This window comes from Ixodes scapularis, unplaced genomic scaffold, assembly GCF_016920785.2.
Source record: "Ixodes scapularis isolate PalLabHiFi unplaced genomic scaffold, ASM1692078v2 PGA_scaffold12__126_contigs__length_90152505, whole genome shotgun sequence".
Classification (NCBI taxonomy): domain Eukaryota; kingdom Metazoa; phylum Arthropoda; class Arachnida; order Ixodida; family Ixodidae; genus Ixodes; species Ixodes scapularis.
Window position 1 is genome coordinate 38,226,513 of NW_024609838.1, and position 72,089 is coordinate 38,298,601.

Sequence of the window (72,089 nt, forward strand, 5' to 3'; positions counted from 1 at the left end):
GCGTCCCTGTGACAGTGAACATTTATCTGAAGGGGGGACGGCTGTCGAATCCTTCCTTCTCCTCCGTTCATTGTATACGGCCATCCGGACAAGCACAAGTCTCTATAAACAAGCTGAAGTAACAGAATGTAGTTCTGTGTTTCTCCCCCGAGGTGTGAATAATTAGGTTACGCGTTACCGAGGCTCAGAATGAAACGCGTCACTTTGTTTCGACAGTAACGCGCTACCTTCTACGCTCCTTTCCAGCTCAAAGTACATTCCGACAAAAAAAAAAATATTTGCCAGCTTACTTGTCGACAGAACTTGAAGAAAGCCAAACACAGCGAACAATAGAACAGCGAAGGACGGAGCTCAGAATATAAATAGATATGCAAAACGGAATGCGTGCGGTCACAGCGATGTCTGACTAGTTCTTTTGCCCCTGCTCATATCCCATTTTTAATCATCTAATCACTTTTCTTTTTTCGGCACCCCTATCACGAGCAAGAGAGACTCTTTACTATTTCGCGCCCCTTCTTTCATGCGCGAAGAGAAGCGTTTTTTTTTTTACTTGTTCACCGTGTATATGATTACAGCAAAGCAATAAACGAAGCAATAGAGAAAAAGAAAACTGTTGCAAGGGTTTACTGAGTGTGCTGAAACGCAGACACGGCCCACATTTTTAACAGCATCTCGTTCACATTACACGCTAATTGGCCGATATTGCTAAGGGATTAGGAGCGCGCGATTTTAGGGAATATCTCCACCAAATTTTTTAATGCTTGCTGGTTTTTATTTCGTCACAACCGGATGCCCGTACACGAATGATTAGGAAGCACTTCTAGTGTTTTTCGCATCCTTCTTTCTACCGCAACGAAAAGGACGGCAGAAATTGAGAGAGCGCGGACAAAGTGAAACGACGGAAGCAACAAAAGCTTGCGGGCATATCTGCCCGTGACGTCACACAAATGCTATGTAAGATTGATGCACACAGTTGCTAGTTTGTGGGGTTCAGTCAATATGGCGTTTTGTGAGCGGTTGTTGGTGTAGTATAAGGCAAATCTTAAATACCCCTAACAAAAAGAAAAAAAAGAGAAGGAGAAGATGCTACTTTAAAGATGGATAATCTGATTTGCTTTTTACGGGTAGGAATACTTCAATATATATCCTTATCAAGCAAAGAGATCTAATACTCAGTCTTTTTTTTTTTGTATACAGTGCCTTGGCAACATCACGCATTTACAGTTTCTCGTCACTCTTTGAATAAAAAGAAAATATCCAATTAGGTCTGCCTTTGAGGTGTGGTGACACTGGTTTGCGCTATAGAAGAGAAATTTAGCCAGTGCACCACTACTGCTAGCCCGGGTTCTCTAACGTGAATCAGGCCGTAGTAATACGCGACCACACGCCGGTATGATGCCCATCCAGATTGAAACGCGTGGTGTTGGGGATTAAACCGAGGATACCTTGGTTCAGCAACGCGAGCTTTCACTCAACGCGCCCCGAGATGCTGTGCGCTAGTACAAACGACCACCGATCTCCCTCAATCCTCGAACAGCAGCCTTGTTTGCACGCTAAGCCAAATAGGTGAAAATGGAAGATAGTTGCAGAGGCTACGCGCAAACAGAAATTCCCGCTGCTAAAAAAAGAAATCGATTGAGCTCGTCAACGCCCGGACGAAATTTAACTTAAAAAAACAAACAAACGATGCCTCTCCCTATCGCGCTGAGTTGCCAGTATTGCAATCCATCCTCATTAAACCCAGCGCAAACACCACACTCCGCGTAGCAACGCCGACGCAAAACAATTGAGCCACGCCGCTGCATTCGACGCGACAGCTCCGCTTCCTGTCAACCCTCCCGAGCAACGCGACAGAAAAAATCCGATCGTTTTTAATGAGGCGCACCGACTGGGAAAGCCGCACGTGATCAGACAGCAAGACTAAACCATAACAATTGCACACTCCCGCTCATCATCCAGTCAATACCCCCTCCTTCTCCCTTTCCTCCTCATTGGCCACCAATAGGAAAAAAAAAGAAAAGAAACGAAAGCGTCAAGGCGCAGAGCAGAAGCAATCAAACGTTGACACAACAAAAAAAGTGCAGACGGTTGGCACGTCCAACATCACCAGCCAGGCTCCCAAATCATCACACTACTTCCAAAACAAAAGTAGGAAAAAGCAGTGCCATTTTGGTAACACCTCCAGTTGTAGCAGAAATGGCAGACGTAAGAAAGAAAAAAAAAGTGACAGGGTCCCTACCGAGCCATTCCAAGTTGTCCTCTCCGTGTATTCGCGGTTCGGAGCCGCAACAAACGTGTGCCGTACCAAAAAATGAAGAAAAGCTGTAAACAAAGCGACGCATTTCCCCATTATTGATCCTCAAAGGGCCTACTACTCGCTAGCTCGTGAAAACAGCGTCCACCGGGGCACGGCCATCGTATAAACCCGAGCCGTGGGGCCCAAAAAAGGGAAACCTCCATAGAGGGCTTGAATTTCAGACCCACTCCCCCTCTTTTGTACGCCGTATAACTTTGGCTATAACCATGTTTTTTGTCTTCCTCTCCTTCAGTGTCAGGCCTGCCTTCGGGGGGTGTTCGTTAGTCGGCGGGGCCAACTCCCTGGAGCAATTAAAGGCCCAATATCTGACGGCGTAATGGAGGGAGAGGGCGATAGAAACAGAGAGGGAGAGAAGGTAACACCGGAGCTGGATTCCAAACTCGCCAGCGTGTGGACCGCGGTGTACGTCGTTGGGCGAATGGAGGGTAAACGCGAACGGCTCGGAATACTGTCTTCTCGGAGAGTCGGCAGAGGCTTCCCGGTTTAATAGATGGGGTTAGCGAGACAGTTCTGGGGTTATCGGAGCCGCGGTGGATCTGTCTCCTGGGGAACGGGCGACGGTTGTCAAGCGCGTCGACTGCAATTGCGGTCGAAGAGGGGGATCTGGCCCCGCTCGCGAAGCCGGTCTCGCTAAATTGTCACGAACTCTGAAGAGACGCGAGGGGTGGAAGGGGTGGTGGAAAAAAGTTTGGGCCGTTTGCGCGTGCGTGCGCTGCCACCGCTACATATTGTTTGAAGTCAAGTGCTTCCGGGGTTCCACGGGGTTCCACGGGGTTCCCAGGTTTTGCTGTCCTGAAATGGAAGGTGGCGAGAGAATTGTGTAAATTGCTTTTGATGTTTTTTGGTTTTTGTTTTGCTAGGATAATTTGGAGCGTCATCGTCGGCTTCGACAAAAGAGATGGTTTGGGCGGGTGTACCTGGTGTATTAAGACCAATTCATCTTGTTTGAAAGGAGGAGTTACGAGTGTTATCCACTCACAATATACAAAATCTGTATGACGCGGAGGAGGGTTGGATAGAAGTATAAGTACATAAATATGAAGGTGTTTTTACGGTTAAAGTGCGTTTGCAAGCTGCGAGTATGGCATTAAACTGTTACCTGTAGCGCAGAAAATAAAGAAGTCAGTTGTTAATGTATTGTGCTGAGGTTACATAACTCTAAGGTTAGTTTATTTTGGAAGTATTTCCCAATGCGGCATTTCTCTAAGCAGATTCACGGAACATAAATATTTAAGTATTATTTTCGTGTATTTCAGAAAGGATTAATTTAAAGCGCGGACATCTTGCTAGTTCATAAATGAAACACGTAGAAAATACGAAGCAATTTTAGCAAAAATAACATACGGAAGGGCAAGACAGTTGATACGAGTGAAAATATTTGCGTCCCTTTACAACCGGGGACAAGTTGCAGCACAAAAAGAAATATAACGGACTTATACAAACGTTCTCATGATACGAGGAGGGGTCTGATTTTGGTACAGGGTAAGCGAGAGCTTACTCGGTCGCTCATTGGACGCGACGTCACAGATATATTGGGGGCTATAGTGCAATTAACTAATAAAACATTTATTTTCGCTCGCAAGTCGACGATCGGGCAGAATTTTGCTGAGCACTTCCACCCGCATAAGGATTGTAAAAGAAATCACGCTCACGTGCACTTCCTAAGGGTTTCTTAGTGTACCGGCAGATATCAATACGCACGAGGATACACAACGACTCCAGCCTTGAAATTTAAGCGTGGATGGGCGATTGCTCTTTTGCTGGTGTAACAGACGTTCCCTATTTAAAGGGAAACTGAGGCGGTTCTGTATATGAGTACAACACTTCATCGTTTTTTCTTTTGTAGCATATATTATGACGTTTGAATCAAATGCTCGTGATATTCAAATACACAAGATAAAAATACGCTAGAATTCACCTTAAACTCCTATTTTCTCTCAAGAACCTCTTCGGTTTCCCTTTAAGCCCGAGTTCGATGAAGTCAGTTCAGGGACTCGATTCGTACGAGACGATTCTCCTTCTAAAAGCGATAGCTTCATACGGGAGGCCTCCACGGGCCTTTCTTGCTCGTGTTTCGCCTGACCGCCTAAGATGTTACAATGACACGTGACGCCAATTTTCCAGCGAAAGTTTGGGAAAGTGACGCACCACGTGTACCCTCAGAACTGTTTTGTGATGCCCGAGACCCACTAGAGTGACAAACAGAAACAAGCGACAGCGACAAGACTCAGACACCGGCAGCATGCTCGCGATAATACCTTTTACAGGCGTGCAGTCGTTCGGTGCTCGTGAAGTGAGCACGAGTGATTGCAAGTCTGCCAAAGCTACCCTCGCGAGCACGATGCTCGTGTTTGAGCATAACCTATTTTATTCTACAAAGCCTACCAAATCGCGAAAGACTGGTTTGAGGCTATTCGCTGTCGTTTGTTCCTGTTTGTCGCACTAGTGGGACTCGGGCGTAAGAATATCATCAGTCTCTAAGAGTATGACAGAGCTTCACATGTGTAAGAATCCTTTTTCTTTTTAATAAGAATGTACTCATGTTCTTTTCTGCTGCCAGCGTCACCCCTCTGGTGTGACTCAGCAGACGTAAGTTGGTAAATATACCAACTCAAATATCTGATGTCACGCCGCTGCGGGGACGCTGCTCTGATTACTGCGCATGCGCGGACGCTTGCTCTCACGCGAATATGTTTTCAGCGCATGCGCAGTGCCCACAACGCGTGTGTGCGAACGTGGGCTTGTTTGTAAGCAACGCGTTGGTCTAGAGCAGGTTTTACCGCGCACGCTGTAACGCCATTCCTCGATGCGGCGCCACACAAGTATTTATGTTGCCTGATGACAAGATGGCCGTCAAGCAGCCAACGGTGGCTGTTTTGTTTTTTTCATTCAGACGATGCTTAACTCCTCGTAACATATGAACATAATTGTTTTCTCGTAATAACCCTAAATCATAACAGGCGTATGCTGTTAGTCTAAACGCGCACAGACATAATTTTTCACGCGTTTATACATAAAAAAAAGAAGAAGGAATCGACAGGAAGTGTCAAGGAACTGGTTTGCTCCCGAAATTCATTTGACTAAACACGAAAACGATTATCTTGTTTCAGGCTCGTTTTGGACATAACTAGAGGCGTCGATGGCTCCCAGTACCCGTTGAGAGTTCAAAAAGATACTAAAGCGGTTATGTATTTGTGAGAAAAAAAATATTGTCTTCACCTGGCCCCCAGGAAAATGAATATCAAAACTATATTTAGGACGAGTGCGCCAAGTAGTCGCAATAGCGCTTTCAGAATAGCGTTCAAGCCTCTCCTTCCAGGCGAATACACAGCACTCAAAACCGTTGTTCGTGTTCTATCAAAGCGGCACGCACAAGGAAGTTGGAACCTCTATGGTTATAACTTATAACGTCATATCCAGCTGTTGAGTTTTTGGGTTTTCTCGGGTCTATTGATACGTCCGGGTCAAATGCTGGTGATATTTAAATTCATACGACAGCAATAAGCTAGTAATCACCTCTAACTCGTTTTTTTTTGTTGTTTTGTTTAAAGAACTTCTTTAGCTTCTCTTTAAATTCCCACTCACACAGGTTGCGTGTTCTTAGGTTACAAGTCATCTCAACATCCGTCCCTCGAATGTTGCTTGCCAGGTCACTCCTCGAACTGGTTGCCACACTTTCTACGAATCAGTTTTTTTCTGTGACTCCCGACGTAAGGCGACGTACGCTTCAGTAACATAACGCAATGTAAGCAAATGGAGGAGTGTGAACCGGCCTTTAAAGGGGCCCTGCAAGGACCTTTTTACTGGTTTTTAGTTTGCACCGAACCTGAGCGCACTGAACGTAGTAACGTAGTAAGTAATAGTGCTGAAGTTCTTTCCATTGGCTTAGTGAAACTTTTTATTTTCTCGAAATTTGCTTTATTTTAAAAGTTATAGGCAAATTAAAATTTCAAAAACAAGCAAAAACTAACCTCCCTCATGACGTCCTTGGTTGCTTGAGTGGCCGTGAACTAGAGGAGGCGTAGTGAGCTCATCGAGCGTTCACGGCTGCCGCACTCCGTGTCGACGGTGTGAGAGGGCGCCACTAAAGCACGTTCTGGATAGGCTGTATGCAGCGGGTGGCCAGAGCGGCTCTCATTGCATTTCTGGCGCGATTAAACACTAATTCGGCATGACACTTCATTGGCCACAAACGACAGCAAACACGGGGTAAAGATCAGTTCAGAATGGGAGCCACTTCGCGCTGCCATACCGCTAAACGGCAAACCGCAAGACAAAGCTTTTCGCCAAAGGCCTTCGGAACGCTCGGAGCCGGTCGGATCCTCCTGTCCATACGACCGCAGCGCCGCCGCGTACATCCGGAACCTTTCAGTGTCGGCGCCTGATCCCACTACTCCTTTCTAGTATGCGCCGCCTTTTCCACCACTTGGTGGCGGGTACATCGACGAGTCATATCTTGTTTCCCTACTTCATAAACTGCATTCGTTTCTTTTCTGATCAAAAATACTGAACAAAAACTACTTTTATAAATAATTGAAACGGTTCCCGCCACCTATATTTTGCATTTCGGCTAAAAAAAAGTTTTTAGCGGCTCTGACCAGTAGTAAGCCCAGGACCAAAGACGCCACATTTTGCGTGCTTTCGGTACCGCGGGTCGCTCCCGTCGGTGAAGGAGGTTTCCGCGTCGTCCGGTTAAAATATGACGCACTGATATTTAGTTACTCTTTCTGTGCCCGCTGGCTTGCCCGAACCTCGAGGGATGTGGAAACCGGAAAAAACGTAGACGCCTAAATATGATTGCAGGGCCCCTTTAAGGGGTATTCGCAGGGGTATGCTTTTCGGGGAGGGATCTGCCATAGCCTCCCCTATACTGACAAAGCCTGGCAGTTCGACAACGAAGCCATAGAGTGCCCGGTCGCAGATTTGGAGCGCGAGTATCTAGTAGCACAGAGCATCAAAGAGCCATTTCACGGGTAATTCCTGGACGCCAGCGCAGAGCTTTTACAGTGGCGAGGACCCAAAACACACTTGTTCGCTCGGGAGGAGTGTGTTCCGGTGTTTCGCCGCAGCGGGGCGCCAGTCACGTCGCTCCGTGATCATCCGTTGTCTGCCGCTCCACCTCTTCCATTTCGACGGCCGCTTCTCGTGGCAATCTGCCAGGCTTTGTCAGTATATAGGTGGCTATAGATCTGAGCGAAGTCAGTGATCGGCGGGAGCAGCGGGACTCACTCTTCGACTTAAGCAATCACACGAGCGGTGGGGAGCAGAGAGGGATGTCAGTTTTATTAGACGCATTTATTGGTTGCACTCTCGCGACAACAAGGCTCGTTTCGCTCTGACCCGAGTAGAAAAAAATGGAGGCGTACATAAAACAGCAATACGCGGTTATGGCGGCAGCGCTGTTAGATGCAGAAGACGACAAACTGTTTCCTGCTCAATGAAACATATGCTTCTTGAATGGATGGATGTAATGGAAAAGGACGTGGAATCAAAAACCATGCAGTTTTAGTAGGGGTGCTACTCGAGGACGTACTCGATGAATATAGAAGACTCCTTTGGGGGCCTCGGACGACATGCGCAACAACGCAAACCACAGCAAGTTAGGCGATCATGATGCCACTGCCGGCTATCTCACCGGGCGAAATCGGTAAAGTTGCCAGACGCAAGAACAGAAGTCCGCGAATTCGTAAATACATTTCTCGCCAAGCAGCCTGAGCAAGAGCTCCTTCATCACCCTGCAATGCCTGCGTCAGCGCGACTCTGCGCAGAAATGTGATGTTGTTACCACGTTACGCGTACCCGTAAAGCAAAGGGAGAGATTCCTCCCCCGTGTGAATATGCAATTAGGGCGTGTCGAGTGCCGAACACCTCCAATGTATCATCTCAGTCCTATATTAGTTGCGACATTACCCGATAAGAGCGCCGCAGAATTTAATCACCATGCAATAAGCACCTACGAGTGTGATTAAAAATGTATCCGCGCTCCGCTTAAACTAAAACTCCCGTGTGCCGCGCGGTGTCTCACACAGTGCTTTTCGCACGAGGTGTAACTACCACTCGAGTAATAGCTGTGCAGGTTTGAATATGTGGTAAGTCAGTTCAGTTGTGACTGAGGTGCGAGTAACAATGGCTGCCCCACTTGTAAGTTTGGCAAGTTGGGGAGCCATTGTTTTTTGAGGCCCGATGGTGTGCTTCGTGCCGATATTTATTGAAGACTTCAGGAACATTATGGAGGACTTGTTTTGTCTCAAAGAAGTGTGTTTGGATGAATGCAGAACTTCCAGAAGGAACGCACAAGTGTCAGTCATAAAGAAGGAGCCGGACGTCCCGTCCACGTTCACGACTGATGACGACAATCAGCGTGCACGTGAACCGATTCTGTCGGACGGACGAGTGACAGTGGCTGTTGTGAAACAGCATTTGCAAATCAGCCAAAGATTTGTCTATGCAGTAATCCATAACAGGCCTGGGTTTGGAACGCTTTTGCTTGAAATAAACTATACAGTCAGAGAGGCCGGGTAATTGTTTGATCACCCTCGTACATAAAAAGCCCCGCCCTGCGCCTTTTACGATGCCAATGACTACCCAGGCGGCACGCCGAAGAAAGACCTAACTTGTCCCAAGCTTAGCAATCCTGGGGGCCTAATTTCGGCCTAATCCAGTTTTTTTCTCCTAGGTGTTAAATAGTGCTGAAGTTCTTTTCATTGGCTTTTCCAATCAATTTTCTCTGGCTCGCCGCATAATTGCCAATGCCAGGCTCGAGCCAAAGGTTCCACGATATATGAACCGAAGAACCAGTAGTTAAGGCTAAGTCTGGCATCCATTTGACAATTTAGGCCCAAAGTTGTCGCATGGAAACCGAACAACCGCAAGTAAGGCCTAATTCTGGAACTCGTGTGGCGATTTAAAAATAAAAATGTCAGACTACAGACACAGAAAAAAAAAACATTGAGCCTTTTTTATTTTGGTGAAGAAGGAAGTCCAGCAGTGCTGTACAATGGAAAGTAATGGCCGGCCGCAAGTCGGCAAGCCAGAGTAGAAAGGCTGCCGCCATCTATAAGCGACGGCGGCAACCCGATATGGGACTTGCCGCCGTCGCTCATAGATGGCGGTAGGTGCCCAGAGTTCGGTGTCTTCATTTATTTGCGGGGACACGATCCTGGAGAAACTAGCCCTTAATAGCTCCGCTGTAAAACTATTAGTTGTGAAATCTAGCTTTGGCACCTGTTATGCGAATATACCCTTTTTTAAAAGCCCATATCAAGCAACATTGGAAGTCACCATTCCTCGAACACGTGGCGCGTGATTGGTTTCGAGGAATCGCCGAGCGGTGACGCAACGCTCGTGTCCAATACGAGGGGAGCCGAGCTCACGCCGAACTTTGACGTAGGCCTCGTGTCCAATACACGCTCACAGTATGGGAGCAAGCAATGGCGGACGGGCGTTGGCACGGACTTTTGAGAAGAGTCTATCATGACGAAGACACCCAGACTCTGACCAAAGGAAGGTCCGGTTCGGCCCCACCTTGGCGTCGTGGGGTATTTATTCTAAGACAGAACCCAACTTTTTGCCCAAAAGAAGGGCGCTACCTGGGTATGGCTGCGGTATACCACGCACTGTTCCTGCCTCTCATATCGCGTCTCGCGACAGTGCGGGCACGACAAAGTGGGTCTCTTCTTCTTGGAAGGCCGTCCCGGTGCATTCTTCTTGGCCCCGACGTTGGCTCCCCCGGGGGTGTGTGATAGATGCTTTCGGAGAGCAATATATCAACCTTCATTTTTTTTTTGTGCTATGAAACGCGGCGGTATCGCGACATATACCATCGCGTGGTCGTGTATTGTCGGGCGGGCTGAACGCAGTGAAGGACCGTGCACTTTTCAACCGTCGCGTTGAGAACGAGGCACTTTATAAATTGTGTTTGAGATAGGCAACATTTTTGTCGTTGTTGTTCAGAAGGAAGGAGAGTCGCGGGAGACTTCGGCGTGTACGTGTTCCTCTCTTGTATAGCCACTGGCTCCTTAAGAATCGCAGGCTGTCACTTATGATGTTCACGTTTCTTACCTCGTGATTCTTTGTTGGGCGTTGTTAACACCGAATGACAGAATCTCATCGGCTATAGAGCGAGAATAAGACGCGGGGGCTCACGACGCGTTTTGGTGCAAAAGCCATCAGTGCGTGACTACATGCGACTTTTTTGTGTCTTCGTTTTACCCCTTCCCCTTGCAATCCAAGACCCCTGTCTGACGGGCTCATTAAAAAAAGCTTTAGAACAAATTACCTAAAAATATCCGCTATTCAGTTCGCGATTTTGCCCCCATCTATCGGTGCGTGCTGGTTCACCGATCCTTTAAAGGCATTCGTTCTGAAGGCTTTTAACTCGCCCGTCTGAGGGGTTTTGAACGTACCACCACACAACAAAGTGACTCTTCGACGACTGCCCGTCGGTTATCAATAAATATGAGGACCTTCCAAAACTACCCTGACCGCAAACGTCCGTTCCTACGAGTCATAACACCCGGTCGGTAACGATAACGCGTCCAGATAACACCGTTCTAGCGCTATCCGGAACAATGGAAACGTCGAGACAGTGTGACTCCTGTCACGCCTATTCTATACATCCGATACTCCCGTTTCACTTTACGTCCGACAACAACCAACACTACGATCCGACGGAGTTGATCGAGCAGCATCAAAAGTGCACCGTCATGGCGCTCATCGTCTTTAAGAAGTTTAAAAGAACTGTTTTTGCACATCCGATACGGTACGATGGGTCCTCCGGTACGCACTGCTGCACGCGATACCACAGAGGACTCGCATATTCACAGTTCGAACCGTATCGAACCGTTCGAACCATATCGAACCATTCGAACCGTATCGAACCGTTCGAACCGTATTGAACCGTTCGAACCGTATCGAACCGTTCGAATCGTATTGTTTCGGGTGTGCAAAAACGGTTCCCTAAAACTCCCTTTTGTTCGTCTGCTGTCGTCATCTATACGGATCACCGCCCTGTGAACGCGTGATTTCCTTTCTGCGCGCGACTGATTCAACCGATGTTGGCAAAAGGACAAAGGCAACGAGTGCCATGACGATTCACTTTTGGCACTGCTTGTTTTTTCCCGCCCCGATCGTAGCTTTGACTGCGGTCAAACGCACGGCGAAACAGAGAGAATAGACGCTTTTAAGCAGCTGCTGTGCATGGGGGCCACCATAACCGACCTCCAGATTTTGTTTCCTCTTATTCCTTTTACTTCGCTTCTTCGTTACCGTATCAGGCCCAGGTTGTTGGCATTTTAGATTATACTGTGTCCTTTCCGCGGCGTTGGCTTTTGTGGAGGTACGTCAACGCCCGTATCAGTGGCTCGGTGGACAGCGATGAGCGGTTGTAATCTTTTCGCGTTTTTTAAAGGGTCTGAACATCAAACGTGAAGACTGCTAGAATCATCTGCATGTCGGCGGAGGCATCAAATAGAGATCGCGATCATTCGTAGCGTCACTTTGCACCTCTCCGGAGTTTGAACATAGGAATGGCGAGCGCCTTGACTGGGTCTTGGGTTCGGAAATTTCCGCTTCTCCAGAATGCCCATTGTTTAATGACCCAAATCCGGATACCTTGAACGTTTTTTTTCCTCTCATAAACATGAAACAGCGGCTGTAATATACACCTTTTATAACAAGTGAGCAGCCACCTTGAATGTCGTCCCATCTGGTGGGCGTTAAAACATTGTTTTGGTCTCTTCACGCCGCTGAAAAGTGTTCACAAAAAATGCGTCAATGCCAAACAGTCTTGTTTTGCCTCACCGATATTTTTTTGTATATTTCGGATTGAAATATTTTATTATCTTTTCATCCCGCATACCAGATACGAAACCCACGTTACTGACAACGAAAGAAAGAACAAACAAACAAAAAAACCCTTTGCAGGTCAAACTGGCATGCTTTGAAAAAAGTGCCTTTCCCAAATTAGCATTTTAATGCTAATTTAACAAGTAGTTTGACTCCTCAAGAGCTAGTTACGTGGCATGCAGACATAAAAAGACTCACTTTCCAGGTAAGGTAAAATGATAACCCTTGAAACTATAGAGATAATATCTATAGTACACGTGAATCAGTTTATTACGGCAAAACACAACACAGATCCCTAGAGCCATGCGCGGATAACAGGCTGAGTATCCGCATACTTTGTATCCGTATCCGAACCGCATCCGCAAAATGTGGAACCATGTCGATGTCCTTGCTAACCACCAGAGGTTACGATTACATTTAGACTAGCGAAATCAGCGGAAATCACGCCGACCGCGTCCTTCCCCGCCGCACGCGGAATCGGAAACTTTCACCTGTGGCCCCTTAACTCTACCCTGAAGTCTGAACGCCTAAGAAAAAAAGGTCATAAAAAATAGTTCGGAAAGAGAGGAGGAGAAGCAGTGGTAGGAGGACAAAATCCTTTCTGTGTTGTTACCGAGCGTATACGGCCGCCTCAAGTCTCACGGTGTTTCGTGACAGCCAGCGGGCAGATGCGCCGCCAAGTCAGAGTCCAAGGCCTGATCGGATCGACTATATACGTGTTGTTCGAGAAAGATCGCGGCCTGCAGGCGCCCAAATATATATATTAAAAGAAAAAAACATGTTTTTTTTTTCTTCTTTTTTTGCTTGGTGCGGTTACGTATGTTGCGCGCGGCAGCCGCTGGCATTGCTGGCGCTCTGGCGTCGTAACCGGACGAATATGAACTACCAGACTTTTTTGTCTAGAACTCTAAGCATACAAAAAAGAAACAGGCAATTTAAGGGCTGCCTATGGGCGTGTGCCGCTGATTCTGAAACTTTGCAAGTCGTGGCGCCACGGGGTCGCGCTCGCTGTCCAAGCATTCTTTTGTTTTTGGTATCATGACCACACCACTCTCTGCGGGAGAGGGGGTGGGTGGTTTCTTCTACTTTCTTGTGACTCGTTCGTCAGAGGTTTTCTTTGCCCGAGAAAGTTTTCCGCTCTTTCCTGACAAAGAATTAGCCTTTTCGGCACGATTGATGCTCTTCCTACTTTACTTTTTCTATACATAGCATTTTTGATGAGATGAAATGCACTAACTGAAGCGATCTTCAGTAAGAATCAGATCTTTCTTATGATCCCTATCGTTTCGTCGAAACGCGTTTTGTAGAAATGCGTTTCGTGGACAACTTTTCACGGACATACATTTCACGAACACACGGTTCGTCGACGGTGTATGTTTTGTGGGCACATGCCCCTGCGACGTTTTGTCGACAGCGTATTTCTTCAGTAAGCCGCTAAAAGCTAGCGCGCAATTCACTAAGGCGTGCTTAACCAAACCATGTCCCCCTCCCCCCTGTAATCCAGGCGAGACGCAAAAAGTTTGTTACGAAAATAGGAGGATTGTGGGCAACGAAACGTCTCAGGTTTTTCGATGGAACGAACACGGGAAGCCTTTCGATGAAACGTCGCATGTCGACGAAACGATGTGTAGATGAAACGTCAGTCGACGGACTGAATGCCATCGGGCAAACAATTAGATCCGGATCCGCGGATATCCGCATCCGCAGTCCCTGACATCCGCATCCGATCCGCAATCCGCCAAAATCCGTCTAATTTTTATCCGCATCCGCCCGTTTATTGCGGATATCTGCGGATATCTGCGGATATCCGCGGATAATCCGCGGATATGCAGGGCTTTGCAGATCACATTCATCTACAGGTAAGTCAGAAATAAAGTTCACTTTAGAAATCGTAGCGGCGTCGCGTTGTGACTCATTAAAATGTTAGTAAATATCCATAAATTATCTAATATACTGCCCGTTTTAAGGGCGCAGACTAGCTGCGACTTCTTTTCAAAAGAGCGTAAACTAAGGTACCCGAATTCCACTTGATTTAATGCCAATATCAGTGTCAATGTTTTATTCAGAAAACATAAAAAAAACAGTTGTCTGGGAGACCGTCACAAAACTTCCCCCACCCTCCCCCTCCCCGAAATCACATGACTCAGTAAGGTAGACAGTATATTAACTGTTGTACAGTCGGAAGTTTCGTCATCACAATAACATAAAAACACTGCAACGATTCAGAGTCAATCCTACCATATTCCATCACTCGACAGGAAAAGATTGTTTATAATTTAAAAAAAAAAAAAACAGTCGCACATCGAATGATAAAACAAAATCACTTTGTGCGAAAAATGTATCATCAGCGACAGAAACTAGACATTTAGGTTCTTCCTACATATTTGCACTGACAGTCTTCCTAATATGATCGCCATAATGTGAGGATGATCATTTAAAATTTCATAACACTGCCGTCTGTTGCAACGTAAGAAATTGCAAAAAAACTCACCCCCTGCAAAAAAAGAAAGACCACAGAACTAATTAACGACAAACGGACATTCCGATTAATGTGAGATTCGTCACACCAGTGAATAACTAATGTTTTCTTTTTGTAGCGCCAATGAAATTAATGAAAGACCCTTACAATTCTCCGTAATGCCAAAATAGAACGCAGTTCTTGAGGAGGAGCAGCGGAGCTTACGGGAGGAGGGGAGGGTACGGAGGGGGAGCAGGGGCTGCTCCCCCTTTATACTGTCCTCCCACTTAGAGGGAAATTTCCGCTAAATTTTCTGCTAAATTAAGAGAAAATTTCCCTGCAAAATTAAGCGGGGAAATATTTCCGCTAAATTTTGCGAGAAATTTACCAACATTTTCCCGCTAAATTAAGTGGGAAACTTAGCGAAACATCTCCCGCTAAATTAAGAGGAAAATATAGCGAAAACTTTCCTGCTAAATTTAGCGGGGAAGCTGAATTAATGGAGTTTTCGTAGACCGCGTTTCCCCTTCCGCAATGCCCTCCGCAACGAAGAAGCCTCTATTGCGCTTGCGCGCCGATGGCCTTGGCTGTATAATCCGGGCATCGTAGGGGGTTGCGGAAAGCGTTGCGGGACGGCGAAAACGATATACAACTCCCTAATTTAGAGGTCGCGTGACGTCAGTATCCCTGCTAAATTTAGCGGAAAAATTTTCCCGCTACATGTAGCGAAAAACTTTCCCGCATAATTTTGCGAAGAATTTTCTTGCCACGTTTAGCGAGAACATTTCACCCTCATGACGCCACACGTGAAGTTACATGTGAAGTCTTTATGGGAAACGTCCTATAATGCAACGCGCGGTTATGCCAACGCCGACGGCGGCGGCGACGGCGACGGCGACGCTGACGCCGACACTGACGCTGACGTGACGCCTCTCAACCCGGAAACGGGCTTCTAAGAGCTGTGCCCTAAAAAAAAAAATAATAAATAAAAAACTATGGTGCCGAGAAATGCTCCTTCATTTTCTGTGAAGCAAAAATTACACATTCGCATTGAGTGGTGAAGGAACGCCGTTCTTGCCTGTAAATTCTATGGCGGGGTGTGGCTGTTGCTAGCTCTATACTCCGTTTCACCTTATGTTGTACCACAGAGAAGGCTAGAAGCGCGAGCTCATGGCGTTGGGATCTGCTCTTAACGCACGAGAGCCTGTGCCGCCGAGATGTGCCCTAAAGCAAGGAACTCGCGCTTGTAGCTTTTCCTGCGGTACAACATAAGGTGAAACAGAGTATAGCAACAGTCTATCGACAATATATGGCATATTGTTAGTCAGTTGTGTTGCCTATGTGAAATGTTCCAGCTTCCCCAACGTTTAGCGATACTCTAAGCTTTTAGACTCCAGACGCCTACGTACACAGCGCTCTTCATCCGATGGTTTGACGCGTACCATGTGCACCAGACTTGTACACGTTACTGAAAAATAGTAAGGAATTACATTTACAATTACTCAAGGATAAATTGTAATTTATTACAATTACAATTACCCTCCCATGAAAGTAACTGACCGTTACCCCAAAAAGTAATCCGTTACTTTCGTGGCGTTACTTTTAACATTATTGTCCTCAAGTAAGAAACAAAGGGAAGAGGGTTATTCAAATTCTTATTCTTGCCACTTGTTCCTTTTAATGACCTTGAGTATTTTGAGCAACAGCTGGCTCTTATATGTCTCGTCAGACATTTTGCATTATCTCTTACTCAACATGTCGACTGCTACGCTGAACACAATATGAGCTGAGGCACTGGATGGGAGTGTCTATTGTTCCTCACGAATGCTTCATGCTCTGCATTGAGCTCTTTCAGCGAAGCAAGGGAAGTACTATTTTCCTCGCGAATGTAGAGCAAAGCTACGTCGTTGCAGCCGTTGCCTGCTATTTGAGAGATTTAGTAGATCCTTCCGATTCCTCCCATACCCGCGATAACGGTACCCGATAACGATATGATGCATACGCAAAGACGGCGGCGAAGTATCGGATATTGTTATCGGAGACATCGGACCAATCTACTAAAATTCTCCATTCTCTAAATCGCGAAGCTGTAGAAGTCATCAATAGCAAAACATAGTTGTAACAGTAAGGTGATAATTAAATAATAAATAAGGTTTGGCTCGATATTCTTCTTCCTTTGGTTCTGAACAGTTCGAACCTCACTTGAGACGTTGGTGAATAAAAAAAAGTTTCCAGTATAAAAATATAAGTAATAAAAGAAAAAGAAGGACACTCATAACGACAATTAATTAGAACGTCGGTTAAAACAGGGAAATGTAAACGCACGTTTGCAGTGTGTACCTTTCTTGGTGCCGTTCAAAAACGCACGGAGCACGAACCGACTGCAGTTTACTCCGGTGTTCTCCAGATAGACGTCTGTTGGACCACGGGCAGCAAAAAAGCCCAGAATATCAAGTCTACGTCAGCCCCCATTATGTTTTATTTGTAAAAATATCTGCTTGAGATAAGATGCGTCCTGCTGGGGCAAAACAGGAAGAAGAAGAAAGGAAGACTGTTACCATATTCTAAATGCTCGCAAAAAGCTGACCCACAAAAAGGGTAGGGTAGACGGAGCGTTGTCTCCTGTTGTGACATTATGAAAATGGCCGTAGAGAAGGACATTGTTAATTCTTTTCAGTGCACTTACCGCCTCGAGCTTCTCGAAGAGGCGCACAATCACTTGGTGTCCTCCTCTACCCGTCTTCGATCGCAAAGAAAAGACAAAGGGACTAAAAAAAAAAAGCGGAAATACTTGCCCCCCCCCCCCCCTTTTTTTTGTTTTTCTTTTCGTGAATTGTTCATTTGGATTTTTTTTACATTGAAGTTAGGGTCTAAAAAAAGGATAGATTCAGGGGCTTGGTGTTGCAAAAAAAGGATTTGAGGAACTGAAGAGTGCCAAGCCTCCCTTTACGCTAGTCGATTCGCGTGACAGTGTCACTGTGTTCGACTTTACAAAAAAAAAAATCTTTATTTAGAATGGGGGCGGGGGGAGGGGGAGGGGGTTGGTTCTGACAAAAAAATGTAACGGATTACAAGGAATCCGTTACGTCAAAAATGTAAGGGAATTACTTTAAAATTACTCTAGAAAATATGTAATTATTCCGTTACAAAATTACTGATAAATGTAAGGGATTACAAGTAATTTCGTTACTTGTAACGGATTACGTACAAGTCTGATGTGCACCCTTGATAATGTTTTCAAGAGTACAGGGATACTACCGATCATCGGACTGATAAACCTGGCGATCTTCCAGAGCCTTCCATACGCTCGAGCTCCTCTCCCTCAGCGCATATGTGTGGTAAAGCTCCTCCTCACCTACCTCACTTTTAGCCTAGCCCTTTGGTCACCTGACCTCCCCGTTAACCAATAAGCGTTCAGCACCTTACTCCTCATCTTCCAGTCGCAGACCAATCAGAGTCGAGCCTCGCGGCCACGCGTTTATTCAGGCTTCACGAGAGGCCAGACACCTGGACAAAGAAAATTTTCACGTTAAAATAACCTATCGTCTTGTTAAAGTTTAAGAACTTCATGTGAGTCTACGCCCTCGAATTTCCGGGCAGTCCCAAATTAATTTAGATTATATTGACCGCCCAAATGCCTTCTTGCACTACAACTGATGTTGTTCTGCTTCCAAAGTCAAAATTTTGTTCAATCCTAGATAGTCTTTAAAACTTTGGACATTTAACCTTTTGTTACTTTTGTTAACTGCAACATATGACATTGTTTTATGTCCTATGTAGCAATAAGCTTTCAGTTATTTAACCGCACGAGGCAGTGTAGTTGATTTACTAAAATGCAGGTCTTGACAGAACGTGTTGAGGCCGTATGGAACAGGCATAAAATAATTGGCTGAAAGAAGTGAACACACAAGTCACTACTAACGCAAGAACACTATAAAATTACATAATATATATGCTGAAGATGGAAGGGCCAAGCAGTTCTTATAATTCTCTGTATAGAAATGAAAACAAAATAGCACGGTAGTTTTGACTAGTTTTCATCACGTTCTATTAAATCGAACCTGGCTTGAGCAACATTATTGAAAGGCATCCTCCATCAAATATCTTTGTATATTGCAAATTAACGGAGAGATCATAAAGTTGTAAATATATTTTAATGATATCTACAGCTGCTCATTCTGTTCTATAGGCGTCATAAATATATACACAGAAAGATCTTCTCTGAAATAAAGTTTTACGACGTTAATGTTCCTGAAAGTTGGGCATTAAACAAAAGCTGGCTATGACTTCCATCTAGGTAATGTATCTGAATATCTATATAAGCACGCTTCGTATTAAGGAGCACAGGGTCGACCTACGTTAATACGTTCTTCGACAAGATAAGTGCATTAGCTACTTCCACCAGATTCCCATTCAATGACTAGTGTACACCGTGAATGTTTATTGAGACAATATATGCAGACATAAACTGTCGCTTTGGCGTGATCAGAGACTTCACATAAAAATGTGCTCTCGTAATTCTCTGAATAGCAAGAATGAATGTTAAACGTTTATTTGTAGTTTACTTTAACGTTTACGTTTAGTTAAACGCAAACATGCGCAAAGTGGATGCAATTCAGTTGGGACGAGTTTGTACAGTAACGTCCGGAGATAAAAGCGTGCAACTACAGCGTGCGCTATGCAGAAACCTTTGCATCTGCGCTATGCAGAAACCTTTAAACCTGCCACTCTCAGCAAATGAAAAGTCGCCTTTTACGAGCGGGCATGGGTCTAGCAAGGGAGCGGGGTGTGATACAAAAACATTCGGAGCGAAAGAGAAAACGCCTCTCGAGCTGATAACATAGGCGGACAGATTGTCTAGCGCTATCATTCTTGGCCGTTGGCCAGTGATATATCTTTGCAGAAACCCATATTGAAAAAGCTTCTAGACAACAGTCAGACGAGCTACGGATCACACAGATGCCTGGATCTTGCAAGTGGTGAACATGTCTGCACTCTGGATTTTCTTTGCGCTTCGTTCCATCGTCGCGATGGGGAACACGGAAGGCACTGCAAGGTCCTTCATCGTCGACTATGAGAACGACCGCTTCCTCAAGGACGGTGAGCCATTCCGATATGTTTCCGGATCCCTACACTACTTCCGCGTGCCCAAACCTTACTGGAAAGACAGAATGACCAAAATGAAACTGGCAGGACTCAACGCTCTGCAGACCTACGTTGAATGGAGCGGCCATGAGCCGGAACCCGGGAAGTACGTGTTTGAGGACAACTACGATCTCGAGACGTTCCTTGAAACTGCGCAGGAGGTTGGTTTGCTTGTGATATTTCGTCCAGGCCCTTATATCTGCGCGGAGAGGGACAACGGTGGCCTGCCTTACTGGCTTCTGCGCCTAAACCCTAACATGAGGTATAGGTCGTCCGACAAGTCATACCTAGATGCTGTGGATAACTGGCTAAACGTCCTTCTGCCCATGGTGAAACCATATCTGTACAAGAATGGTGGTCCTATAATCACGGTTCAAGTTGAGAATGAGTACGGACAGTACTTCGTGTGTGATCATAACTACATGCGACACCTAGTTGAAGTTTTCCAGCACTATTTAGGTCGAGACATAATTTTGTTTCGTACAGACGCACCCAGTGATTCTGCATATAGATGCGACGCCGTGAATAATACGCTGGTGACCGCCGATTTTGGTGCTGACACAAACATTAAACGTGCATTTGATGTTGTCAAGAGAGCACAGGGAAAAGGACCTCTCATCGTGACAGAATATTATCCAGGCTGGCTCGACCATTGGGGTGCTCCTCATGCGAAGATTGATTCTCAGAAAATGCTGGAGACCTTCGAGGAGATTCTGCAGTATAACGCGTCCGTCAACTTTTACATGTTTCACGGTGGCACAAACTTTGGATTTAGCAACGGTAAAAATCCGCCACCCCAGCCGACCAGCTATGATTATGGAGCACCCCTCAGCGAAGCCGGAGACCCCACAGATGTTTATTACAAGATCAGAAACATCACCTCCAAGTACTTGCCACTTCCACCAGGAAAACCACCTGCGCCTGCTCCGAAGCTCAATCTCGGCACCGTAGAATTTACGGCAAGTAGTTCCTTGCAAGAGATGTTGAATTTCTTTAGGCAGTATGCTTACCTTACTAATGCTACCTCGCTCTACCCAATTACCTTTGAGGAACTTGGCCAGGACTTCGGGTATGTTGCGTACACAACGACGATCGAATTTCAACCTAAAAGCCCAACCGCTTTGGCAGTTCCTGGGATCAGTGACAGAGGTTATGTGTACACGAGGGCAACCAGAGCCGTGCTCAGCAACGATCACCTTACGTACAGCGTCCCTGTTGTTGTTCAGAAAGGAGAGAATCTTACAATCATCGTGGAAAACACAGGACGTATCAATTTTGGACCTGGTAACAAGGATTTCAAGGTAGGACTCCTCATTATACAATTGTTTTCTTTTCATTGTTTGGAAACCATTTCAACCTGACTTTTTACTCAAAGCGGCAGTAACGTTTTTAGCCTCATAATGATGTCAGACGTAGCCTCTTATGAACGCCGCAGACATGCGCATCTGATTATAACTTATATAAAAATATACAAATATAACGTCACTCAAAGCTCAGAGCATTAGTCATCCAGTCGAAGAAGCTCATGCACATTTCTTCATTGACTGCGAGAACCGCGGGAGAGTTGTTTGAGAGAAAATGATTTATTTCCACTTTTTACTTGCTCATCTGGTTTAAGATAGGTGGAGAAGTTGGTTATGGCCGTTGCATCTTCGCCAGGCCTTCTTCTAAAGTCCTTTGTCGAAAGTGTTTTTTTTTTTAATAAATGTTTACCTTGTTTTTTGTTTGTTTCTGGTAAAGCTTTTTCTCTTAGCCCCTCGAAGATAAAGAGAGACCTAGAGGCTATATATCTTTTTTGTCAGGGAAATTATTTATTGCGGCTTTAGCAGAAAGCAAAAAGGTGTGACTGCGCAATATAAGACCGACTGCTGACTCGTCCTATAAACAAACTGCTTCTGTCACATTGTCAGCTCAGTATAGGTCAAGGCAGACTGGTATCAATGCGGTGATGTCGAGTTTCATGAAGACTTACCCTATGTGGGTCAATGAGCGCGTGCTTTAACACTGAACTTGTTAATAGCCAGTTTGCCTATGTCTACACAAGACGCTGAATGCTTTTGAGCTTCCTGTCAAAGGTGGTGATAGAAAGTCTATATTGAGGCCCTAAAGGACAGACATCGAATGTCTGCGCTGGCTGTCGTGAACAATGCTATCAACAGAGAAACTGTTATTCGCTGATACTAGCTAGTGGGCGTTTTCAGATAAGGTCAACAACAATGACCGGCGAGCATTTTTAATTTTGATGCAAAAATTATTTTCCCTGCTCCCAGGCTCAAAGAACTAAAAGCAATCCTTGTTTTAAAAAATGTATTCGCGAAAAAAAAAATTGCAGTTACGTCCACATTTTGCGTATCGCGCAATGTTGGCATTTCGGGCAGCTTCCCCAAAACGTCTGTTCTGGATACGGGTATAGAAATAATTTTTGACACATTGGGCTTAAGGACTGACAAACAGTATTAATCACCGAATATTAGGGTCGCTATTTGGAGGAACAAAATCGCAAACACGGCACATTGCGCTATAACGCTCTGGATTACATTTTTTTTCTCCGTAGCTTTAAAAGCGGAGGTCTCCAATCTTTGCTAGGCTGTTGCCTTGCATATCGTTCATCTTTGCGTGAGATATTATATTGTTGTCCTGGTTAGCGGGAGGAACTAGCAAGACTTGCTCACACAGAGGCATTCAACGAAATATGCATTATTTTGAGAATCATTTAAATAAAAAGGTCATCTTTAATATTCCTTAAGCTCTCCGCAAATAACGCTTATAATATGTACAACAGAGTCTGCAAAAGCATTATGCAACGTTTGCGTGGTTTTGAAGTTGTAAAGCGAGAAATAGGGCCAAGTTCAGGCTAACTCGGTTACCATAAATGGGGCGTGGCGCGGACGTATCGATTCTTCACAATGTCATTATTAAAAAGAGTAAAAATGCTACGGGGGTGTCAGGAAAAGACAAACTGACAGCACAGAAGTGGACGGTAGTTTTAACGGGAAAATTTCTAATACATTTTCGTTCAACCGACCCTAAAATCCCCATGGGCCGGAGCGATCGCGGGGCGCCACCCTACAACATGCTTCGCAGTGCCTGTTTCAACAGCTTGCGTTTAGCGTCTTCGTCTACTTGACGTAAAGCAAACAACCGGAGCGACTTTGCAAACAGATCAGTGTGCAACCTTGGCGGTAACATGAATTAGGAGGTAGGGCGCGGCAGAACCTGAACCTGTGACGCCTGTGAGCGCCGATAGATCCGTCGCCGCAAGAAACAGCACAACGCAAAGAAAGAAAAAAAAGAAAAGAAAAGAAAGGCGAGTGAATGAGATTGTTTGTAACTTAATTTATTTAAAACGATTCGGAGAATTGTGAAATCCAATTTGGGTAGGCTCATGTGACATACGTTAGTGATGGTGCAGTAAGTCACTTTAACAGGAAGTACCAACAACACGAGCTGCAGATCAGCAAGTACACGTCAGCGAAATGTATGTTTCCCGCAACTGGACATGTCAAGAGTGCCTGCGATAGAATCTGGGGTCGTGCCAAGCACCAGGCAACGTTTCACAACCTCCGACTGCCCAACAAGTCGGTGATCAAGTCGGCGTCAGAGATAGCTGCACCACTGAACACTAAACGGCCTAATGTGAAACTAATCCACCCCCGGAAAGCTGACGTCAAAGCGGTCTGAGGCATGAAAGCAAAGGAGTGGGACTCTGTTCCTGTTGTGCGTGGAATTCAGTCTTGTCACTTGTGGCAGTGTACGTGGTCCGACATGTCGCAACTACACCTGTTTCAGCAAGAACAGTAGACGCAGAAAAGATATATCTTTGAAAGTAAAGTCTCCTATGGCTGGGCGAAAAGCAGATCGAGGTCGAGAGCTTGCGGTTCCACTGAGAATTAACGAGCAGTGATCGCTACAGGCAAAACGGGAAAAGAGTGTTCCTCCTCAGAGTGCCAGGAGAGCGCCGTGACCGACTCAGGTCAGCGTCCGGTAGAAAGAAAGCACGCGAGAAGCACCGAATGTGCGCACAGGACCTTGATTAATTAAACTCGTTTCAATTGTACCACTTTAAACATGTGTTATTTCATATCACTATTTAAACCTGGTCGTAAGCAGCCCAGCCTCTATATGAAGGGTGGACCCCGAAATTCACTGATCCGAGAAATCTTTATTTAAATGTTTAACTTGTGCTTCAAACTCACCTGTAATATTTTGTATGAATTCTTATTTTTCATGAACTCGCGTTGCATGGCTTTGTCTTCACAAACTTTCTACATTTTTCGAACCCTTTCTTGCCCTTCTTCGGAATCAGTAACGCCCTACCTTTCTCTACTCCTGTTACGGCAATTCTGTACATTTATCACTCTGTAAAATAAAAAAAGAAAGAAAGAAAAATATAGCCAAGCATTTTTGAATGGCCTGATTGGAAAGATAAGGAGCCTTGATCTGGGAAAAGTAGAAAAAAAATTAAGATGGCCTTCATTTTAAACTGATTTTCCAATTATTGCAAAATCGGTAACCTTTCTACATTTCAGTGTATGTTTTATAGAAAGGTTATCGTTTTCAATCACAATGGCAAGTTATGCGAATATTAAACAAACGTGTCGAAATCATGTTAAAAAAATTGAATTTCCAGTCTTTTAAGACCCGGATTCATAAAGTTTTGAATTGCTTCGTAATCGATAATACATGTTTACCTCCTTTTATATTATGTGCAGCCTCTATATATAAAAAAAATACTAACCCTAAGGCGACAAGAGTTTTTCTCTTATAAATATCCAAATGGACTGTATCGCGCAAGTCACAAAAACGTGCGCGTATATCAACAGCGACTTTGTTATTTTTGTTACTCAAGAGAAAATTTATTTTCCGCACAAAAATTTTGAACATGTTTTTGCGGTTGCACCAGTAAAATATATCTTTTGATAAAAAAAAAAAAAATGTCGACCGGACATTGTCGTTTGGTCCTATCTTAAAACGCCCAATAAAAACACTCTCAGTCAATCGGAATTCTTTTTTTTTTTATCTTTATTTCCTATGTGTTATCTGGCCCTCCACGGCGGCGGATCTATTGGCGCTCGCAGGCGGCGCAGGTTCACGTTCTGCCTCGCCCTACCTCCAGTCCTATATCATGTTACCGCCAAGGTTGTAGCCTGATCTTCTTGCAAAGTCACTACGGTTGCTTCCTTTACGTCGCGTAGACGGAGATGCTACACGCCGGCTGTTGAAACAGGCACCGCGAAGCATGTTACAGTGTGGTGCCTCTTGATTGCTCCGGCTCATGGGCATTTTTGGGTCGGTTGTACGAAAGTGGATTGAGAATTTTCCCTTCAAAACTACCGTTCACCTCTGTGCTGTAAATTTGTCTTTTCCTGACCACCCCGTAGAATTTTTACGCTTTTCAATTGTAATAAAATTGTGAAGAACGGGTATGTGCATGCCCGATTTATGGTAACCGAGTTAGCCTGAACTTGGCCGTATTTCTCGCTTTACAACTTCGAAGCCTCACACACACTGCATAATGTTTTTGCAGACTCGGTTAGTACATATTATAAGCGTTATTTGCAGAGAGCTTAAGGAATATTAAAAATTACCTTTTTTTAAATGAATCTCAAAATAATGCATATTGCGTTAAATGTCCCCGTGTGGGCAATTCTTGTAAATGTCTCCCGCTAACCAGGACAACAATATTTCATGCAAAGGTGAACTACATAGAAGACAACAGCCTGGGTATGTTTGAAGACCTTAGCTTTTATAGTTGCGAAGAAAGCACATATCTAATCCAGAGCGTTATTGCGCACTGTGCCGTGTTTGCGATCTTGTTTCTCAAAATGACGATCCTGATACTCGGTGATTAATACTTTTTGTCAATTCTTCGTATGTCCAATTTGTCAGTAGATATTTCTAGCCCCGTAGCCAGAACAGATTTGTGGTGGATACCGCCCGAACTGCCAACATCGCGCGATACGCAAAACGCGCACGTGACAGAGAGGGCGCTTACAAATTGTTTTCGCAAAGACAGTTTTTTTTTTCCGAGAAGAAGGATTGGTCTTATTTTTCTGGGTATGGATACAGCAAAAATATATTTTTGTTATCACAATTAAAAATAGTCACCGACATGGTTGTTCGATCTTATCTAAAAACGCCCCCAGTCCGCTTTAAAAAAAAAAAAAAAAACCTTTCAGAGTTCCGCGGTGAGACTGTAGCTATTGTGATGAAAATAAGCACTGTTGTCCTCATGACTGTTGCTTTATCATGTCATATTGATAACGTGATAACGAATTCGTGATTTCAAGATTACTGGGTTGAGGGAATAGCTGCAACAACTGGCTTTAGTGCGTATCATCTACGTTATCTGTACTATCAGTACACGAGAGCGGAAAACAACCGAGAGTGGCCAGAATTGACGTCGACGAAACTTTAACTCGCCTAAACGAATTTTCCAAAGATAGAGATTCAGCTTTCTTAAAAGAATTGACATAATCACATGGACGATATCTGGTTGCGCTGGAGTATTTATCAAAATTGACCGGGGAAACAATCAGGTGTGGCTGATTAGTTACTCAGCAAAATCGATACCTTATATTTTGAATATGTTACTCAGAATGGCGATATTCAGCGAAGCGTCCGCTGGTAGTCGAAGAAGTTCTGCTAATAACATGAGGAACCAACAATCTAACGTATATATTTCAGACTGGATACTTTCGCACTTCTCGATTTCAGGGCATTGTCTCCAACATCACTCTTGGTGGGCATCTTCTGACCAACTGGACCATGGAAGGGGTACCACTTTCAACACCAGAACAGCTCTCGTTATTGTCAAAATTCCTTATGACGCTGAATGGCGAGCCCAAGTTCGAAGTTCCCGGTATCTTCTTCGGCTACTTCATGCTTCCCAGGGGACAAGAGCCTCTTGACACCTTCCTGGATCCAACGGGATTCGGCAAAGGAGTCGCGATCCTCAATGGCTTCAATCTGGGACGCTATTGGCCGTCCATAGGACCCCAGGTGACGCTGTACGTTCCTGGAACGTTACTACTTCCGTATCCTCAAGTTAACCTCGTTGCACTCTTCGAAATGGAGTCCGCGCCAGAAGGTCCGAAGACTGTGAAGTTTGTGGAGGTGCCAAATATTGACGGACCGACACCTACTTAAAAGAAATGAATGTGTTTTATCTCCCTAAATTTACAACGCAAAGATATTGTTAATAATAAAAAGATCCTCTATAGACCAAAAGCCAATATTTTGGTATTTGTTAATTATTTGTTCAGATAACAGTGTCTCAAGAGAGTTGCGGTTATCGTCCACAATTCTTTCAACTCCCAAACGAAAAAGCGCTTGAGTAGTCATGAAGACCTACATGCTAAACGTTTTAAAAGATAACTGCCTTGATGTAAATTTATAATTCTTTATTGTATTCTCATCTGAACTATACTGCAACCTCATCTGGGGTAACACCACATTAACAAACCTGCAAAAATTATTTTTACTGCAGAAAAAAATGGTTAGAATAACATGCAACCTGCGTTATAATTTCCATACAGGCAGTTTGTTTAAGAAGTTTAGTTTATTAAAAATTCATAGCCTTTATGAATACAGATTGATTTTGGTTTATAAACAGAAAGAAGGAAACATAAATCTTGTCAAGTCTAGCCGCATTGACACCAAATCTACACGTTCACTTAACTTGAAACATGGAGTGTTGGAAGGTTGTCTACTGTTCTAGTAACTATATGGTAGGCGAATGTTGCGATATACCATACCGAAACTGTTAAATTTCCTTCTAGAAAAAGAAATTTGCACTGACACTACCTCCTCCAAGGCTTTGCGTTGTCTTTATCTCTAGCAGTGATTTCCTTCCCCTAGTCAAATGAATCTTTAAATTTATTTATGCTATATAGAATGCACTCTTTTTGTGTTTTTCGGTTTTCTGTCTGCAACGACTGTGCATACCATCTGTTTAGGTGATTAATAACTGTTTTGTAATCTGGTGCATATACTATACTTATATGTATATTTTTTTTTCTTTTTTGCTGCAATGCCAATGTACGAGCCGAAAGCTGGTCAAACCTCCTTTGACGCTTTTACCCTTTGCTCCACGATGCTTCATGGAAAATAAACTATTAATATTATTATTATTATTATTATTATTTCATTGCTATTTTATGTGCCTGTGGAAGGCATCACACATAGGACATCAACAGAGTCAGAACAAACAAGCAATAGCCAGACTCCTCTTCAAGTCTGCCAAAAGTGGAGCCAGCAGCATGTATTACAAGTTGGGCAGACTCAGGGACAATAACTTAAGCGATAATACTTAAAAGCTGTCGATATTCTCCCTAAGTAAAACGTTCATAAGTTCTGGATGTTCAAGATCTTGACGGATCTGGTGTTCGTGTTAAGTATGTCGAGCAGCGTAATATTGAATACGAATGAAATACGAACAGCGGTGCGGCTATCCTTCCATGCATGCTGCGCAACCTAGAGGTAACTAGGAACCAGACTTGTGCTCGTTACTTAAAAATGTGATGGATTACAGTTACAAATTACCGAGCCTCAAATGTAATGGATTACCGTTACAAATTACTTTTGGTGAAAAGTAACAGATTACTTTACTCGTTACGTTACAAATTACTTTCACGTTACTTTGTTCGTACCCTTTCGTACCCTTGCTCTCTTTATGCTTCTGAATGTTCTGCTCGTATTGCTCCAGTTACTGTATTATGCTAATATTTTTAAAAAGCAGCGAGTAATTAAAGTAATACTTTACCAATATTTTGTAACGAAATTACATCCCAAATTGCTTCCGAAAAAAAAGTAACGTAGCAATTACAAAATTACTTAAAAAGTAACGAACTACAAATAATCCGTTACTTGTAACGGATTACTTTTCAAGTCTGCTAGAAACTGACAAAACTGCGAAGCGGAGAGAGGGGCTACGAGGGTATGCACATCGGTGTAGGCGCGCACCCTCGCAGCTCCCTTTCCACTCCGTAATTTTATCAGTTCCTATACTCGAAGGACAACTTTCTGTGGCAATGAAGTCAAAGGTACATGCCAGACCACGCCGTTTCATTTCGCAGCTGAATATAGACCAACCAAAGTAATTTGCTGGGTGTAACTTAACCAGCTAAAAATGTTACAATGTTACAATGTTATTACTCTGGATATGCGAAACTCAACATTTTTTTAGCTTCTTCGGGCTTTCTTGGTCTAAGTTCGCCGCAGGTTTTCTAGTTTTCTGCAACACGTGGCGTCCATTTCGAGAGTGGTGTATCGTCGGTTCCTTCCGTGGACTCGCACTTTTGTTCACCCCGTAGGATTTTCGCGAAGTTTGGCATCCAAAAGATGTCAAAATGAACCGGGTATGTAAGGTGCAACGTGTACGCGCAAGTGAGTGGGGCACTTGGAGTCTCTATTGTTTTCTACACCAGTTGGTTAGCGAGCTCACTAGAGTGAGCGAGCAGGCGTCAGGACTGAGCACAGGATGCCCGGCACCTCTGGATTTTGCAGTGAGACCTTCCGCTATACATGTTTTGAGCTGTGATGCGCCTCCAACGCCCGCTAAGGCCAGCAGTAACTATACACAATCTAAACGGGATCTGACTGGGCGTTGTACACTGTGCGTGCTTCTATTTTGGTATATCGCACACACGTGTTTACGTATCAGTGACCTAAAGAATGAATCTCTAATGAAATTCACCTCATTTCTTAAATTGACCCGGCATATCTGCGTCTGTCGTAAGACAAATTGAATCTGACGAGATGGATCACGGTGTAACATACAACGCTACTCGGTCCGAGTGCTGCAGTAGAAGGGTTGGCTTGTTGTAAGCAACAGGTGAAACGGAGAGAAAAGAATATACGTGCATGCTCGGCGATCGCGGTTTAGCAACCTTAACAACGATCATCTTACGAAAAGATGCACCAGCAGATATGTGCCTGTCATGGCGAAACTCATAGCGAAATCAAAACCACGCAAGTCCTGAACTACTTCACCGAATAACAAAAAACCATTAACTCCGCCCCCCGTCCCCCCAATTAGTTATTTTCATTGCCATAGAAAGTTGTATCCAAGCAGAGTTGCCTCTGTGTAGTGCTGCGTGTATTGCAGGTCACGCGCTCCGCTCTTCGCATTTCATTCGTACTCGACAGAAGATGCTAAATATAAAGAAGTAACTTTGAACGAATGGTTCGAGTGCAGACGTCTAGGGAATGTCTTATAGGTTGAAACAGAAGTTTGTCTCACCTTCTTGTGCCAGAACGTCTCTCTGAATTGCTTAAAACTAACATATCTAGTTACACTCTTCAATAGTAAGAGCTACACCACAATAGAAAATGAAAAAGAAACGGATTCTTTTTCTGCAAATTCGAGCGCCTTTTTCCCCATGGCTTTTGTATTTAAACTAGCAGCTAGCTTACAAAGTGATCCTAATGATCTAGAATCGAGAGAATCGTGTAAATAAGACGAAGTTGCCACATTTTCTATTAACTTGTAGGATTCAATATTTTTTATCCCTTGCGCAAATCTACAGTAGAATTAAGCCGGCCCTAGTGGCCTACTGGAATAAACTTGATGTGGCCATAAAAAGGAGGAACAAAAACATCCACCTTTTGTGTTTCTTATTTTTATTTAATTTTTTTATTCGAAGAATACTGCCGGCCGACAATTTCCGCCCAAGGCATAGAGGAGTACACAATACAAGGGCAGAAAATTATACATGAATGCTTAAACTGACATTTTATGCAGCAAGATATGCTAGTAGACATAATGATTATTAATTTATTATAACTATTCATCAAGGGCACTATCAAAATATTTGAATGTAGCAATGCTTGCAATGCTTTAAGGCAAACCATTCCAATCGTGGACGGACCTTGGAAAAACACAAATATTTAAAAATATATTTTCAACCTTGAAGCTTATTGGTTAGTTTATAGCTTCTTTTTGCCTTGTGTTACGGATGTTACTCTACCATCGTGGCGAAGTTGAGCTGAAACGCCGCTGCGCCTGGTGGGATCAGAGCTAACCGTCGCGTTTTTCTGAAAATTGTGATGCACGCTGATGCCAAGACAAGTCCTCTTCCGCGCTCGTAACACCACTCTGCAGTTCGGTGTCGTCTGCTGGTTAGGAAGTGGAGGCGATACCGTTTCGTTTACTCGAACCGTAAAACCTATGCATGACATGGCATAACTCTATCGTGAACTTCCTCAAAACAATTTCTGCAGAGCACCGACATTGAATCACGCATTACTCTGCAGAAAGTTGAGCTACTCAAGACGGATGTCTCCCTGCATTCGCCAGAGACATGTTCGAAAAAATTCAAAAGAGACTATACAAGTGCTTAAGACATCTAAACATTGAGGAGTATTGGTATAGGGCAATACTACAAAGAAGGTTTTTAGTCGACTCTGAATTTAATAATTCACGCCTACAAGAATGAAGGTCTGGGGATGCACCAGATGAAAGGCGTTCTGGATCTACCAGGGACCAGGAGAACCGCCAGTTCGACGCAGGTGTATTAGTTAACATTTTCTAATTGACCGATCTCACCAGAAGTTTTGCAATGCCAGCGCTGCCGCTGTGCATTCTGGTACGTGTAATCCTCCCTTGTTTCGCGACCGCGTAAAAGCCCTTTGTACGCCCGGTGTTTGGAAATTTTAGGTTAGCAGGAGACTTTTAACCAGGTGTTTGCTGACGGTTTTCAATAGGTGGCTTCACCTGTTATGTGCCGGGCTGCTGCAACAAAAACAGCAGGCAAAAGGCATGGGACTTTAAATTCTAAGGTTGGACGTCGAATAAATGCTTTGACTCGATTAATCACCTACCTTTGATCGAATAATTAATCGATAAATCGCCCTCGCTCATTTGCATGCATAATATTAAAGAAAAGTCAAAATCAATAATTTTTGTTTTGCTTTTGTTGAATATACAACTTCGATTATGAATCAGCGTCGATGTGTAGTTAAGAACAGTGCACAAAACATTCATACTCACAGATTGATACTTCAGCTCCATGATATTGAGAGGCTCGTTGATATTCTCCGTTGGCTCGTCAAACATTTACTGATTAAGCGGTAAACAAACATTTAATCGTGAATAACGCATTAAATGATTAATCGGTAGGTTGGTCGATCAATGGCGCAGCCCTAAATCGTTTCATGTCTCCCTGAAAGAAAGCAGCCCCTAAAAAGAGTGGCTAAGAAAGGTAAGCAGAGCCGGACGGAGTGGCAGGAAAAAGAGCGTTTTTCAATTTGTTTCGCAATTTACTTCCTAGTTTAAATTCACGCCATTGCATGCGAGCTAAATAGTGTGTTATAACAGGGCCCGAGACATATAGAGGGGCGTGCCGAAGTGTCCCGCACGTTGGAATCTCTATGAGAACTCGCTCCGTCGTGGCCTATTTGTTGGTCCATCTCAATCGGGATGTCTGCAGTAATTTGCGGCGGCCGTTCTTAATACACTTTTTGCTCGATGTACTTTGGTGGTTATAACTGTTTCTTAAACATGCTTCAAGCATAACTATGGTTCAATATAGCACGACAGTCACTCAGAAAACAGGAGCAGCGATTCCCGAAATGCATCGCTTGAAATAACATCGTTTTCGAAAACAGCATTCATATTTTTTATACAAAACGTGAAAACACCGTATAGTGCAGTTTAGAAGAGCAACAGTTACCACCAAAAAGGTACCAAACTAACCTCACTCATGTTTTGGTGATCTATTATGCCACAAAAACTTGATTTTGGCTGCAGTTACCGATCCATTCTGCATCAACAGTAGAAAAATGTTTTCACCGTCGGGTGACTGTTAGCGTTGGGAGCTTGCGCAAACAAAATAAAACTGAATAGAAAATGTGCACGAAAACTTATCTCCACCCAAAGTTTTGAGGCATTTGGCATGGTTTCTTTTTCTTGACACATGCGAGTTGTTACGGCGCGTCAGGCATGGTCTTTCTGCAGATCGTTTCTTTTTTGTGTGAAAACTTCTCCCTGCAGTTCATCTATAGCCTGTTACACATGCTGTGAACCAGAATCAAACGACTTATAGCAAACTATCACTCACAGGAAAAGTCTAGTTAGCTGTTCTTACTTCACTGTAGATTAAGCCTTGTGTACAAGTCTGAGCACTACCAATCTCACTTTTCCACCGACATATTTAATGCTGTTTCGCGGTGCTACACCGAGCCGATTGTCTCTCAAATTTTCTTTTTCTTTGCCAATGAACTATATGTTCACTTCTTCCCAAGTTCATTGAGACACCCGAAAAGCCCGGTGCGCGTGTAGTGGCGTAGTTTTTTTTTTTTTTTCGGGACCTCAGTGGATCCACCGCGTGAACGCAGTGCGTTCACGTGTTCACGAAGACGAGGGAGGAGACGACGACGAAGCAGATAACTACGCGATTCTAAAGCCATAAGACGACTGGAAATCTTTTCCACGCTTGTTGAAAAACTAAGGCATAACAAAAAAATATAATTTTATAAAGTACAGACATGTGGGAGAGTCCAAGCTGATACTAGGACGTTCCAAACGATGATTTACAATTATATACGCGCACCACAGCCTTATGCACCTGGAAAGACGGAAAGCGATGACTATAAGTAGCACGGTGGCGGCACCGCTTCCGGAACGCGGGCGCCTGCGCAGTTCGCTTGGTGACATCGGTCTATAGACGTTTGCAAGCAGCCGCGCTTCGAGAGCTAGTCTGGTCACCGTGGATAGAAAACGCTTCGTCTGGATGCCAGTCTGGAAATCGAGGGTACGCCTCAGCGATGCTTTACTATCAGACGATCTACCCACACTAGCAGCAAGATGGCGGAGCCCAGGGGTCGTACATGCAAACGTCTATTGGAGCGGCAGGATCGAGAAACCCTGCCGAACCGGGCGTCCATCCGGACAGTCCTGCCGCAGTTGAGAACAGCCGTCTCAGTAGCGGAGAAAAAAAGAAATACAGAGTGGCGCACCGAGTGGGTCGGAGGGGAGTTGTCTTGGCATCAGAGTGCATAGCAGTTAAAAAAAAGAAAAAAAAATCCGCCAGGCTTTTTTGATTGTCCCACGCGCCACACAGAACCGCGTTTCAGCTTATATTGGCCGCAAAAATACATCAGATAGTCCTCGGACTTCAAGCCAATCGTATCATGTCTTAGGCTGTGCATAAACTGCAAACGCTTTACCTTTCTGCGAGTAGATAACTGGAGTAACCCAGATACGGTTAACAAAGATTACACAGACGTATCCATGCCGTAATCATTATAAATACATCGAAATGTCTTCTTTTTTCTTAACGCCTTTCAATTGTTCAATAAATGTTTGGTATGTAAAGACGAATCAAATATGTGCATGCCACGAGCTTCGTTTTAGAAGTACAATAACGCATTGTCCTGCGTTTGTACTTCTCTATGCGCTCAGTAAATGGCTGAGAGCGCTCGGTGCGCCGAACATAATGTGATCGCCGCGTCGGACAGCGTGTGATCGCCTAAATGTTTCTTCCACCATGGTATGAACTATAAGGACATAGCTAGTAGGAGTAGAGTGTACTGGAAAGGACGAGTGGGGCCACCGGAGTGCTATTTCTGCGCCTCCGCATGTTGAAAACATCGGCTGATCCAAGCCACTTCGCTCGTAGTGCCCCCTTGGGCGCTACGAGCGAAGTGGTTCGAATTAGCCGTTTTTTAATGAAAAACGCGTTACATTCCAACGCCAAGCTCGACCGCCATACTGGTTATTGTCATAGAAACAATAAAACGCCGGGCGACATTTTTAAACAGCCTAGACATCAGGTGTCACGTCAATACATAACGACACCGCGGCCTGACTTGTCGTCACAACGCCATGCGACATCACGACGATGCCTTGATGTCAACGTCGTCATCGGCATTGACAACGCGCGATACACGACATCAAAACTGCATTCTGACGTCATATTGAGTTTACAACGTCGTCGGTGGCAATGTTCACTTTGACGACGACGACGACGACGCCACGCGATGTCAAGATGACGGCGTCCTTGTCATTGCGACGTCATAAGGATGCTTGGTATCAGGTCGTCGACGTCGTTGTGGACATGACGCAATTCGACGTCATGGTGACGTCCCGCCAACTTCACGACGTCGACGTCATTGTTGACGACGACGACGTTACATGACGTCAAGATTTCGTCGTGACGGCGCGTCGACGTTGATGTTGGCAAAGACGACGACGTTACACGCCGCCAAGGTTTCGTCGTGATGTCGTTATGATGTTGACGACGACGTCAGGACGACGTTGACGTGACGTCATAGCTATGTTTGACGTCGCGTGGTGCGTCGACTCAGCTTAACGTCATGACCGCGTTACAACGGCGACTTGATGTCGCGTAACGGCGTCGCCTTCACTGCGACGCGATGTCACGACCCTGTTACGACGGCCACTTGATGTCACGAAACGGCGTCGTTTTCTACACGACGCGATGTCACGAAACGGAGTCGTCCTCGACGCGACACGATGTCAGGACGGCCTTACGACAGCGTCTTGGCGTCGCGTAACGTCGCAGTGGACGATTACGTCGCGGCGTCGTCGTAAGGTCACCTCATCGTGACGTGGCGTTTTGACGTTATCTGCGACGTCAAGATCATAAAAAAAATACAATATAGACAGACAGACAGGCGGCGTGGTTCTGTTTACCAACACGGCCGGAAGGCCGCGCATGCGCAGAAGCTATGGGCAGAAGGGGTAAGGCTTTCCATGTGTTCGCCATTTTGTTGTGTGGCGTGCGCTCGCTGCTGACGTTGTAAAGACGCTTCTAGTTTCATTTGTGCGTCGTATTTCCTGTCAACGTATGTCGTATGTCATTCCAGACTATTAGAGCTCGCTACACGAGCACGAACGGCAGCGGTATCAAGACAAACTGTGCGTGGACGGCGTTGCCTTAGAAGATCTGTGCGCCGTAAACGAGGCCTGCTGGAGTTCCGACGTTAAGTTGCTGCCAACGACGTCTATGGCTTACGTCGTCGTTTATTTAGTTTTTTCGCCAAGTCAGTTCAGGGCCGACACGGTGCAGGCGTACAGGTCACTCGAGGCCCACAATTACTTCGAGCCGCTTTCCGCGCTGCCGGATCAACGGATCACTGCGGATCAGCACACTGTGGCTCTGCGGAAGTGAATTTATTAATTGATTAAATACACACAGAGTTCTTCGAGTCAAGGTATGATACTTTTTTTTTTACCCTCAGGACCACAAGTCACGACAAGTGGTAACGCCTTTTCCGTTTAGGCGTCGGTCTCCTGCTGCTTGGTAGCACGGCCGTAGCGAGCAGTGTTGTAGGCGTTACCGAAAAAAGGTAACGAAGGAGGTTACTTGTTACTCGCAAATAGAAGGAACGCGTCACCGTTATCGATAAAAATAACGTGCGTTACGCACGTTATTTTTGCATTACTTTTTATTTATAAATTGAGGGTAACAATTTTCCTTCGTGTTTTTTTTTTTTTTTTTGGCTACAGCGTTTTTTGGCACGACAAAATCTGGGCGGTATCAGTCAGACGACGGCTTTCCTGCACGTAAGCAAGCCTCGGGACGCAGATTGAAATGGAAGCCACACTTGCCTTCGAGAAAATGCTTGCCGCACAAACGGTCGTCCGCCTTTTCGATTCGCGGATATTATCCACCTTCTGCGCCTCTCAGAGTACGCCGGGAACTTTTGGAAAATCAACTCACTCCGCTACTTTTGCTGTACCTTTCGGTGCAATTAACGGCTACACCGCTTTGCGGCATGCTGAAATGTTATGACGCCCATGCAAAACACACGCACACCACCCGGCTCCGGCCGCTCCGGCGCGATCGCAGCGCCGCCGTAGCACCGTGACGTCAAGCCCGCAAGTCGGTCTATAGCCCCTAAGGGGCTATAATACCCATATGCCCTTGACCTGTGTCGTCACTCGCTTCGATCACGGCGAAGGTGGCGCTGCGATTGAAGTGGCTTGGTTCCACCTGATCGCTTTCCACATTTTGAGGTGGAACTGAAAGCATGAGAGGAGACTGTAGCTCGCCCCACGCAGTCCTTTCTAGTTCACTCTAATAAGAGTTCTTCATGGCATTAGACTCAGGTAATTGAGCTCTTTGTGTGCCATGGCAATACACCTTATTCACAGCCGTATATTGAGAGCAGTGTTGTACACGTTCCTCAAAAAAAGGAACGAAAGCTCGTTCCTCGTTCCTTCTGATTTTCGGAACGCGTTCCCGTTACAAGTTCCATCCGTGAGAAAGGAACTCGTTCCCGTTGCAGTTAAAAAAAAAAGGAACGTATCGTCACATATACGTTACATTCACATTTTTCTGATTACCATAATTAGTTAGATAAAGCAAAGTTTTTTTTTAAAATCTATCCCATTAAATGGCAACATACGAATTTGAATGCAGTGATGGCAGGGCAGCAGGAGAAGAAGACACACGACAGCAGGGTTCTTTTTGTTGATATATTCACCTTTAAAAATTTCAGCGTTTTACCATATTCCTGTTTGGGATGGGCGATTCAGACCAGCCAAATGTACTGTTACCCCACAATGCACAAGCTTTTTACAACAACCTCACACGTTTCAATCTAACAAAGTACCATGTTCGAACTTAACAACGCCGTTGCTTCTCGATATTGGCGTCCGCAAGACGAGCAAGTAAAGAAGAGGGTACGGCTTTTGAAGGTAAGTCTTGAAAAATACAAGTCCTTCTCCGTGAACTGTAGATTCGTTGTTCTGTTTGAAGGTTGAGGAGAAGGGGAGAAGTAAAGATTAATTTTTTTTTTGTATCAGTTAAGTGACCAAATATTCGGGATACAAGGGTGCGTTCGATGTCAGGTAACCTGTCCTTTTGTTGTAACTCTATTTGTGGAAGTTCAGTGATGGCTGTAGTCGGCCTTAGATTTCTGGGTGTATGAGTATTCGTGGAAGAAAAGTAAGTGGCTAAGTTTGAAACGTCCCTCTTTCTGTGTATTTTCATTCGACTAAACGTTTTGCGTTTCGTACTGCACTCTCGGGCACTGCAAAAATAATAAATGTCCACTAGCTCTCCTGCACGCGACTGTTACCAAGCGAGGACTACACAAAATAAACCCTAAGTTTAACGAGACCCTGCTCTTTGTAAAGATATGTTTTTTATACTCTTAGAATTTCCCTCTTAGAAATAAAATAGAAATTACCCCATTGGACGAAAAAAAGGAAAGCGGTTCCTTTTTTCGTTCCAGTAAAAATGTAACGAGTTCCCGCTCCAGTTCCACCGATGCAAAATGGAACGCCAGCGTTCCTTCGTTCCTCCTAAAAGGAGCGCGTTCCAGGAACGCCGTTCCTTGGAACGCCGTTCCGTACAACACTGATTGGGAGAGTATGGCCAATGGGCTGAGCAAAGGCCGCCGCCTGCGCCGAAGATTTTCCCCGCGGTTATGGCGTAAACTAAAAGTGCTAAACAGCGTCAACCAATCAGCAGACTTCGACGTACATTGGATACAATATTTAAAGAGTGAAAATAAGCGTTCAGTCTAGCAGCAGCAGCACGACGACGACGACGACGTTGAGAGGATGCTACACCGGGCGTCAGCGGTGCCTCAGTCTAAACCCTGGGTTCGGTACCTCGGAGGCGGCAGCTTTCTGCTTTGACTGGGCTATCCCATTGGAGCCTGATACTTAACCCTAGTGAGCGACAGCACCATCATGCTCCCGGGGCTCCTTTGCGGAACCGTGCACCGATCAAACGTCAGGCTGCAGATCCCCTTGTCCCGCTGCTGACCCGCTTCAACGAAATGTGAAAATCTTCAAATCGGACTGACATCCTCCGCAATAGCAACAATCCATCTCGTCGTCATATTGCGTGTGTATACTCATCGCATCATCATGTTCATTAGACGCGGCACCGCTGGCTTCGATTGTACGGGCCTTTCCGCGGTGGCGCGGCTCTCCGCGGAATAAAAACATCACATTGCATTAGCAATACACGCAACTACGCAGCTTGCTCTGGTTCGGAACGCACGTTCGTTTATCCTACCGTTGAATATGGAATTGACGGAAACCTCACACACGCCAAGTTTTCAGTCACCAAGAGTCAGACCTTTTTACTTTAGCGACGCTAAAACGGCTTAATTTAGTCGAGTCGCATTTTCAGAGCACACGACCACCGCTAGGGGCTGTTTCGGGGCCTGTGGTTGGCCACGAGATGCTCGCCTATTCAAACCAATGAATGGTCAATCTTTCCCAATATACGTCACTAAGCTTATTTTTTTAAAGGGCCCTCTGACACGCTAAAAAAATTCAAAGTGCCCGCCAGTGCCATGTGACGTAACAATGTACCGCAAGGTGTCGGGGTGGTCAGAAGGGAGGCATCGACCTACGTCACTAAAAGTGGGTTCGCCGGAATCACGTGAGTTTCACTCCTCGTGCTCTCCACGACTGTGCCTAAGACATTTTTTTTTGTTATTCTGGTCTCTTCTCCACGATGGTGATGATCCACGAGCGATCGTAGAAAACGAAGCTTCAGTTCCACTAGCTTCTTATCGCTGTACCGTTGATTAGTTTGCGTGCTGTGAAAGTTGAGGACGAAGAGTCAGTGGATCGACGTGATGGAGGTCAATGATGAAAGCGTTGCGAGTACAAGCCAGTGTACGAGTGCATGGCATAAGTTCGATGGTACAGAGCCATGCTAAACAAAAAACAAGCTAACGAGTTCTGAAAAAAAAAATTAGAACGCTCGCAGAAATTAGGATTGCTAGCATACCACACGCCCGATCGCATTGTTGAAGGTTCAAAAGTTCAGACATCGAGATCGTCGAATCATCGGATACTCTCCAGGCTGAAGATGCCTGCCGTCTAGAGAATACAAACTGGAGAGTGTACCAAGTACAAGTAAACGTCGAGCATAAAGTACGTGTTTTTTCTAGAACATGAGTAGAACTTGTTTACTAAATCCACTGAGTCTTCTTCTACCTTTTCAGCAACATTAGGCGATGAAAAGCAAATAAAAGAAACTTTGTCTGCTTGGACGGCTCGCGGAAATGCGGGAAATAACAAATATTAAAAAAAAAGATTACACGGGATCGCGGTAAGCACGAAGAGTGATACAACTCACGTGACTTCCGGCGATGCCTGCCCTCTGATCGCCCCGACATCTTGTGGAACATTGTTACGTCACAGGGAACTGGCGGGCACTTTGAATTGGGCTTCGTATTTCTCTTTTATATATATAAAAAACAAAAAAAGAACTACGCAACTCCAAGGTAAAACAATTGTTTGGTGATGTCCTGACTCACCATTTTAACGCCTCGCATGAAAAAAAATGGTTTTGTCGTGTCAGAGGCTCTTTAACCAGGATGGAGGAAACGTTTAGGTGATGACTCTCTGTCCGACGCGGCGACGACATAATGTTCGGCGCACACTCGCACCGGGGTGGATGGCGCCCAAGTATGGGGGTCCCTCCGGAACCGACCGCTCCGGTTGTTTCTCTCTGAACTTGGTTCCGCATTCTCTCGCTCACCGCTTCTTGTTGTACCCCACCGCCACCAAGCCGCCACCAAGGGGGCTATGTTGCGCTTTTTGCACTCCCAGGAGACTAGGGAGAGGGAAGTGACGTCAACGACACAGCAAACGCACATTGGGTGTTGATTTCGTTTTCTTCTGTCAACATCCAATCTGCATCTGCTGTGTCGTTGACGTCACTTCCCTCTTCCAAGTCTCCTGGGAGTGCAAAAAGCGCAACATAGCACCCCAGGTCGCCAGAGTCCGTAAATCAGTCTTCGTCTTCTTCTTCTTCTTCTTCTTCGGGTTAAGGCTCACCTACGTGCACGATGGTGGCACCTCTGATCGACACAGCACCAAAGCAAAACACGAGGCCAGCCACTGGCCGCACTAAAGCCCCCTGATGTGTTTGCGTTTGTCTTGCAAGTAGCGTCAAATGCGCCAGTCCACGAGGCCCGTGTCTTGAGCGGCCCTTTGAAGCAAAGGGCGGCACAGCACTGAAATGAGTGACCCATGGAAGTGAATGGCGTCGCAGCACCTGCTTGTGGCACGTGTCTTGCACGTTCCTACAACACTGGTTGGTGGTACTTGAAAGCGTGAATTTTATCAAAAAACTTTAGGCCGCACACCACCAACACGCCACCACACTGCGAAAAATCGAGCACGCTACGCCGCCGACACCGTGGCCGCCCCCTCATACCTCAGCGCCCTCCGCGGCGGCGAGGAACTAACTACTCCTGGTTCGAGGCTAGCTCTGAACACGTTCTGGTTGGTCGCTCCCTGCGGGAAGACCGGCCAGAGTCATCGCGCAAGTCTGTTTCTTCCAGCGTGTTTTTCAGCTTATTAAGATTTGCGCGTTATCTGTCGGATGTTGCGCTAACTTTCTTCCGTGGTCTCAAACATGGCGACCCATGTTTAAGGTGAAGGGCAGAACGCTGCTATGAGAAAGTGAAGCCCCACTGCCGCTGTTACTTGCTGCGTTATCAACCAAGAAATAAGAAGCCAACTATAACGTAAATCTAGGAATTACGTTTGTTTCTCATTTCAAGCTGAATATTTTCCGGCGAATCTTGGAATCATTTTAACATTGTACTGGGACTATTCGCGACTCCAGCGACCTATAGGGGGCGCCACCACCAAACAAACATGGCGGCTGGGTCCAGGTCGCGTCGGCTCGGCCGGGCCGCCTGAACGGGTGGCGGATTTAATTTAACAGATTTTCTTTTGTTTAATGCCCAATTTTATAGGTATTTGAACTGACACGGTTAAGTGTAGGCAGTGCACATAAACTTGCAGAGCATAGGTTTGTTTTCTCGGTGTTTTTTTGTTCTTTTCACGTCAAACTTATGTGTCGGAGATCTCGTTCAAAACCGAAACTATGAATCCAGAGAGACGGTAATAGGCTCTAATCAGTTTTGACCAGAATAGGAAAGCGGCGATGACTACAGAGTTAATTGTTCTACCGAGAGTAATTTTTAGCTAACTCTCATGCCTTGACCAAGCGACCTATTTGTCCGCGAAATCGAGCTTTTGTGCGTATCCGTGTTTAAGAAACAGCTCCAGTCGTCTGCTTGGTCAACAACACAGGCTGCAGGAAAATTACGAAAATTAAGCAAGCGCTTCTTGAGCCAAGGAGCATGTTAACTGCTGGCGCCCCACTAAGCAGCTGATACTCGTATTTCAATTCCGCTTTTAGTAAGCAATCGAGAAGTCATTTTGACGAGCGAGTTTTGTATTATATATTACGTAGTACTATGTCCCACTAAAGCGATATCAGTATATTCTTCGGGTTGAAATATGACCTTAGTTGACTAGCTATTAAATGAACTGCTGAATAAAAGTTTATTTAACAGACAGAGAGATACTACTTAAACTTAGCCAAATGGTTCTAGCCGGTAGCACGAAGACGAATGCGGACAAATTGAAGAGAGTTTTCATGGGAGATTCAAACAGAACCTCTCTGCATTGAACTTGACTTCGTATCCTGAACGGAGAAAATGAGTATTTTTTGTGGCCCGTCAACCTGAGCAATGTAGACGTATATTGCTGCTGGCTTCGACGGGGGTATAATATAAATATTGGAGGCACGATAAATCATAATGTCGTGACAGCTTCTAACGTTGCGAGACGCGTTCCCCACATTTTGAAAGCAGACAATTTCCCTCATTGATCGTATGCAGCGAGCAGGTTTTCCTGAATCAAGTAATGGCGAAATCAGCCCAACTCCTTCAGTGTGATCCAGATGAGCCTTTTCGGCGAAAAGTAGTCAAGGTGAATAGCCAACGCACCGACCGGTGTTTGTGGCCAAAAACTGGAAGCTAATCGAACATAACCTAACTCAAGAAAAGCAGCTATCGAACCTTCCCATTCACTTGACTGCAACATTGGTGTTCCCTCCAGTGAAACACCTCGTCTGTCGTCCTCAGTCCACTTTTCTACATCCTTACAAAGAAACCACTTATCAGTTACCAAGTTCACTGTGATTCGAGACAGACAAGAAATCAACTTTTTTCCGTGATTCCTCCCCATCCAAGAAATCGAAAGCACGCGACCGTGTGTCGTGGAGTAAACGAGCTTTCAAACGCGTGATGGAAGGCAACAATCTACTGAGGCTTCACCACACTAATGAACATTCAGGCAAACTTAAGACATTTTCGGATTGTCAAATTACACTGTTCGCCACCGCGCCGACAACTCCAGTCCGCGAAAGCCACCATGAGACGCGGATGGGCGCGGAGCGACCTGGACCGGCTGGTTCCCGGTTTTCCCGCTTGGCGGCGTCCGTTTTGCTGGAGTCGCGAATACGAGTGGCGAAACGGCAAGGCCAGCGCCGCCTGCTTCTGCTGCGGGCTGTGCCAAATTTTTGTGAAAGGAAGCACAGCATTACTGTATTAATAGCTGGTTAAGACTACTTCCCAAATTTTCGCCGATTGCGTCCGCAATAACCAAAACGAGAGCAACAAAACGACACCGGGAAAACTGCGGCTCATGATTCTTTCACAAGGCTATATATTGCATTGCTTGTCACGTTGTGTGCGGCAGACAGTTTTCACAGTGACTAAATTCTTGGTGTCGTCTGGGTCATTCTGAACGGAACGAGGGCAACTTTCTGAACCAGGATTGCTAATATGATTCATTTTGTAGTGCCTAACACCACCGTCACATTCCAGAAAAACAACATCGAGCAAGCGGGGACAATGCAGTGCAGGCAGAGCGGGGACGGTCGAAAAGCCTCAAAGATGGCCGGGGGCTCAGAAGTTCGCGCGGCCGCCGAGAGATAGCGGTAATAATAAAACAGGTCAAGTGTATGAAGGCACCCTAAAGAGGTCTATCGACGGCGCGCTGACGCAGGCATCCACCCTGGAGAAAACGATCGTGGATCGGGCAATAGCCAATGCACTTGCCATCGGACAAGTATCTAATGATTTTAGGCGCGTGGATGACTGACTACCTGGTGCTCCTTTCACGACAACCTATACTCTCTACGACCCCAAAAAGGCTTGCTGCAATATGACTCGTCACATCCTAAGATCGTAAGAAAGGGAATTGTGAAAAATACCGTTAGTGCGGCTTTAAAGAAGTCTTGTGAACATTCAGAAGGAGAGAGTTTTCATGCTCAAGTACAGCGTCTCGAGGCATCTGGATGCCCAAGTTCCCTTTTGTTTGACGTCCCCGAGTCTATGAGCACTCCCTGCAATCGACGAGACAACACAAAGAAGGGACAAGAACCGCCGGCCAGCAGTGATACCAAACAGCCATAGAATATCTCACAACCTAAAGATCGCATCTATGTATCATGTCAAGGTTGTACTTTTTGCACCGGAAAAAACCAAAGTGGTTGTGTCCAAGGATGAACAATCACCAGATAGAGCAAGCCGAGTGTAATGCTAAATATCAAAGGAAATACATGGAGTGCCAGTGTGGAGTTGTGTACGAAATACCGTTCACCTGTGGGAAAGTGAATGTGGGGCAATTAGGACGGTGTGTCAATGACCCCCTAAGAGAAAGTCGTTGCCAGCGTGCCACCTAACCATACATGCAAGGGATCATAAGTGCTCCGCAATGTTTAGCACCACCAGAATCTTGAATCTTTTCAGGACCAGGACGACTAGCGAGGTGTACGAGGCACAAATCATTTTGTCCAGTGGGGATGCCTGCGTCAGCGCGCCGTCAATAGACCATATGCGTAGGGTGCCTTTATGTCTGTCTGTCTTAGGGTAAAGACATCCATTGTTGTCCTAAATGTGCCAGCGCGTGACGCTCCCGCGCACTCGGTGCGTCACTTGGGCGAAAAAATGGTGTCTATGCATTAGCCAAAGCTACGCGCTCGAGATGAATGACACCGGATTGCCCGCACTTCAAAATGCAAAAACAAAGAAAAGCGATTGGGCGGAAAAATGGCTGAGATGTCACCACTCAAGCAAAAGCGCGCGTGTGTATGAAGGAACACTACATATGCGGAAAGCCCGTTCATGTTTCAAAAGTAGCGCAAGCTTCGTCGATGCACGAAGCACGTGCAACGTGCAACCCTTGGGAAGATCATGGCGGCACAGCGCAGCACTGAGCTAGATTTCAGACGCCATGAATTTCCCAGAGGTGGTGCGCGGCACGTGCCTCGAACATTTCTGCAACAATGAATGGCGCCTTTTTTCCCAGGATAGCGGGGCTTTACATATGCGTAGAGTTCCTGTATAGGCTCCCTATTGAAACCAGAGCGGTGCGTCTGTTTTCCACGTTCCGCCGCGCCGCTATTTGCCGAGATCCGATCACGTAAAGAGCCGGACCAAGTGTCGTGCAAGAAAGCAGACGCTGCACGCGCCCCGGCGCAAGTTCCCGTGCTTTTGAGCGCGCCGCGCGCCTCGAACGCGCGGCACCGCTATTCGCCAAATTCAGTCACGTGACGAGCGAGATCGACATACCGTGCAGGAAAGACGGCGCTACGGAGATGAACGCGCCACTCTGGCTCCCGTAGGGAGCCTATACAGGAACCACACATGCACGTAACGCGTTACTTCTACCTAGCTACTATTTTCGCTAACGAGTAACGTATCTAGTTATTTGTTTAGAAAAGGAACGAGGTAACGTATTTAGTTACTTTTTAGGCCAAATATAGAGAGTAACGATAGCTCGTTACTTTTGAGGAGTAACGTGTACAACAACGCGTAAACAGTCTCGTTTTAATTCTATTCTGAGTATGCGTCTATTGCGATAAAGGCAGATGGGCAACCCGAGAAATAACTAAACAGTATGAGAGTGCAGCAACGCATATCGCTGAGCACGTCAGTCGAGCAGTTCGACTGACGTGTTCAGCGATAAACGTTGCTGTATTGAACTCTACAGCTGGGAATGTCCTTCACCGAGCGAACACAATAAGGTTCGTTGGTTGAACCTTCTATAACCGGGTGCGGACCGAATATAAACCCAAAAGATGCGAACACGGGAAGGCACATAACCCATTACCCGCTGTCCTCAATGAAGGCGCAGTTCCCGAAGATTCACCAGGTCATCCTGAAGCGAAACACTGCCGTTCCTTCGACCGCGTTAGTAGAACGACGCTTCAGCGTCGCCGGAGATGCATTTTCAAGGAAGCGGGGGAACATAACCGATGAAAACTTCGAGAGGCAGCTACTGCTTAAGTGTAACGACTACTAAAAAGAAAACCATAAACCATGAAACAAGAACAGTTGTGTAATTGGTCGTGAAAGTAACGTGAAAAGCAACTTGTTACTTTTGAGGTAACTCACGCGTTCCTTTTGAAATTTGGTAACGAGTAACGGATTTGTTACTTTCTCAGCGAGTAACGAGTAACGTTATTTAGTTACTTTTTTTGGGCAACGTGTACATGTCTGACAGGAACTCTACATATGCGAAATGCAGAGCGCCATCTAGTGGCGCGCCGAGAACTACGCCTGCCATCTTGGTAGCGGCGAGAAAACGAAACCAGTGAGCCCACCGGCAAAGGCCCCATGTAAACAAGCGACCGCGCTTCGTGCGAGCGATGCGATGCCAACGCGTTTCTACGTTCCGCTGCGGTTGCAGCGATTAACCTTCGATTGGTGCTTGACGTGAACGCAAACGTCAACCAGGTTCACAATTTTTTCTTATTTTTATTTGTTACTTGAGACGCAGCTTTTGACAAAAACAATCGTTGACAACGCGAAGAAACACGCGGACGTTATCGCACGGCGTGAAGTCATTTACATCTATTTAACTGGGCCCTAATCTTTTCACGGAGTTGCGCCAAATTTGTTTCTGAACTTTATTTTTTTCTACTTTTACGCACGTTGTAGTGTCGGTCGCGTTTTTTTTTTTTTCTAATGCGCAAGCAGTTTAGTGTTAACGGACGAGACCAAAGCTGTTAAGCGAGACAAAAATGTGACAGTTTTTCTAATATACGCCACCAGCCATAATTGAAGATGCGCATGGCTAACAGTGAACAACAAAAGCTGAAAGCGCCACAAAGCCCTTATTTAATGCCATATATTATGAAAAAAACAATTACTTTGGAAAGACAGAAAAATGTCTCATTGCTTTGCGGCGAATTTTATACACTTCACCTGGCGTCGGTAAACGAGGTTTGTAAAACCCATCTATAACTAAGCAGGAGAGTTTGTTAATATAATATTCTTGAACATTTAAAGCGCGGTCGTCATGTAGGATAAAAAACACTACATAGACGGAGTGGCGACGTGTCTGTTTGCTTAACACTCATAGAGACGGAACTTTGCTGCCTTTTTTGTCGAACATCGAACGTGGCGTTCGAGTCTTAGGTTCATCGCAGTGACTAAAACTTCGGCGGCGAAAACTTTCGTTGGCTGAGGTCGAATGGAGCAACGAGGGCGGTGCAAACTTCATTTCACAATCTCCTTTTTTTTTTTTGTCGCAACCGACGTTTAATTTTTTGTTGGGTAATCAGAAGTTTGAAAACAATAAAGTTTCCGAATCGCACTTAGTGGCAGAGAGTTCATGTCCTTGAAATGATGAGTAACCGAAGCTCAAGATTACTTGACGCTACCAAGATAGCCACGTGCACAATGCTGCCAGACCACCAAGCAGTTTTGCATATCATCTATTGCCATGAGACGACACCAAGGAATCAATTACTTCACTCTCATGCCATATAGAACTCCCACCTGCTCTGTCCCTTTAGTTCATACTCTTCCCAAACTGTATGTTTGTCTGTTTCAGTATTTTTATCAGTATTCCTGTTTTCGTGTTTTCGTGCCTTTTTTTTCAGAAAGATTATTGTGACGATTTCTTTATTTAACTTTGGCAATGCATTACGAAACACTAACTACTTTCAGTAATTTTCCCTTTAGTGATATAAATGGGATTTACTTTCCGTATAGGGTATGAGTTTAATTAATGATTTTCTTTTTCTTTCATTTTGATATCACTCTGAACAAATTTCTTCTCCTTCTCTTTAGGGTGTATAAAATGTCAGTTTTCAGTTAGAGCCAACGTTACTAGAAAAATTCAGTTGGGAAACTGCCATAGAGCCTGCTCTGAAAAAGTGGCACCGATCCGGACTCGAGAACCGAGCGAATGGCGATCGCAAAACCGCCATTTCTCCCGCAGCGGCCACTCGGAGAACTTCAAGGCTGCTTGTTTCGGCTCGGGAGTATTGGATGCAGTGACAGTTTTATTTTGGCTCTAATCGGCCACATTGGCGCCGAAACATATACGGTGGAAGGGGTTTCAGCGATGCCAACCCCCGTCTCCCAAGCGTACGCACCGCGAATTTCTAACGAAATTAGGACGCACCCAGGTCAGGACGCGGTACCCAAAATCACTGGTGAGACATGGTTGTAGGAAAACAGTATTAATTGTGCTGCAAAACCTTGTAAACTAAAGATCCTAGAATATATCACGCGCCTGTATTTTTGTACTAATCTCCAATGAAAGCTCCTACAAAAAGAGTTTTTTCCGTTTGTTTTTACGCAAAAACATACTTTCTAAAAGCTCAAGCTGACTACAGTAAAGAAAAAAGGTTGAGCCGCCATCTTGGCACCTCGAACCTGTGCGTTTCGTTACTCTGGGAACATTTAGTGACTCTAGCAGTAGCCACATAAGGCAACTTTCATGTTTGAACTCGTCACTAAAGAATGCCCTGTTATCGTAATTAGCTCGATCTCGGTGGACGTCAGCGGCCCAGGTTTCAACGGTGAGTTTCCCAACTGAGTGTTCTAGTAACGTTGGTTAGAGAAAGCTCTTTCCTGTCTAACTCGTTTTTTTTTTCCTCGTATTTTTTTATTTAATATAATAAATAATATAAAACAATTTTCGGTTTTACAACCAGCTTTTATCTGAAATTCGTAAAAGCAAAACTAAAACAAAACAATGCTCATTTCAGGTACTCACGGGCGCATGCCATAAAAACGGCTCGGCAACCACAGCCTTTCGAGAATATTTATCGAAGCCACCTTTAGTATTAGCGAAAAATGCCGTTCTCTGAAACTCTTTTGAGACGATATTCTAAAGGCGGGGACTTCGAGTACTTTATCGGCGGTTTCCTCCTGCGAACGATACTTTATCTGCTCAAGTGCTCCGCGCAAAGGTTTACTTAAGGAACCGAAGCGCGCAGCAGACAGACCAGAGGTGAGAGGCGAGTTGGAAAACATGACAGCATTATGGACACTTTTTGCACTACTGTTCACCTGCACTACAGGGAGTACGGAAGGAACTGAACGATCTTTCGTGGTTGACTACGAGCACGAGTGCTTCTTAAAAGACGGCGAGCCCTTTAGGTATGTGTCGGGATCTTTACATTATTTCCGAGTGCCCAAGGCATACTGGAAAGACCGGATGACTAAAATGCGAATGGCAGGCCTTAACGCTCTGCAGACGTACGTTGAATGGAGTGGTCACGAACCCGAGCCGGGGAAGTACGTTTTTGAGGACCATTACGATCTCAAGACTTTCCTGCAAACAGCCAAAGACGTTGGCCTGCTTGTTGTGTTTCGGCCAGGGCCCTATATCTGTGGTGAAAGGGACAACGGTGGTCTCCCCTACTGGCTTCTAAGGTTAAACCCTAACATGAAGTATAGGTCATCTGACGGGACATATTTGAAAGCTGTGGACAAGTGGCTTGAAGTCCTTCTGCCATTGGTAGAACCTTTTCTCTATAGGAATCGAGGACCTATTATCACGGTTCAAGTCGAGAATGAATACGGTCAATACCCGGTGTGTGATCATGATTACATGCGACACCTTGTCCAGATATTCCAGTTTTACCTGGGTCGAGACGTCATTTTATTTCGCACAGACCTTGCCAAAGACGACGCGTACAGATGTGATGCTGTAAACGACACGCTCGTAACCGCTGACTTTGGAGCTGGCATGAACGTCAAAAGAGCCTTTGATTCTGTGAGGAGAGCACAGGGAAAGGGTCCTCTGATAGTGACGGAGTACTACTCAGGGTGGATGGACCATTGGGGCTCGCCACACACAAAGACTGATTCCAGCGAAGTTCTCAAGACGTTCGAAGAAATTCTTCGTTTTAATGCGTCCGTGAATTTCTACATGTTTCACGGCGGTACTAATTTTGGGTTCAGCAACGGTAGGAATCCTCCATCACAGCCAACCAGTTACGATTATGGAGCACCACTCAGCGAAGCCGGAGACCCCACAGACCTGTACTACAAGATAAGGAACATCACCTCCAAGTACCTTCCGCTTCCTCCAGGAAAACCACCTGTGCCTGCTCCTAAGCTCAATGAGGGCACTGTAGAACTTAGGGTTGGTTGTTCCTTGAAAGAGATGTTGGAGTTTTTTAGGCAGAACGCTTCGCTTGTTAATGCTACCTCACTTTACCCAATGAGCTTTGAAAAGGTTGGTCAGGATTTCGGGTATGTTGTGTACACAACGACGATTGATTTTCAACCCGCTAGTCCATCCGTTCTGGCAGTTCCTGGAATCAGCGACAGAGGTTATCTGTACACGAGGGCAACCAGGGCCGTGCTCAGCAATGACCATCTCGCGACCAGCGCACCTGTTGTTGTTCAGAAAGGAGAGAACCTTACAATCATCGTGGAAAACACAGGGCGTATTGATTATGGACCCGGCAACAAGGATTTCAAGGTAAGGCTTTTAGTTTGTGACAGGTTTTGTTTATTTGTTTAGAAAGTATTTTGACGTGACTCGTATTTTATTCAGAAAGGGAGTTGCGTCCAATTTAGTTTTAATAAAACAAAACATTGGATCCTGTGAAAGACATCTTTATCCAACAAGATCTTCCCTGAAACAAAAAGAACATTCGTAATACGCATTGTAATTCGGTGTTGCAACATGAAAGGAGAATCAGCTTTTATAGCTTTGTGATAATGCCAGATGTATTTCTAGGTTGTAGGACTGCGCAGCTGAGAAAAAACAACAAATAAAAAAAAATTGCGCCGAACACGAGCTTATCTTACGAGCCTTCCAGTAGAAACCCATGCACCTTTAATGTCTGCAACAGCTGTGGGAGGTTGTTTAGGCACACTTATTTATTTACAATGTATACTTGTTTGTGTAGTTTTGGAAGACGAGATAGATTGATGTCAGTCCTCTAACTCGCACTTTTTAAAGAGCTCTTTACCGGAAGACATCTTTTACTGAACACCAGCCCCTTTTGCTTTGAGCAATAGGACTGTACCCACTACGCAGGTCGAGCACGCGACTTCTGCATTGCCTTGAAGAGTTGCAAATTTGTGAAAAACATTTCGTATAAAAGTAGAAAAAACGCACAGACAGCAGGAGTGTGTTTCCTGATAAATTTGTCTTAGTTGTGCTTCTGCGAACGTGTTATTTCCAGATTGGTACTTGAAATGCTTGCACAAAATTGCTATATATTGTCATATCAAGAATTGGCCAAGTAGGGGCATGTACAGCTATATTAACCAGAGCGTCCCATATAACTTACAGAAAAATTTAAAAAAAGAAAAGAAAAAAAAAAGAAACGTGTGAGCGTTCTGCGGGATTGAAGCCAACTGCATGTAGTCATCAAGCTTCTGAGGAAATTGCATAAATTTAGCTTAGTACGGCAAGTTATTTGAGTAATTAATACAAACTAACTAAATTGTAAATTATTATTTCAAGGGCTTAGGTGTAATTTAGAAAGTTTTGGATGAAAATAGGAGACACCCATAAGCACACAAAATATGAGAAAGGAGTCCGGACCACATGACAACGCGCCCGTGCTTCGCGCTTGCAGCGCTTTTTGACGTGCTTTCAAGGAACAATGTCGAGCTTATCACTGTCAAGCTATCCGAGACAGGGCTTTGTGCTGGTGTAGGCCCCAAAGTTAGGTGCGAGCCCCTGTTGCCGGAAAGCACGGTCTGGAAAAGCGCGCCAGTGCTTCGTTTCTTCAGAGCACGTCTTATTGCGCTTGAAGTGCTCCGCGCGAATGCGTTGTCACGCGATTTTTTTTTAATATTTCGCGGGCTCTCTATTTTTTGCCGAGAATAGCGCAAAGCATATCATACAGCAAACAAACTAAGTGGGTGATTCTCAATGAAATCGACAACTTTTGTATTCACACCTTGGCCCTAATACAAATAATTGAAATATTTGCTAATTAAACCTAATTATTTTGATAATGAGGCGTCCTAAAAAAACGTGTCATATCTGTACGGATAGGCGCAGATCAAGGGCATATAAACAGCGCTCACCGATAAGCTGACTGGGTGGTGGAAGCTATGTTCTTGCCGGACCAATCAATCGCACGCCTGTTATCGCGTGACTCCCTTCTCTGCTTGCTCAGAGGAATTGATAACGTGAACAGATCACTGATCACTGATCGGTGAACTGACTATAGGTATACGCATGGCGGGCTACAGTCCGATTAATTAGAATGAAATTGCTATCATAAAACCATACTAATTGCAGGGCCTTGATTGCAATGGTTAACCTGAAGGCCGATAATTCTAGTTTGGTATAAATACTCAAGAAGTTTCGCATTATTTTGTCCCTTTCCGGCAAAAGAGGCCCATAGAGCCTTCAGCTTGAGGCCCGGAAGTATGCATATCGAGTCTCTGCGGCGGCTAAACAATGAGATAAACTTATAAAGTCGTGTTGGTCGTTACCTTCGTTTAAAATTCACTGAATGTTTGAGCAATCACACTATAATTATTAGTGGAGAAACGGTTACAGTTAAACAGGTAAAATTTTTGCCTAAAATATTATTCATGACTGTGTCATTTCAGGGTAACTAGATTAAGTGAGCATCTGGAGCGATTCGCTTTAGTGTGGGCCGTCTCTCTGATCTAAATAACCAGTGCTCGGTGAGACAAGATAAACCGCCGTAGCTGAAGGTGACGTCATAGGTATTCCAACTCGCTTACGGAGTCCTAGTAATATTGTTTCTTCCCATAAAAATTCGTAGTTTTGAAAATAGTTGACAGAGCCACCTTGGCCGTATTCAGCGCAGTCGGTGAAGGTTGGCACCACGAGGGCGCCACAGTATTTGGTGTCCCAGTATACTTCCGGTTGTGTATTTATTTCTTCAGCAACACACAGCGATCGGGTAAGACGATGCTTCTTCAGAGAAGTACCAGTAATACGTTTGTATGAACCTGCTCGCTTTGTAGAACGTAGCACGAATACCAAAAGATGTGAGAGAAAAGAAAAAAAAAAAGACCGTAAGCGCAAAGGGGTACGCCGATAGCGGGTGGAAACTAGCTTGTTTGGAAACACACATAGGTGAATTTTTTGGTCGCTGAGAGACAATTCGTGTCTAACTGCGATAACCATCAGGCGTGACTAAGAAGCGACCCGAGAAACTTTCAAGATAATATTGGGTATATGGTTTTAATAGTAGCAGTAACTTGAAAATTTGAAAGGTAGCAATATTTTGAAAATTGCTTGCCGTCTACAGATATTAGGGAATTGAAAAGGCAACTAACTAAAAAATACAAAAAAACAACAACATGGAAATCTCGCACAAGGTAGTTATGAACTCGACAAATTGGAGGGCACTGGTAAGTTACAGGGATAAAAAGAAAAGTGCCATACAAATGTTCAGTCAACATTCAAGTTGCCAGTTGAAAAGATGTTTTGTGCTGTAATCCTGTTATATGTAGGTTAGTTTTAACCCCCCAATCCTAGATGTCGTTTTTTATTTCAGGGCATTCTGTCCAACGTCACTCTTGGTGGACATCTCCTGACCAACTGGACCATGGAAGGGGTACCACTTTCAACACCAGAACAGCTCTCGTTACTGTCAAAATTCCTTACGACGCTAAATGGCGAACCCAAGTTCGAAGTTCCCGGTGTCTTCTTCGGCTACTTCATGCTTTCCAGGGGACAAGAGCCTCTTGACACCTTCCTGGACCCAACGGGATTCGGCAAAGGAGTCGCGATCCTCAATGGCTTCAATCTGGGACGCTACTGGCCGTCCATAGGACCCCAGGTGACGCTGTACGTTCCTGGAACTTTACTACTTCCCTATCCGCAAGTTAACCTCATTGCTCTCTTCGAAATGGAGTCCGCGCCAGAAGGTCTGAAGACTGTGAAGTTTGTGGACGTTCCAAATATTGACGGACCGACACCTAGTTAAGAGAAACGAATAAATGTTCCTTCTAAAATATACTACGCAAGGTTAGTAAACATAAAAATGTCTTCTATAGACCAAATGCAAATATTTGGCTATCAATTAACTGTGTTCAGATAACAGTGTCCAAGGAGAGTTGCGGTTATCGTCCACAATTCCTTCAACTCCCAACCGAAGAAACACTTGAGTAGACATCAAGACCCACATGCTAAACATTTGAAGATATGACTGTCTTGATGTCATTGCTAATTTTGTGCCTGTGGAAGGCATCACACATAAGACATGTACAAAGTGAGACACAGCCAGCACAAACAAGCAAGCCAGATTACTCTTGCAGTCTGTCAAGAGTGAAGCCAGCACCCTATATTACTCGTTGGGTACACTCCGGGACACCAACTTAAGCAGTAATACTTCATTTCCGTCAAAATCCTTACTTAGTAAAATGTTCATAAGTTTTGGGTGTTCGAAATCTTGACCGATCTGGTGTTTGTGTTAATTGTGTAGAGCAGTGTACTATCCGGTACGGATGAAATACGAACAGCGGAGCGCGTTCCGTTCGATACATTCTGCGGACCTAGAGGTAACTAAGAACTGACAAAACTGCGAAGCGGAGAGAGGGGCTACGAGGGTATGCACATCGGTGTAGGCGCGCACCCTCGCAGCCCCCTTTCCACTCCGTAATTTTATCAGTTCCTGTACTCGGGGACAACTTTCTGTGGCAATGGAGTCAAAGGTACATGCCAAACCGCGCCGTTTCATTTCGCTGCTGAATATAGACCAACCAAACTAATTTGCTGGGTGTAACTTAACCAGCTAAAAATGTTACAATGTTACTATGTTATTACTCAGGATATGCGAAACTCAACATCTTTTTTTAGCTTCTTCGGGCTTTCTTAGTTTAAGTTTGCCGCAGGTTTTCTAGTTACCTGCAAAACGTGGCGTCCTTCTCGAGAGTGGTGTATCGTCGGTTCCTTCCATGGGCTCGCACTTTTGTTCGCCCTGTAGGATTTTCGCAGATTTTTGCATCCAAAAGTTGTCAAAACGAGTTCAGCATGTATAAATCTGTACGCGCAAGTGAAACAGGGGGCAAATGGAGTCTCCATTGTTTTCCTATACCAGTTAGATAGCGAGCTCACTAGTATAAGCAAGCAGGGGTCAGGGCTGGGCACAGATGCCCGGAATCTCTGAATTCTGCGGTGCGAGCTTCCGCTATACATGTTTTGAGCTGTGATGCGCCTTCGACACCGGCTAGGGCAAGCGGGAACTAAACGCGTTCTAAACGGGATTTGACTTCGCGTTGTAGAGTGTGCGTGCTTCTATTTTGGTGTATCGCACACAAGTGTTTGCGTATCAGTGGCCTAAAGAATGAATCTCTGATGAAATTCACGTCCTTTCTTAAGTTCACCCTGCACCTCTGCGTCTCTCGCAAAACAAATAGAATTTGGCGAGATCGATCACCTTATAATTTACCTCGCTAGTTGGTCCGAGTGCTTCAGTCGAAGGGTTAACTTGTGTTTAGAAACAGCTGGAAATGCAGAGAAAAGATACATACACGGAAATGCGTGCATGCTTGGCGATCACTGCTCAGCAATCTCAACAACGACTATTATACGAAGAGATGAACTAGCGAATTCGTGCGTGTCATGCCGAAACTCGAAGAGAAATCAAAACTACAAACGTCCTGAACTACTTGGCCGTACTGGTTACCATACGTCGGCATTTTAAGCTGTCCTAACTCAAACTCACGATCACCATTTTTTTCTTAATCAGAACTCAAGCCCACTCACGATTACGATTTATTCAAAACAGGGTCATCACCCGGGCTCACCCCTCATGGATTAACAAAAAACCAAAACACACTCAAAGTCATCATCACGGTCGTCACGCTCATAGATCATCACGCTCGTCACGAATCATGAGACTCACAGGTCATCAGACTCACAGTTCATCACACTCACAGGTCCTCACGGTACCCACACTCACAGTTCATCACGCTGATCGCACTCACAGGTCAGCACGGTCCTCACGGCTCTCACTCATAGCTCCTTACTGTCCTCACACTCACAGGTCATCATGCTCATCACACTCACAGATCCTCACGGTCTTCACACTCAAAGGTCAATACGGTCAGTGGCGTACCAACTTGTTTTTGAGTGGGGGGGCAAACCAGATTCCTTCCCCCCCCCCCCCCCCCCTTTGAGGGCCGGGGGGAGGTGCCCTTGGTATCCCTTGGGCGCCGCCGGCCACTGTTTGCCCTGCCCAGTGGTGGCTGTTTCAGGAGGGGGGCAAAACATATGCCTTGTCCCCCCTGCCCCCCCGGTTGGAACGCCCATGAATACGGTCCTCACATTCACTGGCCATCAGGCTTACAGGTTGCTTTCCTTGTGTTTTTCTTTTTTTTTTGTTTCTCGCATGCCGCTGGTCTGTCTTCGCGTGAATCGTGCTGAGGGCAAACTACCCCAAAACAGTGAACTGCTGAACCGCTTATCCATTTTGAAAGACATTTACTATGTTTATGTTTATGCTGGCAAACTGGAAACGAAAGCTTACGAAAGTGGGTGTGTTTAACTTTTCGCCTGCTGACAAGGGCGGCGGCAAAACACAAAACGCGCCTTCTGACAGATTGTACAGACAACTTCGCAGTGATTTGAGCATCGCCTCGCTGTGCATACCTCGCTCATTTGTACACAAATATACGATTACTACATATATCTACGGAGTTTCTTTTTTTTTTTTGTTTTTGCGCTAAGCACACGTACGTCTACGGAAGTTTATGCATCGTAGTAAACATATGCATCAACCAAATTTGTTTTCCATTTTGGGAGGGCGGTAATAATAGGTAGGCCGGTTTCACGTGACGTACATCTGGTTTGAAATCTCACCATAATCCCTGTTGGCAGTGGTGTCCGTCAGTCGTATGTTATTCTATGAGCAGAGGCCACCGGAGGCCGAGTTTTACTTCTCACTCGAGTTGTTTGTGGTTTAGTTGATCGACCGTGCTTGCCGGAGTAGGCTGCGATTTAAAAAAAAAAAAAAACATCGGTCGGCATTGTTTTTCAGTCACCTCGGCGTTTATAAAACCCTGTCAGCATTTATTATCTTGATACATGCAGCCGTCCTTGGTTTGGTTTGGTTTCGTTTGGATCGGTTTGGCATGGCTTTGCATGGTTTGGTTTAGAGTGGTTTTGGGGTTTGGGGTCGTCCCCGTGTTACTCTTTGTCGCGCTCTCGATCACGTATAGGCGCGTCACTTTTCATATGCATGCCGCGTCATTTTTTACGCGCAGTTCTATAATGGGCAATCAGTTCGTCAAACAAGGTATCATTTACAGATCGTTTCACCGACACTGCGATGTTTCATCGGCAGATCGTTTCTTCGACATTTGTTTCATCGATGTGTCATCCACTGATCGTTTCTTCGACATCCTATGCTCGACAGAGCTTGCTCCATTTTGTAGACACTTTTTTGTTTTACTCGGACGTCTAGACGACATTTCTCTTTCTTTCTCTTTTATCAACGCGGCATTGGCTTCTTGACGTCTCGCGTTCTTCCCGTGTTCGCAGCGCGCTACAGTGTCCGCTACGGATAGGGTGCAGGTCGCGCAAGCGCAAATGCTCTTCACTCTTTGAACGCAGTGCGCTGTGCGCTTCCGTTGCTGGAGTGGTGCGTGCGGCGTGGTGGCCTTTCGGATACGTTTGGCCGTTTGAGCACATGCTGGCCCTACCTAGCGGATATTTGCTTACGTAAGGAGCGTGCCCTATGAAACTAAGGCTCTGCGCTCGGCAGCCAGACGGCCGGACGTAATTGTTGCTTTCTGTCGTGCTTTTGGCTGCGTGTACACTCGAAGCTCGCAGGACGCTGAATCGCTCCAAACTTTGTTTAAAAGCTCTGTTTTTGACGCATTGGTGGCCTAGTATACGGCTTTTCTCTTATAGAATCATGTGAGACTTTTTTTTGTGCCCAATAATGCACGCGAAATACCAAAACTGACGTTTTGCAATCTCGTCTTGCAAATGTTCCGAAAAAGGTAATGACGTAGAAGTTAACCTGCCGGTTTAAGTAGTTCTTAAGAAATAGTGAACGAGATATTTACATTGTTGTAGCTTGTAGAGTCGGAGCTGGCGGAGATCTACCGTCTACGTCGTCTTCTTTGCCATTGGGCAGCTGACCGATTGTACGTGCTCGGAGCTCTTGCTGGAAGCGTAATCCTCATTATGTGGTGTTCAACAGTTCTCATTCCTGTGTACTGAGTGAAGGGGGCAGAAGCTGAGCTAGTTGGTTGTACATATTACAACGGTTGAACGAGCTGAACCACGAAAATAGGAAGAAAGGAGTAAAGACAAGCGATCGCTGCACTACCAACTATTTAAGAATGATCCTTCGTTTTCCTCTCTTTGTCTACTGGCGTTGGGGCTACCTTCCCGAAACTTATTCCATCATTTAATGTTGTTGCTCCTCTATTAATGTTTTCATTTTCTTCCTACTTCATCTTTCTGTGCATCTCGAATACTGGTTCTCCGAAGGAATCTTTTTTCGATTTCGTGTACGGCAATAGATGGTGAGCTAACGCAGTTTTCTTCTTTATCTTCTATGGCCAAGGCCTCAAGTATTTTGCGGGTGAGCTGGTCTTTGTGGTGAGCTAAGATGGTTCCCATTTCGAGCTTGGCCTTGCACGTGCATGCTCGACAATGAGCAGCTAAATGCCCCGGCCCTGTTAGGGCTCTAATGTTTGCTGCATGCTCACGTGCTCGATCGTTCACGCACCTTCCCGTTTGTCCAATATACACACGCCCACATGACAGTGGTATGTTGTAAACCACTCCGTTTTCGGATTGGATGTTCTTATTCTTATGTTTGGTGTTGCAAGTGCCGGTGTTGTTGGCCTCCGCTAGATTAACCTTCCGGCACATGGCATACCCCTTGCTGGGTGCCGAGCACACTACTTTGACGCCCTGCCTTGTGGCGATCTTTTTCAACCTATGGGTGGCACCATGAATATACGGAACCACCGCGAAAGGTGATCTAGGAACCTTCTTTCGTGTGTTAGAGTCATTCTCTCGGCTAGATTTCTTGATGTTTTGGCAGAGTTTTTCACAGATGGAGGCTAAGAAGGGTCTCGGATATCCGGCCTCATGGGGTCTGGAGATTTGGGTCTCGAAGCCTCGTCCCATCTGATCTGAACATGTTTTTCTGAGGCTAGCTGTGAGAGCTGTGGTGGCGACCCCTTGCTTTACATTTTTTGACTGTTCGGAGTCAAAGAGAAAGAACCCTTTCCTCGATCGCGTTTCGTATCTCCAACAAACGTGTTCATTTTGGAAGAGTAAGGCCAAATCCAGAAACCTGATAGACTTATCAGCGGGAAGCTCGTATGTAAAGGTGAGGCCAATGCAATTTGTTTGAAAATCCCTAAGAGTGGTGTTGAGGCACCGTCTGAAGTTTCATCAACTTCGATGGTGCATAAAATAAAAAAGTCATCAACATACCGAAAGATAACTGCAACCCGTGGATCTTTCAAAGCTTGTTGTATAGCGTTGATACCTTCTTGGAGGTTTTAAAGGTTTACCTCTCCGCAACGGTAGTGACTTACCAAAGATCAGCACTTTGTCCAGAAGAGTGGTGTGTGTATCGGGTCAAAAGTGGCACCATACTTGTGCGATGTCTTTTTAGTTGAGTGTGGGGTTTCTATACAACAAGCTTTGAAAGATCCACGGGTTGCAGTTATTTTTCGGTATGTTGGTGACTTTCTTATTTTATGTACCACCGAAGTTGATGAAACATCAGACGGATGCCTCAACACCACTTTTAGGGATTTTCAGACAAATTGCATGGGCCTCACCTTTATGCAAGCTTCCCGCTGATAAGTCTATCAGGTTTCTGGATTTTGCCTTACTCTTCCAAAATGAAGACGTTCGTTGGAGATACCAAACGCGATCGAGGAAAGGGTTCCTTCCCTTTGACTCCGAACATTCGAAAAATGTAAAGCAAGGGGTCGCCAATACAGCTCTCACAGCTAGCCTCAGAAAAACATGTTCACATCAAATGGGACGAAGCTTCGAGACTCAAATCTCCAGACTCTATGAGGCAGGATATCCGAGACCCTTCTTAGCCTCCATCTGTGAAAAACTCTGCCCAAACATCAAGAAATCTAGCCGAGAAAATGACTCTAACACACGAAAGAAGGTTCCTAGATCACCTTTCGCGGTGGTTCCGTATATTCATGGTGTCACCCATAGGTTGAAAAGATCGCCACAAGGCAGGGCGTCAAAGTAGTGTGCTCGGCACCCAACAAGGGGTATGCCATGTGCCGGAAGGTTAATCTAGCGGAGGCCAACAACACCGGCACTTGCAACACCAAACATAAGAATAAGTACGTCCAATCCGAAAAGGGAGTAGTTTACAACATACCACTGTCATTTGGGCGTGTGTATATTGGACAAACGGGAAGGTGCGTGAACGATCGAGCACGTGAGCATGCAGCAAACATAACAGCCCTAACAGGGCCGGGGCATTTAGCTGCTTATTGTCGAGCATGCACGTGCAAGGCCAGGCTCGAAATGGGAACCATCTTAGCTCACCACAAAGACCAGCTCACCCGCGAAATACGTGAGGCCCTGGCCATAGAAGATAAGAAGAAAACTGCGTTAGTTCACCATCTATTGCCCTACAGGAAAGGGAAAAGACTCCTTCGGAAAACCAGTATCCGTGATGGCACAGAAAGATGAAGTAGGAAGAAAATGAAGACATTAATAGAGGAGCAACAACATTAAATGATGGAATAAGTTCCGGGAAGGCAGCCACAACGGCAGTAGACAAGGAGAGGAAAACGAACGATCATTAATAAATAGTTGGTAGTCCAGCGATCGCTTGTCTTTACTCCTTTCTTCCTATTTTTGTAGTTCAGCTGGTTTAACGGTTGTAATACTGGGTGAAGATTTGAGACCCGACATATCAATAGTTTATTGTTATCAACCAGGAAAACGCTATATCTGTAAACACCTCTCCACAAAGAAAGAAAACGAGCGCTCGCTGTTCGTTTTGATCAATAGTCCGATTTCACCCAACGTTACCAGATCAGCTCAGTTGACAAGCTCCGCATAGGCCGCGCTTCAGAAAGCCGGCACCTTCCGTTCTCGCGAGCGTGGTGGCGCTGTCGTCGTAGCCTGCCTATAAAGTTCCTGTATACATGTTTGCAAGGAAGGCTCCTGTGCGCTGCCATTTTGAGCGATGCTGGCGCCCCGTACCATTTCCGCCATGCTGGGGTGCGCCAGGGGCACGTCATTGGGGTGCGCGATGGCAAGATGGTGCCGTTTGCTGCATCGCCGATGGCTTACGTAAGCGGCTCACTTAATGGTCTCGGAACGCAGGAGGAGGTATCCATACAGAATCGTAGCGTGACATATTGTAGGACGGGGCATCTTTAAGGGTTGGAGCTGACTCTATAACGATCGCAGCCTCTGTTCCTGCATGTTGTGGAAGCCAGAGCTGCCGCGAGCGCAGCCATCGTTGATGCAAAGGCCATGCGACTTTTGGCGCATTCTGAAGAGAGCGCCTTGAGACTTTAGATTTTTTGGAAAATTTTCGATTTGTTACCGCTTTAGGCATTTTATTGAATTGTCCTTGCTAGTTCGCTGTCGAAGACGACACGTGTACGTTTTATAATTATTTTTTAAAATTTCTTTCTGCGCTCAGTGGTGTACGCTTCGGCGAGAGACGCTTGGCAACATTGTACGACAACCAGCGAACGTCCTGGCTGGAGAGTAGGTCCGCCTCACCTTGGCGCGCGGTTCGAGGTTAAGCCGGGATCCCACTTGCAAAGGTGTATAGGCTCCCTACGGGAGCCAGAGTTGCGCGTTTGATTCCACGTGTCGCGTGCCGCCCTCGCCGCTATTCGCCGAGATCCGATCACGAGAGGAGCCGTATCAAGTGTCGTGCAGCAAAGTAGACGTTGCACGCGCCCCGGCGTACGTTCCCCGGCTTTTGAGCGCGCCGCGCGCCTCAAACGCGCGGCGCGGCTATTCGCCGAATTCAGTCACGTGAGGAGCTGTATCCACATGCCATGCATGAACGCGCAACTCTGGCTCCCGTAGGGAGCCTATACAGGAACTCTAAGCCCGCCCGGTCCGCAAGGCCGGCCAAGCTCTGGGCAAGGTCGGGACGCTGGCTTTTCATCGCGAAATCAGGCGGTCGGCGGCACGTCGGTGGTTCTTGCGCACTTCTTTTTAAGAAATGAACTCTGCAAGTATATTGTGCTACGGTCACGATTGTAATTATGCACGCAAACGATTTCTTTGATTTTTGCTCTATAATTCGTCAGATAGCAGCATGGGTGACTAGCTTTGGGTCTGGCTTCCGAGTGCGATTCTATGTTCATGTAATATCAAAGTAGAACGGGATTTATGTCATAAGTGATGTCTCTCACGTACCTCTATGACCAGCATTCACAAGCAGGGGTTCGCATGCGCTCTCAGCGCCGTATCCAGTTTTTGATAAACGCTCCCCCATATTGGTCACAAGAAAACGAACAAAATGCGTTTTCTGCCTTTTATTTGTTACCACATCAAATATTCGGCAAGGCTAAAATTGCCGGTGAATACTGTAAGACGTTTATTTATTTTTTGCATGAAAAAAATCGCGAGCAGAATGCAAAACACCAGGGGGGCTAAGCTCGGCGCGGCGAGATCGATGCGAGTTCTCCGCCAAACTCGCCGACCGCCGCGATTGGTCGGCGCCGTGCGTGACGACACGCGCAGACACTCCCTAGATCGTGACGTTAAACGGAGGGTTTGAGGCAGTCGGAGAGTTGCATATTCGGAACTCGCGGCGAGATGTGGTGACGTCATTGTGACGTGGCAGAAACCGCCGCGGATGGGAAAAGCTTGCCGGCTCCGACCTAGGCGAGTTTGGGCGAGTTGGGCGCGAGATCAGGGAGAAGCGTCCAAAATGGCAGCGTTTTCGTTCGTGTTTTGCCGTCGGCATAGGTATTTAAACCCCGCCAATGTGTTGGACATGGACGACGTTCATTTTCAACAACAGTATCGCCTCTCGAAAGACGTGGTAAGGTGGCTGTGCGATGAACTGCGTGGCGAACCGGGCTTGAGGCGATGGAGCCGTGAATGAACCGTTGCCCCCGTCGTGAATCCTACGTCCAAATTCTACAAAGTGAATCCCAGGAACAAATGTCTTTTTACGGCAATCTCCAGCCAGGAACGCAATTTACCATTACCTACAGGCTTTTACAATTATTTTGATGCGTTGCTGTGCTGCGTAGATGCGAGATAAACGCACTTGATAAAATTCAAACTAAAGCAGATGATAGAAGAAAAGCAATATACATGAATGGCGCAGACTAACAACTGTGTAATTTCTTTCTCATCTTTCTTCTTCCACACCGTATTTTGACAAACAAATTGGCCGTTAGTTGTTTATACAGCAAGAGAACATGCCAGAACATTGCGACATTGTCACCTACTGTAGATAAGCAATTTAGCCAGTGCAGTATGACTGCAAGCCTAGGGTCTTTAACGTGCACCACGTAGTCGTGATACACGACCGCATGCCGGTACGATGCTCATCAACATCGAAAAGGGCAGGGGTTGGGGTGAATCCACGATCCTGGGTTCTGCAGCGCGAGCTTTCGCTCCACGTGCACCCTATTCTGAGAAAAAAAAATATTGTGGCTCTGTGACGGTGTGGGGGGAGAAAGATGAGAAAGAAATTACACAGTTGTTAGTCTGCGCCATTCCTGTATGCTGTTTTTCGTCTATACTCTGCTTTAGTTTATATCTTTATCAATAGCGTTTTCCTTGCATCTACGTGGCGCAGCAAACCATCACAATGTCTAGTCAACTAGCCCACATCCAAGCAATGTTTGTATAATTAGCATCCCTGCTGTTACCTATTCTTATTTGTCATTTACGATTTAAATAAAAAAATTTGTGCTGTATGTATGTTGATACTGCCTAAAACTTGGTCTGCCTCAACGGGGAAGATTCTCCCAGCTGTAGATGAGAAATTTAGCCTCGCAGTGCCGTACAACCGCTAGCCTGGGGTCTTTAACGTCCATCCCGCAGTAGTGTTACACGACTGCATGCCGGTACGATGCTCACCAAAATCGAAACGGGCAGGGGTGGGGATTGAACCCAGCATCCTGGGTTCCGCAACGGACCTTTCGCTCGACGTGCTCCGAGCTGGTGTGCGCTAGCCCAGCCGGCCACCGGTCCCCCGATTTAAATAAAATAAAAACCCTTCACTGCGGAGCGTAGGGAAAAATCGGAGCTACGCTGGGGAACTCGCCGCCGCCGGGGGTGTCGGAAATGTAAGAGGGGGAGTGGGAATCTCGCCGGGGCGGAGTCAAAAGAAGCTCCTCCCCTCCCTCGTGACGTGGCATCGGAGAGATTCCCGCCGGAGGCGAGCTTAGCCCCCCAGGACTCAAAATACCTGTAGTTGGCGATAACAGGAACCGAGATTTCTTGTTTGGTACTGCCACCTTCTCCGTCATCTCTCGATTGATGTATCTTGCGTAGAAGAGCAATTGCGTTACAACGAAGAGGCATTGCAGTTTTCTAAAGTGGTATTTGTAAGCCCGCCTTCCTATGTCGCATTTTCAGGGTGGCTAAAATGTCTTTATTTTGGCTTGAGATAGATCGCAGAAACGTCAAGAGATAATAAAACAACCTTATCATTTATGGACAACTGCAACGTTAACATAATAGTTGTTAACTTAAAGCGAATTTAAATAAACGCGCTCTTATTAACAGGTCAACATGCATGTTGCTGTCATGCACATGAAGCATGCAGACGCTTACACAAATGAACTTGTTTCACATAGTCAACGAAGTGTCTCACAATTCGTACACTGTTGCCACGAAGGTGTAGCAGGTACTGTAAAACGGTTGTAATATCTACTGCACGTTCACACGCAAATCTATAAATATATACACACGAAACCGCGCTGATCAGCTGATCGGAAGTTGTGTCTTGAAATTCTTACCCCTTAGTCAGATGTATCCGCACGTACACGCAAAGGAGCGAGGTTGTCACACACGTAAAGAACACACGAGATGTGTAACTCAGTTGTTTTCGGCAGTAGCAGGCCTCGACATAGCCGAATACAAATACAAAAACGGTCCGATTCTTTCAAATAACGAAGACGTCTTCAAATTGTCATTCTTTCCTAATACGGTTTTGGTGTGTATGCAGCAGTTTACGCTTGAACGTCTGACACAAACACAGAACACCAGAAAAGGGAAGTTCACGGTATTTTAGTCCGCAAACGACCAAAACACAACGGTCCATGTGCCGGAAACCACGAACGATAGACGCAGCCATTTCTCCGAGCGTCTCGCCTTGGAGCCGAATGTCGGAAAACTGCCAAAAACTAAGAATGCCCGGCGGGCGTAAATTTACCTCAAAAGTCCAAGGAAATGTGGTCTCAATCCGGACCTTATAACACTGGCAACAGTCCTTAGTCCTTAAAAATACACTTTGTGAACCCACACAAAACCGATGTTTCAAGGCGTATCTACGGGCTCCGAGGCCAGTCAGACCGAACAGGTCGGGTGGGCTTGGACACGAGCGCCGCTACGCAGCAGTGAATGGCAGCGCGTCACTTTTTTCTCGGAGTTTGTCAACTTATTTGATCCAGTCACGTTGGATTTCATCAACCGTCTGGAATGTGCGTGACGCAGCCATAGTTGCACTTCACAGGAGGCAACGGTAGTGCACGTGACGGCTCGTGATCGACACTGCAAGCCTACAGCGGCGTCGACCTTCGTGCGGAAAGACTACAGTTCTCGCAATGCATTGCGCCAGAGACGGCGTACCAAAACTGGCGGTGAGATCGGTCTGTTACCTCAAGCCCAATCTACACATCTGCCGTTCCGAGCGACAAAAACGACAGAAACGACACGAACGACATGACACACGGAGAATTGTATTCGCATTACAGAGCATGGCAGATAATGCATGAGCAGCTTTATCAAGCACTGCAGTGTTGTACACGTTCTTCAATAAAAGAAACGAAAGCTCGTTCCTCGTTCCTTCGGATTTTTGGAACGGGTTCCCATTACAAGTTCCATATGTGAAAAAGGAACTCGTTCCCGTTAGAGTTAAAGAAATGGAGCGTATCGTTACATATACGTTACATTTGTATTTTGCTAATTGCCATATTTAATTAGATTAATCAATTTTTTTTATCAATCTCGTCAAATGGGAACATACAAATTTATATGTCGTGATGGAAGGGCACCAAAAGAAGAAAACAAGCGGAATCAAGCTTTGATTTGTTGATATATTCAAGTTTAAAAATCTCAGCTTTTAACCATATTTATGTTTGTGGTGAACGATTCAGACGAGCCAAATGTACGGTTACCCCACACTGCACGAGCGTTTTACAACAACCTCACACGTTTCAATCTAACAAAGTGCCTTGTTCGAACTTAACAGTTTAACAACAGTTGCTTCTCGATGTTGCTGTCCACAAGACGAACAAGTGACGGAGAGGATAGGGCTTTCGGAAGGTTAGTCTTGAAAACTACAAGTACGTCTTTGTGAAGGTTGGATTCGCTGTTCAGTTTGAAGGTGGGGGACAAGGGAAGAAGGAATAAAGATTACTTTTTATGTATCTTTGAAGTGACCGATGTTCGGGATACAAGGGTGCGTTCGATGTCTGGTAGTCTATAATTTTGTTATAACTGTAGGTCTCTTTATGAAAGTTCAGAAATGGCTTTAGTCGGCCTTACATTGCTGGGAGTATGAGGATTAGTGGAAAGGGGGGGGGGGGGGGGGCATAGAAAGGAGCTGAGTTTGAAACGCCCCTCTTTCTGTGTCTTTTCCTGCGACTATAAGTTTTTCTTTTTGTACCTCAGTCTCGGGCACTCAAGAAAGAATCAATATCCACCAGGTCTCCTGCACAAGACTGTTATCAGGCGAGGAGCACACAAAACAAGCCCTAAATAACTTAAAAATTTCAACCTAAAAATGAAATAAAAAATTACCCCACTGAACGAAAGAAAGGAACGCCGTTACTCTTTCCGTTCCAGTAAAAAAAGTAACGCGTTCCCGTTCCAGTTCCACCGATGCGAAATGCAACGGCGGCGTTCCTCCGTTCCTCCTAAAAGGAACGCGTTCCAGGAACGCCGTTCCTTGGAACGCCGTTCCGTACAACACTGCTCATCTGTCACGCTTGTCCAGGTGTCATGTTGTACGTGTCGTTTCTGTCGTTCCTGCAGCTCGGAACGCAGATGTGTGAGCCGGCCTTTACGAGCCTACTCTGATGTTACGCTGGAACGTCACGGAAAATCGGATTTCCCGCCTTTTCGGGGTGTCGCCACGGGTGCGAATACTAGCGGGGCCTATTTAAGTGATTTGTTTCAAAAAAAAAAAAAAAGCGTCAGTACCGGTTATGACTTTATCAATATTGCCTGAAGCCTATTCCAATTGTAAAATGAAATATCGAAGGTGTCTTCATGGTCCCTTTCGGTGTGCGTGCTTTGACCGACATGAAGTGTCACAGCTTTGCGACCGCAACAACGCACGCACAATGTCCGCCTATATTAAAATTGATCTGGCCGGTGTTTTGAAATACAATATTTAGCATTATTTCGCGCATTTAGTTCCCACAAATTAGCAGCACATACGGGAAGCTAAAGTTGCGTGGAATGTTTTTTATATCTCATTGAAATTATGACAGACGGTTTCTTTAGTCATTTAGGGCCGGTTGCATCAGCGCCGCTTAGCGCAAAGGGGAGCTTAGCCGGGAACCTAAGCTAAGTTTCGGTTTCGTTCGGTTTCACCAAAATCGCTTATCACTAAACTACGCTTAACTTGATCGCTCAACTTTGGGCTCTTTGCTTTTGGTTGTTTCTTAATCCTAGATTCAAAACATGGCGACTGGTTTGTCGTGGTCGACGCGGTGGACGAAATTGGTTGTGCAAAGTGTTTTAAACTACATCAGCGTGAAAGTCTCGAGAGAATGACCTTCGATTGTGACAAGGATGCAAAATATTGTCGCGTGAAGTGTTTATCGACCCCTGTTTTCAAGTTGGCTCTCCACTCTCCGGGCGTGTTAGCCCTAACCGAGATACGTACGGAGCTGTGGGGCTCACGTCTGTCTTCCGGTTGGTTCTTCTGTCAGCGAGCTTATTCGTATGTACTTACTAATTTTCGCATAGCTGTAACGTATTGTTATTTACCACCTTGTTTATCTACGCTTGCAGCGCGTATCCTTCAATCCGATCAGCCCGTTGAATAGTGGCAGTACATGATCTCGGCGATCCGCTGATTGTCGACACCTCTGCCGTTTGCATTAGATTGCGGCGCTTTTTAAGTAATAAAATATCGAAAATTCAATTTATTTCGTTTTCTGAGTTTTGAGACAATCTTCGGTGAATTTTCCTAATCTCTCGAGTAGAATCTACAATCTTGGCTTCAGAAAACTGTATCGTTCCATAACTGTAACTTTTTTGGTAATCCCGATTTTTTTAGGAATATTTTGCTTTATATCTTTCATTCGGGGCGACGACAAATCGTAACGACTACTATGCTAGATTAGTTCATTGCTGTATCGGGGCAGGCTGGGGCAGGTGATGCGAAGAGACGACCGTTCTTATCCGAACGATGTGATGTACTAGTGGGAGTTTGTTTTGTTTTCTAAACTCGACAGTGTGAAACTGAAGTCCGTTTGAGGCTGCAGCGGATGTTCAACGACGGTACAGTACAGTTCTGTCACCTTGCTGATAGCAACGAGCACCGTCGATGCAAGGTCTCGTGACCTTACCTCTCGACGACTTCTATTCGAAAATTTCCGGGCATTTTCGCAGCTGCCGTGGCGAGTTCGTCACTGGTTTGAACTTCATCAGTTTCAGGCATGACTTGATTTAAGTAGTCATCTTACCTGCCTACTTATTCTCGATGATGTTTTGTCTTCAGCGATGTAGAGAGTAGAGTATCCTTCTCGCGTTCGGTGAGATTTGGGGCCCCCGATGGCTCCTTCACCTCAAAATGTGAGCACGAAAACTACTGCCACTTTCAAAATATCCTGTTATTAACCGATATTAAACACACAATCACAGATGTAAAGAGCATTCGTGTTTATTTAAAGCTTTGACTTCTGTTATTGAAAGTTAAGCGAAAAAATGATTGAATTTGGAGACCTTTAATTTGTTACTCACCGAAGAAATACAGCGAAAAGCAGACGCCAACGACGAATACTACGGCAGTTTTTTTTTGTTTACATCAGGTGATTCCTCTCCGCCAATCGTATTCGCCCCTCTGAGCGTTCCATAGTTCGCTCTGTTTTTCCCTACATTCCCTACGCAAATCCAGCCTTTAGCTAGGGGCGCGTCTGTAAAGCCGGGTTAACGTTGGTGCAACCAGAATTTAAACCCGTGCTTATCCGAGCTCGGTTTAGCAAGCTAAGCCGACTTAAGAAAGAGCCGCTTTGGGTTAAGGTAAGCGACGTTGGTGCAACCGGCACTTAGTTTCACATTCACAAGTAATATTATAATTTATCTTATAATTATGAAACCCGGGACGTTTCTGTAACCATCGGTTCGAGACAGGTTCTCTCTCCCTCGGTTACCAAGTATTCATTCAAAGCAGTAGCGCACTTCAACGACCCGCTGATCAGTCTTGTCCTCTGCTACACCATTGTAAAATTTCATTAGGTGCTTGAATCATGGCGATATATGTCATAGGCCTTCAATCGTTAAGAAGCGTTTTAGAATTGAACTGGAAAAAGTTTGTTACCAAATTTATTCTTTATTGTTTTGCAAAATATACCTACCTCACTCTGAGTCCCTACGCATTGGACCACACAACCAACAAACACAACATGAGTAAGCAACGGGCAAGGGGATCATAGCGTCATGCACGAAGCCCGAGAAGCCCGGTCAATCGGCGCCTCAGAGTCGCGTCCACCCGGCGTGGCCGTGGGGTTAGGCTCCGTGACGTCGCGGCGCGGCGCGCTGTCATCCTCTACTTTTCACTGTAAGCAGGCACACGGCACACGGCGAATTCCACGAATCCCGATGAGTCAGTAGATTCATTAGAATGAGACACGTGACAGTGTCTCACAGGCGTCCATTCTAGATGTCACCTGCCTCTAAGCGACGCTCTAATTGGCCCACTGAGTCGTACCTTTCACAGTTTCTTAAGTCATACTGTAACGGGTTTATTGGTGTGCCCATCGTGCACTTGCATCATCTTGCCCCGATCGACACTTGAATGCATGATATCGCACAATGCGAAAGATCTTACTCGAAGCTGCTCACAGATTACTACTTCAGCTGCATGATGCAAAGAGGGTCCTTGATATTCTCCGTTAATTCGTCGAACATTTACCGATTAAGCGGTTAAAAAAAATCAACCGCGATTAACGCATTTATTGATTAATCGGTAAATTAATCAATAAATTTCCCGGCCCTAAATAGTTTTATGTCTCCCTGAAAGAAAGCATCACTCGAAAAGTGTGGCTAAGAAAGGTAAATAGAGTCCAGGAGGGAGTGACAGGAAAAAGAGAGTTTTTCCGATTTGTTTCGCAATTTCCTTCATAGATTAAATACACCCCAGTGCACGTTAGCTAAAGAGTGTAATATTACAAGGACCGAGATATAGTGGGGCTTGCCGAAAAGTTCCGTACGTTGGAATCTCCATGAGCCCTCGCTACGTAGCGTCTATCCATTGGTCTACCTCAATCAGGATCTCCGCACTGATTTGTGGCGGCCGTTCTTAATGCATTTTTTTGCTCGATGTACTTTGGTGGTTATAACTGTTATTGCGACGACATGTTTCAAGCACAACTGCCGTTAAAATATCAGGCCAATCACACAGGTAATGGAGGAGCGATTCCCGATATGCATCGCCTGAAATAAACAACTTTTCAAAAACAGTCTTCATGCTTTTTAAACAAAACGTGAAAACACCGAATAAGGTAATTTAGAAAGTCATCACTTACCACCAACAAGGTACCGAACAAACCTCACTAACGTTGTGGTGATCTATTTTGTCACAATTTGATTTTGGCTGGAATTACTGGTCCATTCTGCGTAAACACTCACCGAGACCGCAGAAAAATGCTTTCACCGTCGGGCGACTGGTAGCGTTCGGAGCTTGCGCAAACAAAATATAATTTAATAGAAAATGTGCACGAAAACGCATCTTTACCCAAGATTTTCAGGTATCTGGTATGGTTGCTCCTTTTTGACACTTGCAAGTTTTTACGGCGGGTTAGGCATGGTCCTTCTGTATATCGTTTCTTTCTTCGTGTACAGACTTTTCCCCGAAGTTCATTTGTAACCTGTTTCACAATCTGTCAACCAGAATATAACGACTTTTATAAAACTATCGTTCCCAGAGTGAATCTTTTAGCTGTTTTTACTTCACTGTAGATAAAACGTTATGCCTTAGCATAAGCACTAACCAAACTCTTTTTTCCACCATCACATCTGATGCTGTTCCACTGTGCTACATCGAGCCGATTGTCTCTCGAACTTTCATGCTCTTTGCCATTGAATTCTATGTTTACTTGTAGCCAAGCTCATTGAGAATTCTGAACAGCCGGGTGCTCGAGTAGTGGCGTAGTTATTTTCCTGCGGCCTCAGTGGGACCACCGCGTGAACGCAGCTGGTTCATACTAGATTCACTAAATAAAGCTACGCCTTCAGAGTACCGAAACTTCCAAACTGCGCGTCTGAAGCGCGTCAGGCGCCGCCATCTTGGGTCCACGCGCAGATGGAGGAGTGACTCTAGCCGAGCCAAGCCGAACTGTAGCCGTCGCCTGCGCCAGCTGCCGCAGCCGTAGCTGTGGCAGCGAATCAAGGTTGTGTTGTTCGTAGCTCGACGTAACACGGAAAATGCGTGTGCCGAGCGACGGACTTCTGCGTGCGCGCGCAGTAAGAAGTAAACACCAGCAGGCAGAGGACCGCCGGACCCAAGATGGTGGCGTTGAGAAAACGCGATGATAATGATAGCGACTCACGTGACTGCCGCTGTCCAATGACGCCGCAGCGAACCAGAATATTGTTGGATAGAGCGACTGTATTGTCGGCAAAATGCCAAAGGAAAGGAATGCGCTACTCTGAAAGCGTAGCTTATTTAGTGGCTCTAGTTAATGCATTCACAAAGATGGAGAAGCAGACGACGACAACGCAGAAGACAAAGCGATTCTAGAGCGATAAGACGACTGGAACTGCTTTTCCACTCATGCTGACAAACTCAGACATCACAAACAACACAATTTTTTGAAGTATAGAAATGTAGCAGAATCCAAGCTGATACCAGGGCGTCCCAACAGATGATTTACGATGATGTGCGTGAACCACGGCCCCATGCA

General features: G+C 45.4%; 2 protein-coding genes across 2 annotated transcripts; both read left to right on the forward strand.

The window, feature by feature from the left end:
* The first annotated feature begins 19,443 nt into the window (after positions 1-19,443).
* On the forward strand, positions 19,444-27,898 carry LOC8032280 (beta-galactosidase). Its single transcript, XM_002409358.5, has 2 exons — positions 19,444-21,067; positions 26,484-27,898. Exons 1-2 carry the CDS (start codon positions 19,607-19,609, stop codon positions 26,913-26,915), a joined length of 1,893 nt encoding a protein of 630 aa, XP_002409402.4. The 5' UTR covers positions 19,444-19,606; the 3' UTR covers positions 26,916-27,898.
* A 20,927-nt stretch (positions 27,899-48,825) lies between these two features.
* LOC115316711 (beta-galactosidase-like) lies at positions 48,826-53,794 on the forward strand. The gene is made up of 2 exons (XM_029976156.4): positions 48,826-50,310; positions 53,333-53,794. Exons 1-2 carry the CDS (start codon positions 48,850-48,852, stop codon positions 53,762-53,764), a joined length of 1,893 nt encoding a protein of 630 aa, XP_029832016.3. The 5' UTR covers positions 48,826-48,849; the 3' UTR covers positions 53,765-53,794.
* Positions 53,795-72,089: the final 18,295 nt, after the last annotated feature.

Bases quoted from the DNA above. Each gene is read 5' to 3' on its own strand.
- LOC8032280 (XM_002409358.5), top strand. From the start codon at position 19,607: ATGTCTGCACTCTGGATTTTCTTTGCGCTTCGTTCCATCGTCGCGATG. The intron at 21,068-26,483 runs GTAGGACTCCTC...TCTCGATTTCAG, and splicing joins CTGGTAACAAGGATTTCAAG to GGCATTGTCTCCAACATCAC.
- LOC115316711 (XM_029976156.4), top strand. From the start codon at position 48,850: ATGACAGCATTATGGACACTTTTTGCACTACTGTTCACCTGCACTACA. The intron at 50,311-53,332 runs GTAAGGCTTTTA...TTTTTATTTCAG, and splicing joins CCGGCAACAAGGATTTCAAG to GGCATTCTGTCCAACGTCAC.